General features: G+C 42.4%; 3 protein-coding genes across 4 annotated transcripts; 1 reads left to right on the top strand and 2 right to left on the bottom strand.

Annotated features, from left to right (window-relative positions):
* Positions 1–327: 327 nt before the first annotated feature.
* On the bottom strand, positions 328–26,477 carry LOC124114689 (transcriptional repressor NF-X1-like). Its single transcript, XM_046475374.2, has 23 exons — positions 26,307–26,477; positions 24,712–25,528; positions 23,733–23,897; positions 23,182–23,259; positions 22,776–22,878; positions 21,817–21,888; positions 21,003–21,142; positions 20,263–20,353; positions 19,266–19,474; positions 18,522–18,653; positions 17,612–17,694; positions 15,820–15,928; positions 14,695–14,814; positions 14,081–14,160; positions 13,555–13,659; positions 12,066–12,194; positions 10,973–11,064; positions 9,739–9,819; positions 8,549–8,683; positions 7,120–7,186; positions 5,772–5,917; positions 4,861–4,968; positions 328–2,843 (listed from the first exon to the last, which is right to left on the bottom strand). The coding sequence occupies exons 2-23, from the start codon at positions 25,466–25,468 to the stop codon at positions 2,726–2,728; spliced, it is 3,120 nt and encodes a 1,039-aa protein (XP_046331330.2). The 5' UTR covers positions 25,469–25,528; positions 26,307–26,477; the 3' UTR covers positions 328–2,725.
* A 1,725-nt stretch (positions 26,478–28,202) lies between these two features.
* On the top strand, positions 28,203–32,296 carry LOC124114690 (UPF0538 protein C2orf76 homolog). Its single transcript, XM_046475375.2, has 5 exons — positions 28,203–28,365; positions 28,968–29,018; positions 29,804–29,841; positions 30,810–30,891; positions 31,500–32,296. Exons 1-5 carry the CDS (start codon positions 28,227–28,229, stop codon positions 31,574–31,576), a joined length of 387 nt encoding a protein of 128 aa, XP_046331331.2. The 5' UTR covers positions 28,203–28,226; the 3' UTR covers positions 31,577–32,296.
* Positions 32,297–35,978: 3,682 nt separating this feature from the next.
* Positions 35,979–42,952, bottom strand: LOC124114708 (reelin domain-containing protein 1-like). Of its 2 annotated transcripts, none has more exons than XM_046475407.2 (4): positions 42,626–42,952; positions 39,315–39,549; positions 38,524–38,612; positions 35,979–36,376 (listed from the first exon to the last, which is right to left on the bottom strand). In XM_046475407.2, exons 1-4 carry the CDS (start codon positions 42,813–42,815, stop codon positions 36,264–36,266), a joined length of 627 nt encoding a protein of 208 aa, XP_046331363.2. In that variant the 5' UTR covers positions 42,816–42,952; the 3' UTR covers positions 35,979–36,263. The 2 variants fall into 2 exon arrangements, with proteins under 2 accessions (XP_046331363.2, XP_046331362.2); XM_046475406.2 differs by having other exon boundaries at positions 38,500–38,612.
* Between the last annotated feature and the right edge of the window lie 22,578 nt (positions 42,953–65,530).

The following is a 65,530-nucleotide window of genomic DNA, read 5'->3' on the forward strand; positions in this document are numbered from 1 at the left end:
ACCACTGGACCTAACCAGAATGGTTCTCAGACGTACTCACGTCGGGAATTAAACCCAAGTCTAAGACATGCTAAACCACAGCCTTAACCACATGGCTAGCCCACCACACAAAGAGGGATGAAAACGTCATGAATAAGTCATTATTTGCTCATGGCCTTTTATCTATACGTGAACGTGGTACATCGAAAGTTCAACATAAACGTTTAAATTTTCACTGATATTTATCTTCATCACTGAAAGGTACTTCATGTATCTCACAGCAAGGCTAGACCCTCCAGGAAAACAGAAAAGCCTTGTCAGAGGCTAACACAATAAACCAACACCATGCCTGGCAAGGACTTTCCGTTAGGCCTTTTATTAGTTAGTTAACAAAATCTTTACAAAACATACAATGCAGGTGGGTGAAAAAAATATATCGATAAAATTAAACTCCCAAAATAATTGATTATTAATGAATGAAAACCAAGTTCAAAGAGGATGTCGGTGGTTGGACACTATGTTCAGCACCTGCCATCCTCGTAAACACCAATAAATTAGATGCAAAAGTTGAGAACATTAACCCCGGTAACCTGTGTTAATGAGGGTTCATGGCCGACTTCCCAGTAGTCTCAGGAGATACTCAGGGGTCATTCACACCTGCCCACAGGCCGATATTCAGACCCAAGTCTCCAGTCAATGTTAGTCAAAATTCCCAAATCATGTTATGACTTTGCAGATGTAACTTATGTTTCAATGATAACAGGACCAATCAAGAGAAAGTGGCTTTGAAGCATAGTTATACATTACTGCACTGTAAGCAATGTCAAAATACCTCAGAATTTAGGAAAATAAGAACATTAACAAAATCCCAACGTTGAACAAAATAATGATGCTCTTATTCGTGACATGAGTCATACTTAGAATCTTCTCCCAAAGTCATTTTTTTAGTTATTTAAGTTATTGTTTGTCATTTTTAAACGAACATCCAGTCACTGAAATGAAAGCATTTACAGAAAAAAAAATACACTCTTAAATTATCTAAATAAAACGTAATCAAAAGGAGCCCCGAGACTTGCTTCCTTTTCAGACTGCAGTAATCTAGACTTGCCAACTATAACAGACTTGCATGGGCTGTATTGGGTATATCTGTTTCAAGGTCTGCATGACAGATTAGTTGTTTATGTAAACTAACTATAAAAAAATAAAGGCCTAGTTTGATAAACTGTGCAATCCAGGGTAGGAAACATACCAAGTTTCAACTTGCCCCGACACTTATTGCCTTTGATGCAGACAGGCTGCACCAAATGTTGCTACATGGCCGTGTCTAGGCGTGTAGAACCAAATTAAGCTGCTTTAAAGCAAGGACATCAATGTACGAGAACCAAGAATATTCTTTCAGCCACAACTCAAAATGAAACATAAGCACTGTCAATGCCAACTATCTTACATATGTAATATCTTCTCGAAACATTATCACTGGGAAAATCTGTTTATCTCAAAATACATTCTTTACACACAAATAACAATAAAAAAAGTCATTTATCACAAAGACCATCACGACAGTCAATCAGAAATGATCCCTAACATAATTATCCCAGTATTCCATGTGGTGTGGACTTTCTGGAATATTCGATAGCATTTCTCTCTGTGTCTACCATGGACCAGCAGTATTAAAAACAAATTCCCTTGCTTCGGTCCATGATGATAATAATATTAATAATAACCTGTATATATATATATATATGATGCTCCAAATCCATCCCCTGAAGCATGTTCAAAGCACTACATTATCACCCCAGCCAATGGACCAGTTTGCACACTAAGCTCTTTATCCGTTCCCTTGGACCAACCATTTCATATGCAGGGGGGAGGGTGTTATAATAATCTGTTCCATAAATTGCTGTAAAGAAATGAAAATGCTGGATTTAAAGAAAGTGTTGTTCAGAGAAAAGAAATGTTTGTCTTGAAGCAATGACAGAATAAAATATTCTGTCTCTAAAAGAAATCTCAGGTCTCCCTGACCTCCCTCCTGAATACTACATGGTCTGTTCCTTAGTCATGTTAGTATGAACCATGATCACAAATTAGCTTTGTGTTGCGGAGTCAGGTCCTTCAGCAAAGCTTGGACACAGGGCATCACTGGACCTTTGGTTAAAGTCAATTTACAAGTAAGGCCATTATTGTGTAGGTTTGGTCCTGACTCTATTACAAACAAACAAAAAGGAGAAAAACATTATTACAAAATTACATTTTGTTTGTTGAAAACCCATCAATGCCACAAAAATTCATTAACTCCAGTGTTTAATTTGACATTCAAATTTTACCAAATCAGTCAGTCATTGTTAATTCCATTCAGCAGAAATCCAGAGTTCTGTCCCTTGATACACTGACTCCTGCAACTAACACCCAGCGTCTTCCGAGAAAAGCCGAAATTCTGCACAATCGCAGAGTCTATAAATATGAAAGCTTCTTGATTTAAACCCTCTGAGATCAGACTCGGGCAGAAAAAATCTAATATGCAACAATTACAAAAATAATGGCCTTTCACAAATCTATGCTGATAAATTTTCTAATTTCACCAGTAACTTGCAGAGTAAAACTCTGAATATGTGTCATTGTATCTTTGTGCATCAGAGTAAATGTTAATTCTAGGATTCCGTCAACCTTAAGTATCACCATGTTGAATCAATAACTTTGAAATTAACACACATCAAGATTGTCTCCCTTTGACAGGGTGGGATGCTGATCAGCTGACGGAGAAGTCGAAGTAGTCGATGGCAGGACCAGGGGGGGTCCTCTCTCTGCGGGTGTGGGAGGGTGAGTTGGTCTCCAGCTTCACCACATTGGATGCTGGGGAACCCTGCCTGAAAAGAGGATGATTCAGTGAGTGACAAATGTCATATTTGGGATAATGCAAAAAAATAAAACACAGCATAAAAACCTGTTCCCATTTATTGGTCTTGTTATAAATGAATACAGGTTACTTCTACAAAGCCATAAAATAGCTATTAATTTTATATATTAGTACAATGTAACATGAGTTGGGAAATGTTCAGTTCAATTTGGGAATTTTTATTAACATTTGCTGCAGACTTCTGGCTGAATATCAGCCTCTGAGCAGGTCTATATAAATCCCAGGATGTTCCCCCCAAAACTAAATGACCATCAAAGATAGAGATTCATCTGTCCTTGTGAGGTATCTATCCATTCTATCAATTATGTTTCTAACAAATGTCATATCTGGGAGAACACTTTCTTGGTAAAGTACAGATTCTAGTACTTTCTGGTTTGAGTCCCACCCGGGATTCAAACCCACACTGTCAGAGTGAGGCAACTAATCACCAGCACACAAAGTCAGCTATCTAACCCACCCAACCACCAAGTCTTCCACAAAAAGTCCAACTGGTAGTCTAGATAACATACTTTGTACAGCCCTCTGACAAGTGTAAATTGGCATGGCTCCCATGGCCGAAAGCTATTATTTTGGTTTATGTTTAACGCAGCACTCAGTAATATTCCAGCTATATGACGGCGGACTGTAAATAATCGAGTCTGGACCAGAGAATCCAGTGATTAATATCATGAGCATCGACCAACGCAATTGGGATTGATGACATGCATCAAACAAGTCAGCGAGCCTGACCATCAGATCCCATCAGTCACCTTAAACGACAAGCATAGTCACCTTTTATGGCAGGCATGGGTTGCTGATTCTACCCCGGATCTTCACGAAAGCTATGAACACACAATGCCATTTAGAAAGTGGTCAAATGTGAGATTCTCTTACTAAATATTTACTTGATTTGCAAAATCTGTGGCCGAATGTTTAAAGTAGATGGTGACAAGATCAAATGCCAACTTCAAGGCAAATATATACAGAATTATGATTTGAAATACAAATAAGCCTTAACTTGTAAACATTGAGTTTGTTGTCAGATAGTGTCCATAATGGATGGTTTGACACTAGTTTCAACTGATGTCATTTACACCCACAAACATTTGCCAAGTGAGTGAGTGAGTGAGTGAGTTTTGGCTTTACACCGCTTTTAGCAATATTCCAGCAATATCACGGTGGGGGACACCAGAAATGGGCTTCACACATTGTACCCATGTCGGGAATGCAACCCGGGTCTTCGGCGTGACGAGCGAACGCTTTAACCACTTGGCTACCCGACCGCCCCACATTTGCCATGAATACCCAAGCGAACATCAACCAGTGTAGTGACTGGGATTTCAAGGCCGACTTCCAAATAGTTAAAAGTTGTGGCCTCTAAACAACGATAAATAATATCACATGCACATTCCTGAAATGATGCAGAAGCGGCTCCCAAAACTGAGTCACAAGACAGTTTATTGTTATCTGATTTCTGTTATTTTATGGCCACTATTTTGTTAAAAAAAAAATAAGCAGGAAATACTCCCCTGCCAATATGACAGGCAAAGCAAAGCAAGAAATATTGTACGTTTATCTAGATCTGCTTCGGAAACAAGCTCTTCTGCCATTTATAGTCTAAGTCAAAGTGCTGCCATGGAACTCAAAAAATAATTCTTTTCAAAATCATAAATTAACAAAAGGCACCAGTTCATCACTAGACCTATCAATGTGCCAAGTTTGGTTAATATATCTTCTCTGGAAACGAAACGTGAAGGATGGACAGACAGCACCCATTTCTATATCCCCCTTTCACTTCGTGTCGGAAGACAAAAAGGCCTTACACTCCTGTCAGCAATAGTCATAGAATTGCAGCTTGCACAAACTTGCATGGACCAGAAAATGTAGTGGCTGATAGTGTGAGCACTGTTGGGTATGGTGAAATATCCCAACAACACAAACAGTGTAAACATAAGGCCATGAGTGCGGAGGAATTCCCTGAAACTCACCTGAGCTCACTGGACTGGTGGAAGTGAGGTATTGGAGGCGGTGCCGTGCGGCCATGTTCACGTTGCAGCACAGCAGTCAAGGTCGAGTTGGGCAGCCAACACTTGTCTCTGGAAGTGGAATACAAGTTGTAGAATTTGTTTGTTTTGTTTATTGTCTCAATCAGCAATATTCCAGCTATATCACGGCGGTCTGTAAATAATCGAGTCTGGACCAGACAATCCAGTGTTTGACATCATGAGCATCAATCTACATAATTGGGATAAGATGACATGCATCAACCAAGTCAGCAAGCCTAACCACCTGATCCCCTTAGTCGCCTCGTATGACAAGCATAGTCGCCTGTTACGGCAAGCATGGGTTGCTGAAGACCTATCCTCTCCCGGATCTTCACAGGTCAGAGACCGCCTCCGTGGTCTAGTGGTAGAGCGTCCGCCTGGAGAGCGGAAGGTCCGGGGTTCGATCCCCGACCGCGTTATACCAAAAGACGTTAAAAGATGGTACTTGTTGTTACCCTGTCTGGCGCTCGGCATTAAGGGGCTAAAACAAGGACTGGTCGGCTCGGAGTCAGTATACAGTGTCTGAGTGGGGTATTCATGTTCAACTGCGGCATGGTATCTCAGTGAGCTAGCACTATAAATCGGCATCAGTCCGGACTAGTACAAGCAGCCACACAAACACACACACGTACATGCACGTCGCTATATAAGTGCAATAATCTTGGACGCGACGTTTAACCCCATTTCACCTCACCTCACCTCACCTCACCTCACAGGTCAGAAGTTGTAGAAAAGAAGAGGGCAAATACAGCAGAAGGATATTTAACCCCTGACGAGTGAATCCATGGGGAGTCCTTGGGTGGAACTGAGGAGACTCGACCAACACAAGGCATGACCAATACTCCAGTACATACCTTTTTGCGATTGCAACCACGTTCTTCTTTGGTTCCGAATCATAACTTTGAGTCTCACAACCGTAGAACTCTGCCAGCTCATGTACGAGATGGCGCTGGTCCCGGGTCATCGGACTGAAGGCGTGGCTCCGAGTGGCATGCTTGGACTGAAATAAATAATGGTCTCAAACTATCACCAGTGTAACGGTTGGACTGACGGACAGACAAACACCCATGGTATGATGGACAGACTGCTCACAAGGCTAGATGTTGTTTTGTGTGTTTGTGTGTTGTTTAACACTGCACTCAGCAATATTCCAGCTTATGACGGTGGTCTGTAAATAATTGAGTCTGGACCAGAGAATCCAGTGATTGATATCATGATCATCAATCCACATAATTGAGATAGGATGACATGCATCAACCAAGTCATCGAATCAATAAAGAACTGTTTCCGAAAAGGTGGCTTCGTGTTGACTGATGGTGTGGCTGAATCCGACAGTGCAACATTCTGAATCTGCAACATTTCGTTATCAGACTGAGTAGGTGAGGTGAAATAGGGTTTAACGTTGCGTCCAAGATTATTGCACTTTTATAGCAAAATGCATGTACGTGTGTGTGTTTGTGTGGCTGTACAAGTCTGGACTGATGCCGATTTATAGTGCTAGCTCACTGAGATAACATGCCGGAGTTTTTATCATGAATACCCCACTCAGACACAGTATACTGACTCCGAGCCGACCAGTCCTTGTTTTAGCCCCTTAATGCCGAGCGCCAGACAGGGTAACAGCAAGTACCATCTTTTAACGTCTTTTGGTATGACGTGGCCGGGGATCGAATCCCGGACCTTCCGCTCTCTGGGCGGACGCTCTACCACTAGACCACGGAGGCGGTCACATGCAAAAGTAACACAGATGACATCATTTGAGAGTTTGGCTGATCTCAACGTTGCAGTTTCACGAATGCAGTCAGCAAAACGAGGCCAGAGCAAAATCTCCGACTGCACATCTCCCCGTATGTAAATTGTGAAATGATATGTGTTCTAAAAACGTTATGAATTTAATGTTATGAAATACTTTATAATATGTTATCAGTTGAATACTATGAAGTGATCACTGCTAATACAAGTCAATGCTGCAATTATGTGTATTGCGTTTTGTTTTATCCAAGATGCGGATGTTTCTGAGTGAAAACGTATATAACGAAAAACGTATATAATGAACTGATTTCTCAAGTCCCTTGTAGTTCATTATATCCATGTTCAACTGTAGTACAATCAGGAATGAACATTCTCCAGCCCACCTGCCCTATGATGAGTGAGTGATCTGTGTTGGAACAGAAATGTCCTCATCATGTGTGCTCCACTCACCTGTTTAGCAGAGTGGACAAGATCACTCAGGGCCTTCTCCACATCCGACACAAACTTCGGGTACTTTCTGAAAAAGGACATAAAATCATGTGTCAGAAATGCAGCCCTCCAAGTTCTTTCTTTTGTTAGGGAGCAAGCGGTTCCTAACATGAATATCTTAGGAGCAAAACCTAAGTTTTTAGGAGCCAACCCTTTTTTTCAAGGGACAAGACTGAGAATCTGAGAGGGGCCACATGTTTGTTTGTTTTATTTGAGGTAGGCCACATGTTTGTATGGGTTTCCCTTGAGATAGGCAACATGTTTGTATGGGTTTCATTTAAGATAGGCCATATGTTTGGATGGGTTTCATTTGAGATAGGCCACATGTTTGCATGGGTTTCATTTGAGATAGGTCACATGTTCATATGGGTTTCATTTGAGATAGGTCACATGTTTGTATGGGTTTCATTTGAGATAGGCCACATGTTTGCATGGGTTTCATTTGAGATAGGTCACATGTTTGTATGGGTTTCATTTGAGATAGGCCACATGTTTGTATGGGTTTCATTTGAGATAGGTCACATGTTTGTATGGGTTTCATTTGAGATAGGCCACATGTTTGTATGGGTTTCATTTGAGATAGGTCACATGTTTGTATGGGTTTCATTTGAGATAGGTCACATGTTTGTATGGGTTTCAATTGAGATAGGCCACATGTTTGCAGGGGCTTCGTTGTGTGAAGATGGGTATGGAATTGTAATAGACAGGTACTTAAATAATCATGTAAATACTTCCCTTTGGTACAATATCACTTATGTTCATGGAAACAGGTTACAAAATAAAATACCCTAGTAAATATGTGAGTAAAAGTTGTGTTATATATATTATGATGTCAGACATATTTGGGCAACTGTTTGGTTTGTTTGATGGCCGCACTCAGCGATATTCCAGCTATGTCACCTCATCACCTGATCCCGTTAGATGCCTCTTACATCAAGCATGGGTTGCTGAAGACCTATTCTGTCCTGGATCTATCCCGGATCTTCACAGGTCTATTTGGGCAGTATGAGATCTTTAAACAAGGGACTGACAGCATGAGCAATGATCAACAGGATGTTATGACATACTATGAGCTAGGTGACACTTCTGATCTCATCAGACAGTTCCCGTGGCTAGTTGGTTGCAATGGTACTGTTATAGTGTCTTGAGTCCAGTGTCCCTCATTATGACCTTTAGCTATGGCTGTGTCAGCAGCCTTCAAACGTCACGCTACTCTGCTAGCCTGACACTAATAAACTGCGCTGAGGAGAAGTAAAAATCCAATGATGGTAGTCCTCAGTGACCAATTGTTTCAGGACCATAATTCTGAACCAAGGTAATAAAATCATGAAAATATCCTTATGTCTTGTCTCCAGTGTAATCACTGATTCTAGTCATTGTAATAACTTACTTGGCAAATTCTTTGAGGAAATCAGAGAACGTAGGGTTGCCGAGTTTCCCTTGAAAGTCTGGGTTCTTGATCTCCAAGGCAAGCGCCACACGGCGGTTCCGCTCAATGATAGCACACTCAGCATCACAGTCCAAGCTGGAAGGTCAAGTGATTTTCTCTCAATATACCAACAATACATGAAATTTAACTCCGCTTTGTACAGTGTTCCAGTTATATCACAGGGTGTCTGCTTGATGTGGGAGGAAACCCGGAACTGATACGGTCTGAGACATTTACCACTATTGTGGAACCAATGATGGTGAGTATGGTCGTGACAAACCTAGAAACATAATCACTGAAAACTGGGATTTCAACCTATAAAACTATCTCTGTACACAAACACACAGAGTGAGTGAGTGAGTGAGTGAGTGAGTGAGTGAGTGAGTGAGTGAGTGAGTGAGTGAGTGAGTGAGTGAGTGAGTGAGTGAGTGAGTGAGTGAGTGAGTGAGTGAGTGCGCCGCTTTTAGCAATTATTCCAGCAATATCACGGCGGGGGACACCAGAAATGGGCTTCACACATTGTACCCATGTCGGGAATCCAACCTGGTTCCTCGGCGTGACGAGCGAACGCTTTAGCCACTAGGCTACCCAACCGCCCATCAAACACATAGAGGCCCTGTATAGGTGAGACAGCTAGGTAATACACACTGTGACAGCCGGGTCATGTCGTGGATATAATTTCTGGAATGGCTGAATGAATATGATTTCTGGAGATCTGTGGGTGTGCGCGTACATGCTTGGCACGTGCACATTGTTCAACACTGCACAGGGCAATATTCCAGCTATATGACAGTGGTCTGTAAATAACTGGACCAGACAATCCAGTGACTGATATTGAGTCACCAAGCCTGACCACCCGATCCACAAAGTGGCCTCTTACGACCCGCACAGGTTGCTGGGGACCAATTCTAACCTCTTCACATGGGTAATGAGACATGACCTCAAAATTGGTACATGTCCAGGAAATCCTAACCAAATCATCCTCAAACAAATATCAAACCTTATCAAAAAGAATATATTTCTCCTAAAAGATAACTGTTACATTGAGATAGTAGATAGTCTACTGTGAGGCCTTATACGTTCACAGCCAAAAGGCCTCTTTAATCCAGGCAGTTGGACTCCTGCTGAATGCAGGATGAAGCGGTACGTACCTCCGTGTTCCGCCCTTCATGACACTCGCCAACTTGGCCATGTCCATGACACGCCCACTGGACAGCTGCTGCACGGTCACCCTGGCAACACAACACATGGTCAGTGACAGTCCAGGGAGACAGAGGTAGCTTCTTTCAAGTGAGTGAGTGAGTGAGTTAAAGCTTAACGTCACATCAGCAATATTTCAGCCATATCGTGACGACTTCTTTCAAGTGTGCCACAAGGCATTCATAAAGATGTTTAGGTGTTCCTTAGGAAACGTAAGCCAACGAGAACAATACTTTGGATTTATGCTCAATATTGGTGAGATTGGGCATCACAAGGGTGAGATTAGGCCACTCATACAGGAAAGGTGAAACTGGACCACTCATACAGGAAGGGTGAGATCAGACCACTCATACAGGGAGGGTGAAACTGGGCCACTTATATAGGAAGGGTGAAACTAGGTCACTCATACAGGAAGGGTGAGACTGGGCCACTCATACAGGAAGGGTGAGACTGGGCCACTAATACAGGAAGGGTGAGACTGGGCCACTTATACAGGAAGGGTGAGATCGGACCACTAATACAGGAAGGGTGAGATCGGACCACTAATACAGGAAGGGTGAGACTGGGCCACTCATACAGGAAGGGTGAGACTGGGCCACTCATACAGGAAGGGTGAGACTGGGCCACTCATACAGGGAGGGTGAGGCTGGACCACCCATATAGGGAGGGTGAGGCTGGACCACTCATACAGGAAGGGTGAGACTGGGCAACTTATACAGGAAGGGTGAGATCGGACCACTCATACAGGAAAGGTGAAACTGGACCACTAATACAGGAAGAGAGAGACTGGGCCACTTATACAGGAAGGGTGAGATCGGACCACTAATACAGGTAGGGTGAGACTGGGCCACTCATACAGGAAGGGTGAGATCGGACCACTAATACAGGTAGGGTGAGACTGGGCCACTCATACAGGAAGGGTGAGATCGGACCACTAATACAGGGAGGGTGAGATCGGACCACTAATACAGGAAGGGTGAGACTGGGCCACTTATACAGGAAGGGTGAGACTGGCCACTTATACAGTAAGGGTGAGATCGGACCACTAATACAGGAAGGGTGAGACTAAGCCACTAATACAGGAAGGGTGAGATTGGGCCACTTATACAGGAAGGGTGAGACAGACCACTCATATAGGAAGGGTAAGATTGAGCCACATATACGAGCAGAATGAGGTGTTCTTACTTCTGGTACTCAGAGATGTTTGTGCTACTGTCCCCGCCCAACAAGCAGGACACCTTGGCGCTCTGATGGCCACACGGACACTTGATGGTGATCTGCAACACAGGGATGCTTGGGGTCACACACAGGACAAGGTGAGTGAGTGAGTGAGTGAGTGAGTGAGTGAGTGAGTGAGTGAGTGAGTGAGTGAGTGAGTAAGTGTGAGTGAGTGAGTGAGTGAGTGAGTGCGTGCGTGAGTGAGTGAGTGAGTGAGTGAGTGAGTGAGTGAGTGAGTGAGTGAGTTGGGTTTAATGCTACTTTGATCAGTATTCAAGTTATCATGGTCATATCACAGCGAGTCAGCTTAATGTGAAAGCCAGAACTGATGCAGGTTTTAGGCGTTTACCACTTTGGTGAAACCCACGAGCACAGGTATGGTGCTGACAAACCTGGAAACATAATCAGGGCGAACCGGGATTCGAACCCACGATCATAGGTTTTCGGTGTGCCCAGGGGACGCAACTCTGCGCAGCGATTTGTGGTGCCTTAGGTGACTGGGCCACCCATGCCCCCCAGGACAAGTCATTAGAAGAGATTCTCATGTGATTTGCAGTAATGACTTGTCGCATGTGATTAAGCAAGTAACGACTTGTCGCATTGAAGGTTCTTCTCAGAACCCCTAAGTTGCACTGATTCAGTCGCCTCATACCTGTTACTTGTACAAGTGAGTTGAATGGATCAGAACTTGCCCAAAGGCATGTCACAAATTGTAACCAATCACCCAATCAATAAATGTATATAGTTGGTAACTCCAGAGTTACCTCCCATGGCTTGTGTTGTCAATATTTCGGACACAAAGTGACAAGATCTCACTCAGCAGCAGCAACGATTCATCATCGCTTGAAGTATCCTTTGTGATGAGATTTTTAACAAGAACAATGTGAAACTGGAGTTGTATGCTACAACAAAACACTTTTCTTGCTGAAATTGCATGCTACAAATTGTTACAACAAATCACATGGTAGTGAGTGAGTTAATATTTAACGTCACATCGGCAGTATTTCAGCCATATATTAAAGTGATGAATGAATCATGATCACAGTTATTTTGAACTGACCTCAGCTTTACAAGGCACTTTAGGGCAAGCGTCGTCCGGATGACAGGGAGCTGCACAGGGATGGTCACATCCCTCTCTCTTCCTGACGCACGGCTGTACACACACGTCCCCCTCCCTCTCGCAGTCCCCCTGCATCACCAACATACAACACATCAGTAACACTCCAACATCATCACCACGGCCAGGTGAACCTGTGCTTGATAACATGAGCAACGACCAATGACAGGGAGCATTAGCCAGGTTATACATTGCTCCTGAAAACTGAAAGAACCGACTCAGGAACCTGGATCACCTGTCCCAACCCTAGTCTAGAGTAAAGAACCCCGTACACAGCAGTTGGTTTGTTGTTGACGCCACACTCAGGACCCTGGGTCACCTGTCCAAACCCTAGTCATGAGTAAAGAACCGCGGTCACCTGTCCCAACACTAGTCTAGAGTAAAGAACCCCGTACACAGCAGTTTGTTTGTTGTTAACACCACACTCAGGACCCTGGGTCACCTGTCCCAACCCTAGTCTGGAGTAAAAAAACGCGGTCACCTGTCCAAACCCTAGTCTAGAGTAAAGAACCCCCTACACAGCAGTTTGTTTGTTGTTCAACACCACACTCAGGAATATTCCAGCTATATGACAGTGACATGTAAATAATCAAGTCTGGACCAGACAATTCAGTGACTCACATCATGAGCATCGATTGGGATATGATGACATGCATCAAAATACTCAGCCAGCCTGACCACCCAATCCCGTTAGTTGCAACTTACAACAAGCAGACCAATTAACCCTCACTCTCATTAAAATCAGATCTGAGTTCTCGCTACCGCTAAACAAAGATCTGAGGACATCCCATTACGGGTCACGTCAGACCGACCTTGCGCGAACTTTGACCAACCAATGAAATGACTGACAAGAAGTCCACGTTAGCCAATCAGAAGGCAGCTTTCTCGTGCTTTACGGCACTAATTTCAAACTGGCGACTACGCTTCAAAACATATTCTCGATAAAAAAATTGAAACCTGAACAAACAACATTCTGGAATGGCTAAGCCCGTAACCATGGTAACTATCGTTCTGAATACCCCGTGTTAAAGTTTTCGAGGTTGCATGATTAGAAATCACATTCCAACTGTCACTTTCATGATCTGGTAAGCGACGCTCTTATTGGTCGGATGAAAGGTCGTTCTGACATGACCCGTAATGGGACGTCTTCAGATCTTTGTTTAGCGGTAGCGAGAACTAAGATCTGATATTAATGAGATTGATTAACCCTGATCTTCATGGGCTATATGACGGCTAAATAAATAACCGACTCTAGCAAGACAATCAAATAGATGAACATGATCGTTGATCCACACAACTGAGACACAATGACAAGACACCACTTATATATGACCAGCAAAGGTTACTGGGGAGCAAATCTAACCCAGAATCACCACAGGGCTGTACACTGCAGTAACCATGTGTACCCTACCATCACACTGAAGGGGCTCACCTTGTGACAGATACGCAGACACTTGTGTATCCCACACAGGAGCAGTCTACCACACGGTCTCCCACAGGAAATATCAGCCATGTGACAGGGGATGTTTTTGCGAGTCTGAAACAGGAAATAATTAACTCAACTACATCATTAGTGGCACGAAAAAACACCCAAAACAACATACGCCCGAACACATGCACGCACACAAGCACGAAACCAATCACCCAAGCACGCAAGCAATCACGCAAGCACGCAAGCAATCACGCACACAAGCAACCAATCACGCAACCAATCACCCAGGCATGCAACCAATCATGCAAGCACGCAACCAATCACACACGCACGGGCTTGCATATAAGAAAAGGTCATAAGATTACTCAAATTACTTTTGTAACACATAGATTATTTATGCATCTGTCTTTTCCCGATGAATGTATGTCATAATTTCTATACAGATATTTAAGTATGAAGTTAACTGGTTCTCCAGCCATGTTAATGACACACGAAACATGTTCCTGTTAGGAGTTTGTGATCTTACCTCATGACCTCCCATACAGAGTTTCTCCATCAGCTCCGTGCAGGGTGGGCATACACTGTCACTGTGGCAGTTATGGCGAACTGAAGACAATAGAATGTTGTATATGGGATGAAAACTCTCATTGATTGGAGCAAATCTTTGATGCCACAACAGTATGATATTATTAAAAAACAAAGTACTTTTGCTTCAATATCGAAGTATTTCAAGTCTGCTTTCACACGGACAAAAACCCAGTTGGCAAAACAGTTAAAACTAATGAGCTCGGGGGGCGGTCGGGTAGCCTAGTGGTTAAAGCTTTCGTTTGTCACGCCGAAGACCCGGGTTCGATTCCCGACATGGGTACATTGTGTGAAGCCCATTTCTGGTGTCCCCCGCCGTGATATTGCTGGAATATTGCTAAAAGCGGCGTAATACCTACTCACTCACTCACTCAATGAGCTCGGGTATTGAAAGACCAAGGATCAAGCTGATCAATCAACACAACATTAGGATCTGAGCCACAACAGCAGATCCTGGCACATCTAAGGTTGGCAACTATGCAGAGGATATGAGACTAATGGGCTCAATTCCCTAACATGGTCATACTAGAAATTTGGAAAAGGAGGAAGGATCACCTTGATGTTGACACGGGTGGGTTCGGACGCATGTTTTGTGACATTCAGGTGGGCGTGTCCCGCACGGTATTGGTGGGAAGATGATCTCTGCTCCACAGTGGCAGGACAACTCATCAAAACCTGACAGATTAAACACAGCATGCATCTTGATAATTACATCAACTAAACACAGAGTTTGTGACATGTATTTATTGATTTAAATAACATAGCTACGCGATAAAATACAAAGAACAATGAAGAACGAAGCATAGTTTACTTTTCAATAAAACATTGTTCTATCATGACGTCATTTCTGGAGATTTGATAATGTTGCATATGTGACAACTCTAATTTTGAAATGTAGCAGGGCAATGCAGATAAACATGATAGCCGAACGATCGCATCCCAAAGCTGGAGAGATATGACAATCGGTATTGGGAGAAAAGATACAGGTAATCGAGGTGAGGATTATGAGAATATGCGGGAAATACCCACATAAAATAGACTTGTCCGAGATTGCCGAGGTCAGATTTTCTTCAGGGAATCATCATTATTTAAATGCGGTAAATATTTTTACGGCTTGTACAATTTATTGTCATCCTTAACTGTACATAACGTTGATGTCTCATATAAGAAATAAACGACGAGTGGGAGTTGTTTATCGTACAATAAAGCACTGCAGCGAGAATAAAGCAGAAGGGGCACATCAGTTGTCAGGTGCCAGTTGTATATAGTTGGATGTACTGTATGCACTGCAATAAGCTTCCTGGCACTCAGCAAATTGACAAAGAGGAGAGCTTCTTTAAACCATACGCAAGTTAAATTTATTATCAGACATCGAGTGTTAGGGACCCAAGTTCAAACATCAATTAAAAGAAAACTTATTCGATAATAGTTACAAGGCAATATTCTACTCATGTAGTGCCGTTTTCTATACAAAATCTGTATTTTACACAAGAATATATCGACTGTAATGTAAATTTTCAGTCATAGTCTAAGAGGACAGTTATAAATCTAGAAATTGGTCGGGACATGTATTGGAGTTGGGCACTTAATATGGTATAATTTGTGGGAGACAACAGCCTCGGTATAACAGTGGTAACGTATTACTTAATGTAATTACAGTACGTTCCAGTCAAGACTTACCAGCAACAAGACAAGGCTGGCAGTTGCCACGGTGACACAGAGCCTTACACTTGTGGCGGCCACACTTCAGCTTCTTGCCACACGTCACTTCACAGATGTGAACATCTCTCTGGAACACAGACCAACCTGAGGTTTAGCCAACGTAAAATACCGTATTCGATGTAATAAACGCCCTGCTCTAATAAGCGCCCACGGCATTATTTACTTATATATTTGCTGGTGAACAATCCCAATTAGCACCCCTTCCGATTGATCAATGTACAAAAGACTTATTTATTCGCGTATAATAGGCAATTAAATTCTGAAAAAATATATCTGTCGTATATAAACATTTCAGGCTGTCAGCATAAACCACGAAATTTATCTTTCAACTCTGTTTTTTCTCTCACCAAAATAACATTCTATTAAGAGCTGACTATTTCTAATTTTGAGAGCGCCCTGGGCGCTTATTATGTCAAATACGGTACTTCATACTATATGGATGATGGGTGAAATGGGATTTAACTTCATGTCCAAGATTATTGCACTTATATAGCGATGTGCATGTATGTGTTATGTTTGTGTGTCTGCTTGTACTAGTCTGGACTGATGTCGATTTATAGTGCTAGCTCACTGAGATACCTTGCCGCAGTTTAACATGAATACCCCACTCAGACACAGTATACTGACTCCGAGCCGACCAGTCCTTGTTTTAGCCCCTTAATGCCGAGCGCCAGACAGGGTAACAACAAGTACCATCTTTTAAAGTCTTTTGGTATGAGGCGGCCGGGGATCGAACCCCGAACCTTCCGCTCTCCGGGCAGACGCTCTACCACTAGACCACGGAGGCGGTCTCATCCCATATGCATACAAATTGAGAATGGATGCAGATCATTTTCTTTGGGATGCAAAAAATGACTGTGAGACATAATATTGATGAAAAGAAAATTTTTAAAAATTGCATGTTACACATACAGATAGACCTGACGATGTTTCCTGGTAAGACACACTCACACAAATTTAAAAGTTCAAAATGACTTATATTTCATAAGGAAGAGAATTTATCGATGTCAACTTCTTTATTATGAGGAACACAACGTTTTGTAGTTTTTGCTTACTCCTTCATCAGAGAATTTATGGATGTCAACTTCTTTTTTATAAGGAACACAATGTTTCGGAGTATATCATCAGGTGACAAAGGAGTAAGCATATACTCCAAAACGTTGAGTCCTTCATGATAAAGATGTTGACATCCATAAATTCTCTACCTTACATGTAGCACTTCTAAATGCCTTTCAAAAGCCTTGACTTCTATTTCTCCCATCTTTATTACCACTCATCTATGACAGGTCAAAGGCTTCTCAGCACACGCCCTGATACGGCGTCGGAGCAATGATGGGAATCAGGCAGGATCCCAACGATCATCATACTCAAAGGGCTCGTATTTCGGTACACCTGCACTAACCCCTGGATCCATTCCCGTGGTTCTCGCATTCCTAAATTACCCGCCCTTATAATGAGTGAGTGAGTGAGTATGGTTTTACGCCACTTTTAGCAATATTCCAGCAAAATCCAGGCGGGGGACACCAGAAATGTGCTTCACACATTGTACCCATGTCGGGAATCGAATCCGGGTCTTCGGCGTGACGGGACAACGCTTTAACCACTAGGCTACCCGACCGCCCCCCCCGCCCTTATAAACCCAACTACATGTAACCCAGGACGCGACGATAAACCCAATTTCACCTCACCTCACCTCACATGTAACCCAATATGGCCGGGAGGAACGAACCCATCCCCCAAAGATTCTTACCGTACAGCATGTTTCAGTGCACTTGTGACGAGCACACAACTTCTTCTTCGTGCATCGCCGCTCACATTTGTAAGGATTAGTGACTACAAAACAGAAAATAACATACACGATATACATTATTTGTTTGTTGTGTATTTTGCACCAGTAATATACATCTACATCACGTTTACCTGCATTGTAAATAATTTAGTCTGTACCAGATATACCAGTGATTGATAATATGAGTGAGTGAGTGAGAATGGTTTTACGCCGCTTTTAGATTGATGATATGTGCGACTTCTCCCAAGAGTCAGGACAAGAAACCATACAATCGAGAGAGCCAGAAAACCTGACCATCCGATCCATTAAGTCGCCTCACATGACAAGCATATGTTGTTGCTTGTGAGGATTACAGGCAAGGATACAGGTCCCCAGCAACCGATGCTTGTTGTAAGAGGTGACTAAATGGATCGGGCAGTCCCGTTCGGGGACTTGGTTGACAGCGTGTCATCATTTCTCAATTGCTTGGGTTGATGCTCATAATGTCAATCACTGGATTGTCTGGTCCAGACTCAATTATTTTTAGACTGCTTTCATAGACATCATAGCAACAATCAATCAAACAGCATACCCGATAGGTTGCTGGGGATGAATTTCAATCCAGAATCCCCATGGGGTAATATTAAAAGATGGTACTTTTGATTAACTCTTACAACATCTAACATAGAAAAGGAATCAAACAACAAACTAGAAATATGTAAGTAATATATTTACTTTTCGTTTTGACTATTGTTCACAAATAAACATTGACTTGTCATGAACTGAGTGTACTCTGTTGAACAAAACCTGTGACATGTTTCTCTTGGCAATAAGAAAATATGTTTGTGTCCTGTTAAGACTGGCACCATAGAATCAGTTGTACAAGGCTTACCTGTAAATTTGGTTGTTTCAGAACAAGAGAAAACCTTCTCCTTGGCCCCACAGTAACACATTAGAGTTGTCTCCCCTTCACAGGGACCACACTCCCCAATGTGACAAGGACGATCACATGTATGGGGGGCATCTGTAGGTAAAATAGGCGTAAATACTCAATGGATCACAAAAGTGAAACCAAACTCTTTGTTTTTTTATTTATCCTTGGCAAGTGACCAACATCTGACTCTTTAACTGACTGACATAAAAGTCCAATTTCCACCCTTGCCAAACCAGGCTGCAATTTTGTGGCTCGGTCGCAGCAACACCAGTGGCTATTACGAGTCCCTTCTATGCCCCTTCCATTGAAGAATCAGATTCCACCTGTCATACCACTTGCAGTTACATTTGCTTAAAAAAAAATGGGGGCACCCAGTCAAGATCTGATCGATAATGAGATATATATTGTAATAAGCATTTACTTTGGGAAGTGTTAGAACCATGGTGGCGGAACACAAGCTTTGCAAATACTGCAATCGACCAAAACCTGCATTGCAGTTGCCATGTGTTTACAAACTGGATTTCGATTTCGTTATGTGATTTTGATTGACCTATACATAGAATCGTCATTCCATCCAAAATAGAACTCAGAAATTCCAGTCCAGGTCAGCAAGGTTGGAGCTGGACCTGTATAGTCAGTTAACTCCCTTGGCTCGGGAAGAAGGCATTTCATGATACACAAGAATATTTCAACTTAACCTACCTTTTGGGCCACAAGTGAGAGGCTTTGAGCACAGTTTATCACAGACTGGGATGGGGTCAGCACAACTTGAGCGCTGACCATCAGGGAGGTCGGTCAGGAGGGTCTGGCCACACTGGCAGTGTGTGACAAGGTCTGGGAGGAGGGGGCACCTGCCACACTCCCCGGGGTGACACAGCTGTTCACACGTGTGAGTGCCACACTTGAGGGCGCTGGAGACACAGAGAATATCGGTCAGGACAGCAGCAGAACTAGCCAAGAGCGACATCAGTTCCAAATGAAGCATTCGTACAATCTCCATCATCATCATGCTTATCAGTTTGTTGTTTAATGCCGCACTCAGCAATATTCCAGCTATATGACGCTGATCTGTAAATAATCAATTCTGGACCAGACAATTCAATGATTGACATCATGAGCATCGATCAATGCAGTTGGGATACAATGACATGCATCGACCAAGTCAGCGAGCCTGTCAACATGATCCCGTTGGCTGTCTTTTGTGGCAAGCATGGGTTGCTAAAGACCAATTCAAACCCGGGTTTTCACGGGTTTATGATAATCAATCAAGCTTAGTATCATGATATCACTTTATCATTTTAGTGAAAACTACATTCCTTTCTTATATAGTACTGACATCTTTTCAGTTTTAAACACTTACATCATTATACAATAAAAATAAAACGTCACATTAAAACCCCAAACTGATTTATTAATAAATATAAAACAGTCAACATAAATTTTACTGCCGGAAATTGCAACAACTTCTTAATCACCATTAATCAACACAAATTAACCGAAATTATTATTTAGAAATGCTAAACATGGTCTTTCCCAGACCAGATCAGATCAAGTACGGCATCATATTTTGTTTAATATATGATCAGTGGTGCCTTTGATCCTGCCTCCAACCAAGAAAGAATATGTCTTGGTAGGCCATATATGGCACTGTTATGTCTCTAACTTACAAAAAATACAAGACAAAGCTCCATGCACCTACCGTCGACACTCCTCATCACAGGAGAAGGACACCTCTCTGGACTCGACACTGCCACAGAGTACGTCCCTCTGACTGTGGCCCCCGTAACATTCTGGAACACAGACAGGTAGATGAGTCAGTCCACACCCTCTACCTCATGCAAGGCATTGTTAAGGCTTTTCAAGGCAAAGATCAGGGTGTTTTAGGCTAGAAGTAAAACCAAGGGTACCTTCAAACAGATTTATGAGCACACTGGTTCAATTTGTATATCTAATAACACTGTTTAAAAGATTCAAGTCCACGCACCAGTATTTCAATATTTTCACAAGTAGTTACTTAGACATCTTTTGCAAATTCTTCTTATTTCTTGAAATATTAGAAAAAATGTGTTTAATATATTTATTTGAACGAAAATCAATTTTGAAGTAAACCTTTAATCTCATTTCCCTGGACATGTCAGTTCAATATATTTAAATTGTAATGTTCCCAAAGAAACAGCATTGGTTGGCAACAAGCTAAAAGGAACATCACTATAAAAAAAAGAGTAAATATAATAAAAATATAAATATAAATATAAAAAACAAATAGAATACAAATCAAAAAATACAATAAGACCAAATAAAATAAAATTAAGATAATATACATATCCATTTACAACTGTAACTATTGAAACCATGTTGGGAATCAAACCATGGCTTTCAGAGTGAACGGTTAGGCGTTATGCCAGCCAACTTCCCCTGGTCTAAGATAAATCAACGTACTCTGTGTGACCTTCTCCTCACACGCGTGGCAATCGCCCTTGTGGCACACCTCCTGGCACTCATGTTTGCCACAGTTGAGGGACTTGCCACACACAGCGTCACACTTGTAGCTTGTGTCGTGACCACACCGTACTAGATTCCTGGACAAACAAAACACATGGCTGTAGGTCATCATGTGCTTGAAAGAAATCGATAGTTTGTAGTATGAAGTGACTGAGTGTGGTCTTACACCGCTTTTAGCAATATTCCAGCAATATCACGGCGGGGGACACCAGAAATGGGCTTCACACATTGTGCCCATGTGGGGAATCGAACCTGGGTCTTCGGCGTGACTGTGCATGCTTTAACCATTTGGCTATAGTAAAAGTACTAAACAGAGCTAACCAGCTTCAGTGGCAGAAAGAAAAGTGACATCATTTGATGGTCTGCAAATCATTGTGATGTAATTCCTAAGTGATATCAAATAGCTGCCTGCCTCTTAAATTGGGCCAGTAACATTTCCATAAAGCTGGCCCGACTATCAAGTTGACAATTTTAGTCAATACATATTTATTTCTACAAATTGTCAAGTCAGTTAACACATAATTTTGTTTGCATTTGTAGTTTATTGGAAGTGTTTTAGTTTAGGAAAATATGATGATGGCTCCTGACCAGTGAACTTTGGAAACTAGTTCGTACACTGGTGATGTCTCCTTGTTGCATTACAGTCCCAATATTTGCTAAGCACGAAATAATGGGGGCCAATTTGAGTCTTCTGCTAATTGAGATGAAGCAAGAATATTTGATAAAGCTTTGTGAATAGTAGTCTCCTTACTTTGATCTGCCACAGTCGCAGCTTCTGTTGACGGTAGCACTGCACGGGGGGCACGGTCCGGGGTGGCACAGTCTGAGGGGAGGAACATACATTTGTGACTGCAGTGAGTGACAGCTTGCTACATGATGTACAAGGACACAGCCTTATCCAACAACATGAAGAGAAGAGCAACCATGCTAAACAAAGACTTTTCCTCTCCTTGTTTGCTTTGCATTTCATTCTAATCTAAGGCATAGGGAACCCAGAGTGCAAGGGTGAAGTGAAGGGACATAACTCTACTCACAAAATACAAGGGCAGTGAAGGGACATAACTCTACTCACAAAATACAAGGGTGAAGTGAAGGGACATAACTCTACTCACAAAATACAAGGGCAGTGAAGGGACATAACTCTACTCACAAAGTACAAGGGTGAAGTGAAGGGACATAACTCTACCCACAAAATACAAGGGCAGTGAAGGGACATAACTCTACTCACAAAATACAAGGGTGAAGTGAAGGGACATAACTCTACTCACAAAATACAAGAGCAGTGAAGGGACATAACTCTTCTCACAAAATACAAGGGCACGCTCCTTCCCAGTTCGTTACACTCTCGGTAACATCACTGTCATTAGGATGGCTGTGGCCATTACAAGAATCTTGAAATTTGTGCCTCTGACCCCAAATGTTTATACTTATGTTTATGTCTTTGGTAATGCCATCATAATGAATTTTGAAAATGTTTATGACTGACCAGATTTCCCAGATGAATTTACCATTGACCATCAGATTGGTTCGAAACGGAAGATGAAGGGACATAACTCTACTCACAAAGTACAAGGGCAGTGAAGGGACATAACTCTACTCACAAAGTACAAGGGCAGTGAAGGGACATAACTCTACTCACAAAGTACAAGGGCAGTGAAGGGACATAACTCTACTGGCAAAGTACAAGGGCAGTGAAGGGACATAACTCACAAAGTGCAAGGGTGAGGGCAATCGCCCTTCCTCTTCTTGTGACACACCTCCCCACAGCTGTGAGGGGTCTCATACTGACTGTATGCTGGGTCCCGCATCTTTGCTGAAACACAAACACAGTGTCTGTGAAAGTCCACAGTAGCAGCGGTATTGGTTGGGCACTTTCTCTGTGACATTCTGACAAGCACCTGCACACACTTACCACAGTAGCAGCAGTATTGGTTGGGCACTTTCTCTGTGACATTCTGACAAGCACCTGCACACACTTACCACAGTTGCAGCAGTATTGGTTGGGCACTTTCTCTGTGACATTCTGACAAGCACCTACACACACTTACCACAGTAGCAGCGGTATTGGTTGGGCACTTTCTCTGTGACATTCTGACAAGCACCTGCACACACTTACCACAGTAGCAGCGGTATTGGTTGGGCACTTTCTCTGTGACATTCTGACAAGCAGGGCACCTCCAGCCTGTGACACTCCCTGAAAGATAGAAACACAAGGGCCGGGTGTGAACAACCTCTCAGTGATGCGCCATCATTCAACCCCCCCTTCCCTCTAAACACTAAAACAGGACAGAATATGTTAGGCCTAACACAAACAACATGCTGACATTATCCAACTGGGTCAGAGTGATACTGGATGAGTGTTTCAAAAGCAAAGCCACATCAAAAAGTACACAATCCTGTCAAACGTCTTTGAGAGAAAATCATTACTCTAGGAATCAAATGGTCAAAATATATTTAACTGGCACAAATTATTACAGTCTAGTATTTGCTTGCACAGATAAACGCATGACCAAATAGACAAGAAAAAACCCATCAGTTTGTTCCTACTAGTATGTTCCTGGTTCATTGATATTCTCCAGAAAAATGTCAATGATGATTCTCTTTCTTTTCAAAATGACATAGGCATGCCCCCTCATGAGAGTGATGCACCATATTAGAGCGTCTCACCATCTCTCTCTGTGACGGTGGAAGTCCGAGCCCACTTCTTGATGCAGTGCAGATGGAAGACGTGGAAGCAGTTGCCGCAGCTCCAGATGGCGTGTTCACACCGCACGTTGTCATAGCACACCATACACTCGTACTTGCCGCGGGACAGCTGGTTCAACAGAGTTCCTGGACAACAAATATTCATTAGAATTAGCCGGGGTTACATATAAACATGCACCTTCCACCACTGCAATTGTTCTCTATTTGAGTCATGCCACAATAGGCAATATTCTAGAGTTGGGGAGGGGACGGTTGTCTAAGGTGCCACCATTCGCTGTGCAGAGTTGCGACCCTTGGGCACAGCAGTATGATTGTAGGTTCGAATCCTGGATTGCCACAATAATGTTTCAAGGTTTGTCAGCACCATTCCCGTGCTCATGGGTTTCACCAAAGTGGTTTGTGTCTGAGACTGTATCACTTAGGGTTTCCCTTCCACATTAAGCTGACACGCCACGCCTTGATGTAATATGGTAACTGGAATACTGTTAATAGTGGTGATAAACCAAACTCACTTGTTAGGATGGCAGCTTCGATCCATAATTCTTACTTTACACCCCTTACAAACCCCTGACAAATGTTAATTTCAAATGTACTTGAGTTAACATGAGGCTTATCTCTGTAAACTGTCGAATAGTCTCTGCCAAACTGCCCAATAGTTTAGGTACGTACTATCAGAACAAGTAGAAATTTGTCATTTTTAAGGGTCCTGCTATATGTTATCATTATAAGGACTAGTGGACTAAAATTGCTAGTTTCTACCATGGTAAACAGTTTCACCTAATAAGACATTTATATTTACAGTTTAATGATGTGAAGTTTTTCATGCAGCTTTTCCAAACTCTGGTGTTCATAAGGTTTGGACCGCACTCATATTCCAATGAATTCCCACAACATGCACAAAGTGAAAGTTAATTCTCAGATGATGATAAAGTCCTCTTACCCCTTTGTGTCTCATCCTTCTCAGCACGATGACCTTGACCTCTCCTGACACCAGCCTGGCCAACCTTCTCATCACCCTCTCTGCCATCCTCTCGTCTGTTCTTGTCGCCTGACCTCGGCCGACTACCCGGAACTGGAGATGCCTTTCCCCTGTCCTCGCTGGTTCTACCCCGCCCACTGTGCTCCCCCCTCGCACTGTAGTTATACTGCTTCCGTTTCCCCCCACGATCACTCCCATATCTTGGACGGCTTGAGTTTCCATCTCTAGAACTCCCTGTGGTAGTACTGCTGTTGTACTCTGAGGTTCTACTCTGTCCTTGATCGAACTGTTTTGCTGACTCGTTGCTTTGTTCGTTTACGTCCGACAGACTTGGACCAGAATTAGCTTCATAATATTGCTGATCGTGCATATTTGGGTTATAATAACCTTGGTTTTGTCCATAATAGTTCTGGTTATAATAACATGTCCCCCTCCCTCTGGTGTTTTGCCCCCCTCCGCCACGCCCCCGGGGACGGTTCTGTCTGTAGGAATGGGAGGGTACTGCCTGCTCCTGAACCCACTGAGTATCCTGGTATTGATACAGTGGGTACTGCTGGCCATACACAGGCTGCTGTGGGTAAGCCTGTTGGTAGTCGTATGTGTAGTAGTACTGACCGTTATAGGGGTTAAAGTATGCCTGGCTGGCACCTGAAGCGTTGGTGGGGTCGCTGTAGCTGAAGTCGCTGTAGCTGTTCTGGGAGTTCTGACTGTAACTCATAGCTGGTTCTTGTAACTCAACTTGCTTCTTTTTCGCGGATATTTTGGTACTTGTCTCTGGCTAGAAGGAAGCAAATGAAAATGGTTAAAAAAAGTCTTGTCTTTGATTTTTGGTTTGTTGTTTAACGCCGCACTCAGCAACATTCCAGCTATATGACGGCTGTCCGTAAATAATCGAGTCTGGACCAGACAATACAGTGATTAACATCATGAGCATCGATCCACGCAATTGGGATACCATGACATGCATCAATCAAGTCAGCGAGCCGGACCACCCGATCCCCTCAGTAGCCTTTTATGGCAAGCATGAGTTGCTGAAGATTTATTCTAACCCAGATCTTCACGGGTCGTTTAATAATGAAGTGAGCTAAATCTATGTTGAAAAATATTCGGATGGACAAAGGTTGTGATTTTCTGTGACTGTCAATTAATGATTTGTTAGTACAGTGTTAAACAACAAACAAACACTATTAAAATGACAAACACATGGGCGATTGGTAACAAGACCAACAGGAATTTTACCAGACTGCCGTTTCACAGTTCACACCAGTTCAATTTCGGCGTCAGGATTATTCTGAGATGAGGGTGTCACTCATCGCATGCTGAAGAACATTTTGACATTTAATTTCTGGTTTTGAGGTTAACATTAAGTCTGTAAGAAAACATGGTATTGTTCATAAGAGGCTTTCACTGTCAGCAAATACATAGTACTCAATCAAACAAACGGCGCCAACATAGCCGGTAACTGTGGGTCTGTCACAGGTACCCGGCCTCTTCCTAGTGTGCCCAAATTGACCAAATGACAACACAAACGTTCAGGACATAGTCAGCCTTCTCACCAATTAAATGCGACACTCGACTTTCTAGCAATGCTTCAAAGATGTGGTGTCGGTGCGACTTTCAAAATTGTTTGGTTCGTCGTGAATATTGTGCTCTTAAATACTTTGTTTTCCTACTCAATAACTGTTTCCGTGGTGCAATATGCTTCAGAAGCAAAAACAGAGTTATGTCCCTTGGATAAGATTGCCACATATATTGCTCTCCTAAAGACTATTTCACTTATATACGAGTGCCTGAGATATATATCGCTTCAACGGTAATGAAAACAAATTGTTCAATGTATTATCGCATTCTGTACACCATATATGTTGATTTCTCCGCCAATTGTTTACGCTAAAACGGCGCCTATCCAAACGTCACCAAATTTGCCAGGCTAAAACGACACCGTTCGTAGAAGGGCGTTAATATCGAGAAAATAAACGATATCTTATCATTTACCATGTATTTTAATTTATTCCAAACCAAAAACATAATATTCTAAATATTTATCCTATAAATAGATATTTATTACTGTGAGTTATAAAATGAGACTGTCTGTTTTGGACTTTCAAATTAGTATCTATACGTTAGTACTAAATATATTAAAAAAATATTCAAGTATGCTCAATTTCAATTTTATTTTTAAAGTAAACAACGTTTAAAATGACAAACAAACGAGTATATCTAAATGTGAACATACGTGGTGTGAATTGCTTATAAACCTTTTTAATTGGGAAATGGGCGGTTCGCAAGGGGTGGTGCTGGATGTTTTGGAGAACAATCTCTCTCTCTCTCTCTCTCTCTCTCTCTCTCTCTCTCTCTCTCCCTCTCTCTCTCTCTCTCTCTCTTGTGCCGTAAAAAGCAAATTTATTGATTTTCAAAGATAAAAATCTAAGATACTTTTAGTTCCGTAGTCTGGAGAGGTTATAACACAGGTTACCAATCAAGTTTCCGGTAAATTGAGGAAATAAGTTATGGAGACATCAAAATTATCCTCGGAAAGCCTAAGAGTTTTTCCACTTTTATCAACTCGTGTTGATATATTTAATATCAAAAGACACTCGGGTGACATTCTCTATTTATTACCTACGAGGGCAAACATATCGGGGTTAATAAAAGTTGTATGTGCCCTATACATATACTAGGGCCATGTCACGTCACGAGACAAGTGTATCGGTTCCGTCATCCGGGCGGCGTTGTTGACGTCATTCGAATCTTATTGTGACGTGAGGTCGGAATGACGTCACACAAGAAACAACGTCATAGCTGAAGATTGTTTACGTCATTCGACAAATTGTGGTTTTCTAAGACAGCGGTGGCGATCAGTGCATTTTTTTTCTAAATTCGGCTCTGTATGTAGACACCTTCTTCGATAATAAATAGAACATTATATTCGTGTTCATGTCATACTATGTTTTTGACACTCGTGCAGTAAACATGGTATGACATGAACACGAATATAATATCCTCTATGTCGTTTTGTGACAGTTTAGAAGAGCTATACTATAATGAGAATTGTTACTGGACACATCATAACCTTAGTGTAGTGCACAATCAATGTTTCTGCAATACTATATTCAGTTTTTTTTAATACAATTACTTGTAATTATTTATTTTTTCTTAAAGATTACACTAATCGAATAATGTGTTCATGCGTTCATACATAGCGAGCACCGATAGCATGTTCAAAACAAATTATGTCAAAGTAGCAATGTTTTTATCACGTGAGATAAAAAGGAGCTTAACATTTTTCTTACATTTTCGGATTCGAACTTAAATCGGATGAAAAAGACAGTTATCTGCTCTGCTCGGCCATCGAACAACTTCAAACAGATATTTGATCGGAGAAGGTCGCATGACGTTATACGAAGCTGATAGTAGTCGTTATGAAACTACAGTCAATTCCTTCGCGTTATACAGAGGTCCGGTATACGGTGTCGATGGCGGAAGAAACCACTAACGTGACGATAACAGTGCGACTTGTTAGGTCTTTTACTCATCGAAATATAAAACATTTAGTTTACCATAATGTGAAATTAGGTCAAACCGTGGCTGACTTCCGCCAGATGATAGATAAAGGTATGGATACTGCGACGCATGGTCATATACCGTTTTGTGCGTTACATCGAGAAAATATAGATCAGTCTGTCGTTCTTATTTGGATAATAGGCCTTGACTTGTACTAAACATGCTAAAAAATGACCTTACAATACAATAATTTAGTATGTCTCACGGTCCCTGAACCCACCGGTTGTATAGGTCCGTGCTGAACCATATATAAATATATATATTATTCTTTTCCGTCCCAACACGTGTGTGTGTGTGTGTGTGTGTGTGTGTGTGTGTTTGTTAGAAATGTTGTTTTTGTTTGTTATTTAACGCCGCACTCTGCAATAACACAGCTAAATGACGGCGGTCTGTAATTAATCGAGTCTGGACCGGACAATCCACTGATTGACATCATGAGCATCGATCCACGTAATTGGGATACGATAACAATCATGACATGTACCCCCCAAGTCAGCGAGCCTGACCACCCGATCCCGTTATAGTCGCTGTGACTCGCCTCATGGACAATCTTAAACATATCGTAACCTTGTCGTATTATTACCATTGATTTGTGTACCTTTAAATTGTGTATGATAACAACTATTCTAAATGCAGAATCCGCAATCTTTCAGATATTCCTACAAGGCAGGGTTTGCCGCCTCCGTTTAAGAAATTCACTTACGGTAAGCGCCCCCTTATCTATGTCTAGGGTGCATGGTTGACTTAAACGTATTTCCGAATCCACCCAATCTCCTTATAGCTTTCATATTTGCTAAAGTGAAGGATATTCTAAGCCAAACACGCACCTTTTTCCAACTGTAAATATATTATTATTCATTAATGGAAATATGAAACAAGTTATGAATATGTATGGAAATATGCGAATGTATGCTGTATACACTATATATGTATATATGTTCTGTTCAACATCAAATCAACATTTAAGTGCACATAGGTCTTTATGGGTACAATGTGTGAAGCCCATTTCTGGTGTCCCCCACCCTGATATTGTTGGAATATTGCTAAATGTAACGTTAACATGTACTCAAGGAGCAGGGGTGGCCCAGTCGTCTAAGGCGCCGCGATTCGCTGTGCAGAGTTGCGTCCCTTGGGCACGCCAGAAACCTATGATTGTGGGTTCGAATCCCGGTTCGCCCCGATTATGTTTCTAGGTTTGTCAGCACCATACCCGTGCTCATGGGTTTCACCGAAGTGGTAAACGTCTGAGACCTGCATCACTTCGGGCTTTCCTCCCACATTAAGCTGACACGTCGTGATATAACTGGAATACTGTTAAAAGCGGCGTTAAACCAACTCACTCACTCACTCACTAACATGTACTCACTAAGGTACTCTACATGTAGATTCCAACAGAGACCATTAAATATGTATGGTCGCTGATTCCAGAAAGGGTATCTCAAACGTGGAACAAGGGATAATGATTTTTTCATGATGGAATCTATTTCAGACACGTTGAAGATCTCCCATAAAGCCTACGGTGCGAAGGTTAGTCGTTTTTTTGTGATTATCATTCGGGCAAAGACAAATTATGTCTGGTTCTTTCAGTAGCAACCAGGTCTTTGACGCACGACAATGAACAAATAGAAGAAAGAGCCTCAAATATGTCTGATATGTGAGGGGTTTACCGTTGCGTTCAAGATTATTGCACCTGTGTAGCGACGTGTATGCACATGTGTGTGTGCGTGCGTGCGTGTGCGTGCGTGTGCGTGTGCGTGGCTGCTAACCCACAGTTTAACTTGGGTACGGCACTCAACCGCAGTATGCCAATTACGAGCCGACCAGGCCTTGTATTTAACGTCTTTTGGAGTAGGCTGCCAGGGATCGAACCACCGACCTTCCGCTTTTCGGGCAACATTCTATCCACTAGACCACAATGGCGATCGTTAAGTCTTATATGTTTCCTTTATTTCATATGCTTATGTGTTTATCTACATGCAACTACAAGACGGTGTCCTGAAAACACTGGAAAAACGTAATGGTGTCTCAGGTTTTACAACAAATTCAATTGTTAAATGAATGTTGAAAATGTGTTGAAAATGTGTACAAAAATAAAAAAGGTTTGTTTTCAAACAAGCCAGAGCAAAAGCAACCAGTGAAGATCCAGGGTAGAATAGATCTTCAGCAACCCATGCTTGCCATAAAAGGTGACTATGCTGTCATACGAGGCGACGGGATCGCGTAATCAGGCTTGCTGACTTGGTTGATGCATGTCTTCAGATCCCAATTGCGTGGATCGCTGCTCATTATGTCTATCACTGGATTGTCTGGTCCAGATTCGATTATTTATAATCCGCCGTCATATAGCTGGAATATTGCTGAGTTCGGCGTTAAACAGCAAACAAACAAACAAACAGAGCAAAAGTTCATCGTGCTGGCTCCCATATAGCCCGAGAATAACCGCTGACAAGTGTCAAAGAATAGGTCCTTAAATGTTGGTGTTACTCTCTGTCTAGACGGCAGATCCCATCATCAATAGGAACAAGGACGCAGAGCTGATTCTCCTCCCCGAGAAGACCCTGTCAGACTGTGGAGTAGGTGAGTCTGCAGACGTGGAGGCAACAAAGCCCTGATGTCATGTATCTGTGTTGAACGGAAATGCCCATACTTTAAATTTGATCGAAGTTGAAAAGTTTAAAAAGATAAAAAAATAACACTTAAACTTTTGAGATCTGGACTCAAACAACGTTACGTTACTCATTCCAGTCATCAATATTGTGATCAGGCATGACTTGATCTTTCCGAGTTTGTTTGTTTGCTTGGTGTTTAACTCCCACTCAGCAATATTCCAGCTATATGAATGCGACCTGTGAAGATCCAGGGTAGAATAGGTCTTCAGAACCCATACTTGCCGTAAAAGGCGACTATGCTTGTCGTAAAAGGCGACTAACGGGATCGGGTGGTCAGGCTCGCTGACTTGCTTGATACATGTAATCGATCCCAATTGCGTGGATCGATGTTCATGATATCAATCACTGGATTGTCTGGTCCAGACTCGATTATTTTACAGACCGCCGTCATATAGCTGGAATATTGCTGAGTGCGGCGTTAAACAACAAACAAACAAACTATATGAATGCGGTCTGTTAATAATCGGGTCTGGACCATACAATCCAGTGATATACATCATGAGCATCATCTTTCAGAGAATGAGACTGAGCTGTCCTACTTCATGATGACGGACTACAGAGCCTACCAGCAAGACCCGACCACAGTGTTCTGACAGAGAACAGGTGTAGCCTTCCCCACATGCATACCACAACCATGTGTACAGGGTGCATATGTACTCCCAGGCCTTGATACTGGTCACTGTTGGGGATTTTCCTAGCGCTTCCAGATAACATTCCGCACCACCATCACTCACTGGTACCATACGACCATACCTGTGGATTCCAAGTGGGTATAGATATGATATAAACCTATGATTGTTCTGCTGGATCCGATGTTCAGACTCGCAGACTTGGTTTATTTGGGTATCGCATCCCGGCGCCAATAGACTTTGCTCATAATATCAGTGACTGGTTTGTCAGGCCAAAACTCGAAACGTTACGTCTGCAGACTCAAAGCGGCGTAAAAAACATTTATTTTGACCTGGGGATTTACAGAGCAATTGGAGTAATGCTGATTCCGCTGTGGCAGATGTCTACCTCCATCTTTCATCCCATAGTGTATGTGTACAGGTGTAACCCTTGGTGCGTGGAACGCTATGAGCCATGGAATGTATACCATCCGAGTGACACCCGAACGTCAATGTATATTGGAAGCAGGCTCATTAAAATGTGAACTTTTACTCCGACACAGACCTCTGCGTTAAGAGCCGAAGATCCGGGGTAGAACAGGTCTTCAGCAACCCATGCGTGCCGTAAAAGGCGACTATGCGTGTCGTAAGAGGCGACTAACGGGATCGGGTGGTCAGGCTCGCTGACTTGGTTGATGCATGTCATCGATCCCAATTGCGTGGATCGATGCTTATGATATCAATCACTTGATTGTCAGGTCCAGACTCGATTATTTACAGACTGCCGTCATATAGCTGGAATATTGCTGAGTGCGGCGTAAAACAACCAACCAACCAACCAACGTTAAGATCCGAGGACACCCCCATAGCAGGTCATGTCAGTTGAACCCCGAGAGAACTTTGACCGTCCAGTCTAAATGAAGGATACGTGGGAAATTTCGACTTCAATGAAAACCCACACAAAACACCTATTCCTTTTTGAGTATAGATGTCATGCCACACAGACAGATATCCACGACAATATGAGGGCGCGGCGTTAATGATCTGCATTCGGAATTTGTCGTTTTCTTACAATGCCTACAAAGGCGTTTTGTTACATGTTCGAGATACAGAGGTCCGATAGGCTTGCTTGAATGCTTCGGTCACTCACGGTACCGGGAATTTGAAGCCTCCACGCTGATTGGCTTATTGCAAAGTTCACCTGGCTTGTTAGAAAGTTCACCTGGCACGACCTCCCATCAAGTGTCCTTAGATCTTCATGCCGACAGCTATCATTGACCTGAGTTTAATGGGAATATCTTGGGAGCGACGTCCACTTTTGGGTTAAATATTAGGAGCGACCATGTTGCGAGTCTCCACACGAGTGAGTGTCCATCTCACATTTTCTTCACATTTTTTCAATAATCACTTCATTCATTACTTATAATTTTCTTTCATATTTTCTAACTTGGGGTTTCATGACTTGGTTTACGGATCCTCTTAGTAGGTAAATATACTAAAATTTACTATTGGTAAAACAGACTGCCATTAGTATCCTTTATCTTCCATATATTTTGTTTACTTAACCTGACATCACAAAAAAATATTATTTGACATTTTAGTTCTATTCCGTATCGAGTCAATTTATTGTTTTGAAACCAAAAATCCGTAAATTAGGTAATGTAGAAATTACCTCCCGAAAGACCGAAAGACACATGTATATATTTGCATAATAAACTGTACATGACCTTCAAATGTCTCTTGTTGAGCATTCTTGGACTTGACCGCCTCTGAGGTCTTGTGGATAGAGGTTCTGCCCTCAGAGCAGAAGGTCCGGGGTTTGTTTCCCGGCCGCGTCATACCAAAATACGTTAAATGATGGTACTTGTTGTTACCCTGTCTGGCACTCGGTATTGAGGGGCTAAAACAAGGACGGGTCGGCTCGGAGTCGGTATACTGTGTCTGTGTGCGGTATCTATGAAATAAATAGTACACACATACGCAGAATGTGCTCTCACTGGACCGTGATGAGAACTTAAGCCACAAAATATCTTCTACCGACTTCTCGAGAACAGTAACGTCAAATAATTTCAGGGGCTCCTTTTTGACGAAAATACCCACTCCGCCCGACCCTCTGTTTGCTTTCACATATCTCCTAGATCGATTTCTACCTAACAAAATAAAGTCATTGGGACATGGTAAAACATCATCATTACGATAGAAACTTACATTGTGAAAGACAAAGGAAATGAATTAAAAAAAAAGTAATTTCATTTCATGGAGTAACAAATAAAAAACAATATAATGAAATAATAAAATCTTTGCGTGGGATCGTATCGGCATTTACGTCATAGAGAAAGAACGGGGTGGCTTCTTTTGACATACATTTGTAACTAATCCAACGCTGACGAAGTAGAGCCAACGCGCAAATACAACCAACTACATTTGTGTCGAAATGAAGGAGTCGGTTTAAGGTGCAGTTCGAGATGTGTGGGTACAAGATTTGCTGCACACGGTGAACGAGTTCATGTTGATATATACCCCATGTGTTTGGCTAAAATTGTTCGTCAGAAATGATAGACGATTGGAACAATAGAATGACGTTCTAAGACTGATTAATGTCAGTGTATATAGTGCTAAAACAACAGAACTGAAATAGAGGTCTTGAATATTAACAAGAATCGAGAGGTATTTTTTGCAAATACCATTCTGTACCTTTGATTATATTATTAAATTGCTTTTAATTCTAAGTGTGATATGCTAATATTGTTTGAATCTAAATGTTTCCGTGTTAAAAGGTGTTGAAATCATTTATGTGTTTTATGTGTAAATATTCATATATTTTGAAAATGTTGAAATGTTGTGTAGCGCTAGTAGAGGAAACAAATTATGCAGAGAATGATGATTAAACATCTAGGAACCTGACACACATTTATGATGTTCAATCCGTAATCTGAAGGTTTGTACCCGCCTCCTCGGTTTGGTTGAAACTGTAAAACCAGAGGGCTTTTTCCCGGACTTTTTTCAGTTTCAACCAAACCCGAGGAGGCGTGTTTTGTCCAACTAATGAAACGTCCAAGTGCAAGAAATACCAGGAAAAATAAGAAAACATCTACATACTTTATAATGAAACAATACAGTATGTCGCGGTGGGTATGAAAGGAAAGCTTTGTGTAAAGTTGTTATATTGAGATGTTATATTTAATGCTGCTCTTTTCCAGCTTCACGGCTATGGAACTGAGACAAAGACATCCAAATCATCATAAAGTAATCAGCGTGCAATAAAAACAAAGCCCAGCCAAACCCCCTAAATGTAAACTCTGGAAGTCATACTACAGACGTTTAATGTCAAATCACACAAACTTTTCAATGACAATAATATTTTCCAGGATCATGTATTCTCTTCAAACCATTGAAAAACGCCATGCAGAAGCCAATGGTCGTATAAATAAGATGGATCTGATTGATCACATGTTCCTACAAAATCACAGGACCGCCTCCGTGGCCTAGTGGTAGAGCGTCCGCCCGGAGAACGGATGGTCTGGGGTTTGACCCCCGGCCGCGTCATACCAAACGACGTTAAAAGATGGTACTTGTTGTTACCCTGTCTGGCGCTCAGCATTAAGGGGCTAAAACAAGGACTGGTCGGCTCGGAGTCAGTATACTGTGTCTGAGTGGGGTATTCATGTTAAACTGCGGCATGGTATCTCAGTGAGCTAGCACTATAATCGACATCCGTCCGGACTAGTACAAGCAGCCACACAAACACACACACTTGTACATGCACGTCGCTATATGAGTGCAATAATCTTGGACGCGATGTTAAACCCCATTTCACCTCACTACAAAATCACATCTAGAGACATCAGCAAGTACAATGTACGTGTCATACTGTGTTTCATTTTCACCAGGACTTAAAAAAATGTTTTCCTTGTTACAACCCCCATTTTCAACTTAACATGGGGCCTCCTTTGGTCAAAAGTTTGTTCCCTTCGAAATGACTGTCACGGGTTGCACCCGAGTGACCAACGGGGTTCACACGGGTTGCGTCACGCGTTGCCCATGCGAGTGAGGGGAATGGACTTCAAGGCAGTAGTGTACTGTCACGAGCGATAGAATTCCGTGCTAAGTTAGTTACAAAATATTAAGAAACCATGACGTCCAATTCAAGATGGAACATTTTTTGCGAATGAATCCGGGTAATATGTTTGGAAATATAATTCCCTGGGTAATCGAGGATGATCAAATGGAGATGGTTGCGGTAGATTTTCAAAATATCTGACAGTTTTGATAAGCTTGATGTTGATTTTATATCTGAAAGCAATCAACACGGTTTTCTATACACTAAAAGACCTGATTAAACAGTTCCTTTCCTGGGTTTCGTGACGGAAACGACGGAAACATGAAATCACTTACAATATTGAGTTTAATAGGCAAATATACAACAAATATAACGAAAACATACAGTGAAATGTACATATGCAATAAATTACACATGGAAAGGAATGACGTGTAACTGTAGACATGTCAAAAATCCGATCGGAACCAAGAAATATCACAAATTTGCATATTATGCAAATGTCATGTTTTCCAGCCAATCGATGCCTCGGGCAAGGGGACATCCGTTCTTCCATGTTCCATCTCGGTTGATCCTCTGGCTAGTTTGTCCACAGTCTCTGCTTCGCTGTGACTACTACCTCATCAACAGGGTACATGATGTCATCAGTGCTGCAGAAAGCAGAGTTGTCACCACCGTCGTGTACGGTGACGTCGCCGCCCCGCCCATGCCTGCCCCCTCCGCTGTGCCTGTAATACAGAAGACGGACAGAGAGGTTTTACTACGCTGTTTGTAGATACAGCTAACGAACATGGAAGAATACTCGGCCGGACAAAGCAAAGTACACCCATGTTTGAAGGTGGCTGACAATGAAACAAACAAGAAATGGTTCCTTGTATTCGATGGTGAGGTATTTAGTACGGGTATCATAGGCGATATTGCGTGCCTCATATCAATGAGTATCTTACAACAGGTCTGCCTAGTAACGTTTTGATATGATTAATTATGTAACTTTACTGCCGTTGGAGACGAGTTTCATTATCTCTTTAGATATGAAGCCCTTCTCCAGGAAAGAATTGACTTAATTCCTGATACATTTATCATCTGGCCAAACGTGTTAAAAATGTGTAAATTACTTAACTTATGTCATGTTATGTAACGTTACAGTTTGGCCAGATTTATTGTACAGCTGGTAAATAAAATTGAAAAAATCAAATAGAACATTTTGAATACATCTGCAATCCTGTTATGAATAATAGTGTATAATCTATATGTTTGACTTCTTCCTGAAGATAAAGCTGAAACATTTAGGAGAACACTCCGTGACGTGTAATTATTTTGTGAATTTCTTTACATATGTGCTTCTGTACACCAGTGCATCTCATCGTATATATATACTCATGTACCGCCGTGGGTGGTTTGGAGAATAAACTTTATTATTATTATTATTATTATTATTATTATTATTTTGTACAGATCAAAATAAAAAAAATGCAGCAAAGAGGGCTTGGGTGATCCTGGCACAGTCAGGCTGGTTAGGCTCATCATCAGCTCAGGGGCCTTGCCCACTCTACACGCATCCCAGACAGCGAATGGGACTTCTCCCATTATCATAATAATAATAATAATAATAATAATTTTTATTATTATTATTATTATGGGTCACGTATATAATTAACAGCTCTAAAAATGAACGACATGATCACCTCAGACGTGTTTTCGAGAAGACATATGCGGAAGCAGTTAACGTGACATACTCGAAAGCTTTGACGTACCATTATCTTGAATAAATCATTGCTAAGTAGGATTCGCTTTACAAAATCTTTGAGTATTTTTAAATCGAATCTTCCAACCTCGGCCCTTGCACATACAGGATAGTTATAAAAAACAACCAACTGAAACAATGGCCATAACACACCCTAGTTGCATAAATAAATATAACACATGTTTTGTGTTATTAGGCATTCTGCATGAGACTTCGATATCTACCTTTTCGCCAGCCCAACCCTTTCCCCGTCCCGTATTCACATACATCAATGTCCATTGCACCAACGATGTACTTCCACAATAGTTTCCCAACTGTATCTAGAAATGTCTTAAATTGTGATCCCCTATAGGTTTTCATTTCTAGATGAAGTGTTCATCATTGAATTATATGAAAGAAGTAGACATATGCGGAGATTTGTTTCTTTTCGCCGCAAACTCCCGAAAACTCCGCTTGCAGGAGTGTGTCACTATTGGACACATGTGATGCGTAATATATGTATGTCTGTATTTCTTTCTGAGTTTCCCATCTTCCTACCGCCATGAATTTTTATTCCGACTTAAAAAAAGGTTTTCGTATCCCCGCCGCTGTGGAAGATTATGCCCCGATGTGATAACAGTTTTATTACTACCGTTGCAAAGCGACTCGATCTACGTCATAAATTAATTTAAAGACTTGTACCAAGTGTTTTAAACTTTAAAACAGTTTTGTATATTTATATATATTTTGAACAAAATATTTTTCGTCTGCCCGCTCCCTTGCAAGTTGAGGTTGGAGATGAGAAACATAAAAAATATGGATGGCCAATTTAACGTCGACAACAAATTCCATAGGTACTGTGAAAATCACCCAGTGCCATCCACATTCAAATAAGTACGCCTGACGTATGGCATCAGGGCGACATTAGCAGCTTATTAAGAGGTCGGTTTGCTTGACATCAAGATGTATCCACCACAAGACAAACTCTTGTCTAAAACGTAGACCATTATTTACATATATTTAAACATTTAGACTGGATAGCAATGACTGTCTTCCAGGTATGCAATAAGCACTGGGCACATGCGTCTATTTGGTAGACAAAACCCCAGTACAGGCGGTGTAGCTCACCTTCAGGGTTGGGTGCGGATGTACCTGCTGGTGGCGAGGAAGAGCCTGAGAACGAGAGGGCCCCGGATGAAAGCACGCCAAAGTATATCTGCTTGCTCTGGGCTACAGTGCCGCTGAATGGATAAAGGAAAATCACAGACACGTGACACATATGTTTAAGGTGGGGGTATTTCAATTTGTTTTATGACGAAATGGTTAAAAACATGTCTGTTAAATTAAAATGTGTAAGGTTAATTCCCATGACCCTACCGTATGATTTTCCCGAAACACTTCTCTCTGAGTTGACTCTAGCCATACTCCCCCTCTCAATGAAGAAATACCATTTTTAACCTTCTCGCAATCTCATTAAGATCAGATACTGTATTTTGATACGGTCTCTCTGCTTAAAGATCTGATAACCCATAGGAAGTCAATGGCAACCTGGCATCATTTGTTTATCAGTTCGATTAGGAAATATTTTTTTTCACAAAAGAAAACCCACGCACAACACAAATACTTCTTCGAATGTGCTCTCTTTTCGGCGTAGATGCCAGGTCGCTCAGAAACGACATGGTGTATAAAATATCCACAACGTTAGAATGGCTCGGCCTTTATTAATAAATTCGGAACATGTCGTCTAAGTTCATTTTCGAGATACATCAGAAGGCTCTTTTGGCTGATAAGAAAGTTCACAAGATGCGACCTCCTAGGTTAGGGTTTCACGTAGAAAGGTATCAAATCCTCAGATAGTAAATGTTGGTAACAGTAAAGAGATATAAATAATTTATGAAAAACCCCAAAAAACAAAAACAAGCCAAAACGAAATCAAAACTCACAGTATTTCAATTTGCCCCATGTCTCTAGTCGGGGGCATCCACGTCATCTGCAGCATGACCCGCGGCTGCGCAGAGGAATGCGTGATGGAGTCGCCGGATGAGAAGCAAGTGAGGAGCTTGGTTGATACAGGGGGCTGGGAGAACTGACCCACAGACGTGCTGTTGTTTCCCTTCACTCGCGCCTGCAACAGGAACGCCATGAACGGCAGCGACTGGTCGTCGGCGTGGATGGTAACTGGAACAGATATACACGCACATTGTAAGAGGGTATAATCTCTTCTACAAAGTCAACTTTTCAAGGGATATACATATCAAGTCAATAAACAATCGCTCTGGTCGTCGCAGTTTTACCTTGAAACGAGACTCCACACACTGAAACCCCATTTTGATCCCATCCGCCTACTATGAACTCATTAAGCAATAATTGCCACACCTATATAAACTTATCCTGGTTTATTGGCTTCATGCCCCATTGGCTTCCACCTGTGTGTTCCCTGTCCATCATGTTGTCACAGTATTATCCTTCTTTGTTATTACCTTCTCATGTTATCCCACTCATGCATGCTATTGTTTTTACTGTTATTCCTCTACTGTTAATCCTCCACCTAACTATATATGTTCTGTACAATGTTCCTCATTCAGTCTTGCTTGACAACGGTATAAGGATCTATACCGAAACGTCGCCTTTACAGCATTAAAGAAGTTGTTATCTATAAACTGTGTCTCTTTTGTCATCCGTCAACTTAATTCTAAGCAATGCCTATCAAACAATTGTGAAACCCCATTTATCCAGACACTATCGTTGCCAATCATCCGCGCTGCAAATGTTTCGGATTAACGAATCATACAGTCTCATTTACATCAGATCTTATTGCTCGCTTCCTCGATACAAGTGTTTTTTGTGTATCGGAAGCGAACATGAAGATCTGATTTTAATAAGACTGCGAGGTATAGGACCAAACACTGTTAAAATTAAGGTTTTCGTTAGAATTGATATTTTTTAAAATCCAATAGTGGATGTTGATCTGATCTCTTGCGGGCGTCGCTCAATCATCCAGCTGACAGCTATTTTATATGTTCATCAACCACGCACCACCTCACACAGATTATATTTGCCATCATGTTTTTGTCACGGAGTATGGACTGCTACTCATCACTTCCCAAATATCTGTGTGGACAGGTGAATCTGAGCAATGTCGGACCATGTCGTTTAAGTGATTCGTGAAGACGTCAATGCGCATGAATCACGCATACTAGCTGTAGGCGTTTTTTGTCGCCCGAATACGACACAGGAGGTCGTTGGTCAGACCACAAAATATTGGTTTGTTTCTCACTATTTGTGCAGTAGAAAAAAACTAAATTCGCAATATCAAATAAAGACAATGCTTGAATGAAGTAGAGAGTATGTCTTTGTGGTCAATTCTAGAACGATTTTACCTGTTTACAGGAGTGAGTGCATGTTGTTTAACGTCGCAGTCGGCGACATTCCATCAAAATCACAGCTACTGTAAATTATCGGGTGTGACCCTAATCCAGTTGACTAACCATGCCGATAAACTACACATGTAATGCTAATTTCACAAACACTACAGCACTGATGGCGTAATGGATACTGTTGGTGGAATATTTAAACCCTTGTGATGTATTGACGTCACTACATTACACTACCGATTGTGATTCTAGGTTTGTCAGCACAATACCCGTGCTCGTGGGTTTCACCGAAGTGGTAAACGTCTGAGACCTGTATCACTTCGGGCTTTCCTCCCACATTAAGCTGTCACGCCGTGATATAAATGTTTACTGTTGTAAGCAACGTCCCACTCTGTCCGGGTACGAAGACACGAAACAATGCGTACCTACTCGTTCCATTTCGTCGGCTCTCACGACACCTAATAAAGTGATCATGACGTATTCCTTTCCGGGTTTCTACGGGAGATTTAAATGTGCCTACCGACCATAATTGAGTATAACGTTTCCACCTTTAGATATATGTATTAAGTTCCATGGTGATTTGAGAGTCAAATCAGATGTTTCAATCAGAAGTTGTTATTGTGATTTGAACCCCCTGATTGACTGAACATAATCGAGTATTTTTCAGATTCGTGATAGTATTGAGTCTTACATCGTTTTCATCATTGTTCCACCCATGTCACGGAGGGAGAATCCAAGAATAGCATTTAAACATTACACCGGAATCGAACCCGGGTCTTCGGAGTTACAAACAAACGCTTGAACCACAAGCCTACCCCAAAGCCTCTATAGTGGCAGTACTCTGTAGGGATTCGAAATTGTCAGAAAAATAGATTTAGATGTGAAAAAATGATCACATAATTAACTATTTCGTGTATTTTTTGTATTAAATATAACATATGTCTAGGAGATTCTCTGTTTATCCTACATACGATATATAACTTAACAAAACATGCATATCGAGGACACATGGAATAATAATGTCATAAACACTGCAGCATTGATGACGTAATGCATACTTTTTAATGATGTTATAATTTTCAATGATATGCATTATGACGTCACTATTGACGTCATGTCCTTTAAACATCGCACTCAGCAATATGCCAGCTATATGATGGTGGTTTGTAAATAATCGGGTTTGGACCAGGCAATCTAGAGATTGAGATCGAGAGCATCCATCCACGCATTTGGGATAAATGACATGAAAATCAACCAAGTCTGCGAGCCTGACCGCCCGACCCCGTTAGTTGCCTCTTACGACAAGCATGAGGTGCTGAATTCTAACCCGGAATCTTCCGGATTAACAAACCGAGGATACCTAATAAGCATGAAGTGATGTCGAGTCATTTCATGTCGCCCCCAGCAGCCACGTACCAACAGCTGGAGGCGCACTACAGCGCCATATCCTCTCACCTGACACCTTGGAAAAACCGGCGGGTTTATCTTTTCAGTGCTGTCAAAGATGTTATGTAACAAGTGACTGAAAGCCCCGAGGGGGTGATAGAAGACGTAAAAGATCCTCCAAAGAACCAGTTAAGTAAAAATATGAATAATTAATGATGAAATATCTTCTTGGAAATATTTAATATTAAACTCACCAACACACTGATTATGTAGATTATCTTCTGTTTAACGTCAGAATAGAATGTTCATACATTTTGTCAAAGGTAATTTAGTTTTACATTTGATGAACAACAAAAACTGACTTACAAAACTCCTAATCCTTTAAAGAAAATTAATGTAATCAAATTATGGACTTGGTGACATTCTTGAAATGCAAAATATAAAAAATGTTCTTGAATGACATTTAAAAGTGAGATAAACTACAATTGACTTACCAGTGATGGGCATATTGGGGGTATACTGTAGACTACTGACACCTATCCTGTAGGGGGCGTTGGTCACTTGAGGGGCTGTACCTCTGTGAAAGGGGAGAAGCCCAGGACACGCCCTGTTGGGGGCACCGCTGGGGTATGCTGCGATCAACGTTGCATGGAGCACACACGCCAGTAGGGGTAACATTTCCATCCTATGTTATAAAGCTCCTTTGAATGGTGGTTCTTTATCTTGGGTATTCTGTCTATCCTCCGTTCTCTACTCCGTGGCTCCTCTGACGGGCGTTTACTTATGTGTCAACGATGAGGCCTGACCAAGTAATGACGACGTCGGGCAGGTCGGAAGTCTTTACAGGTGCATTGGTACTTCCTGATCACGTGACAAGGAGGTGCTGGAGGCGCCATCAATCAATCACGATCACTAACGATCTCTATCACATGGGTGTGTAATCCACTTGACACCACGCATGCTAAGATGTTAGTAATATCTCGTATACACTCCCGGGAAAAGTAAAGATTACACCCATGTTTGACAGCGGCTACAATGAAACCAACAAGGATGGTGATGTATTTGATACGGGTATCATAGTTATGTTTTAGACTTTAAGTTTGCAGTGTTTCGGGGGCCGTTTTCTAACTTATTTTTGGTCAAATCAATTTTTCAAGTGTATACTTTTTTGCCCCCGGGAGTTTATAACTGATAGTAGACAGTTCTTGTTCCCTTATTTATTTTTGTTGATAGGTGTGAGTGTCAAAGTATATTTAATTAATTATTGATTATAATGTGTGTTTATATGTGAGGAACAGTCATGGTAATAAACTTGGTTAATATTTCTCTGTTTAGAAAAAAACAACTAAAAAATACTGTTCAAGCAAAGAATTTTTATGAAAAGTAACTTGAGTTTAAATACATGTTGTATGGTTCAAGCATTGCTGGGGACATTTAAACCGACAATCAATATACAGTAAACTACGTTTATAACGAACACGCTTATAACGAACTTACAGATATAACGAACTTATTTTTGATCCTGGCCACTTGCTCTATATATCCTGTATATATGCATATAACAAACTGCGGTTATAACGAACTAAAATTAGTGGTCCCTTTAAGTTCGTTATAACCGTAGTTTACTGTATTCCGAACTGTGCAGGTCAAGTATTGTGTTACCCATGGTCTCCTGAACAAATTGTTGTCCTCCCTTTGACATAACAAACATCTCTAAAATGTGTCACTTCATGACACAATTGATGTATACTTCTCAGTCTGAAATTCTAGCTCAGTATAAGAATATATGGTCAGACAAAATAGTGTTATGTTTGACGTGTGGAGGACGCCATTGGCACAAATGGTGTCCGGTGCGGTTCCGTGTTTTGACTCGTGCCATGTGTTCCCGTGTTTCTTTCAGGTGAACAGTTGACTTGCCTTTGCATGTGTTTGTGACGGGTGTCATCGATGGGGCAGGATACGCTCACCTTTTCAGGACCAACTGGTATCTTCACTATTTGATAGTGATTCATAAAGACATGTTCATGATATATATGTAGTCGGAATCGTACAATCGTCTTGGATGGTGGCAGATATTTGCCATGTTTATGGAAAGGGTTTTGCCGCTTTCATTGTCACACACATGGTAATCTTATCGAGTAACACGCTATATATATAACCCCATTTGTTTTTTATCGCTAAGTCTTAACTTTTAGAAAACATTTTACGATTATGAGGATTTCATAACGAAATGTAGGTCAAATTTCGCTATGCGCGTTATTTCGTGAACACTCGTGTCATACCGAGATACGGTAAGACGCGAGATGCGCCGAATAAATAGCGGTAGTGGTACTACGCATATGGAAAGAAGTAAACAAACCTCTTTACCTCCTTGAACTGCTTGAAATGTGGGTATAAATATCCTCTGCACATCCAAATCGGGTTCAAATGTAATTTCCGGCCATTATGCAATAGGGGCTGGTCACGCGCCCCCTTTTGGAAACCTTACACAAACACACACGCACGCACGCATGCACACACAGACATGCACGCACGCACGCACACAAAGCGGTTTAAGAGGCGACTATGATGGTCGTAAGAGTGAGTGAGTGAGTTGGGTTTAACGCCGCTTTTAACAGTATTCCAGTTATATCACGGCGTGTCAGCTTAATGTGGAAGGAAAGCCCGAATTGATGCGGGTATCAGACGTTTACCACTTCGGTGAAACCCACGAGCACGGGTATGGTGCTGAGAAACGTAGAAACATAATCGGGGCGAACCGGGATTTGAACCCACAATCATAGGTTTCTGGCGTGTCCAAGGGACGCAACTCTGCACAGCGAATCGCGGCGCCTTAGACGACTTGGCCACCCGTGCCCCCTCGCATATCGTAAGAGGGTCGTCGACTTGGTAGATGGATGTCATCGTATCCTAATTGCGCAAATCGATGTTCATCCTCATCCATCACTGGATTGTTTGGTCCAGACTAGATTATTTACAGATCGACGAAAGATATCTGGAATCAAATTCCGCGCATACGAATCTATACCTAACTGGGATCCTGCGATATAGACTCCTTTTAACAACACGTTCTTACACTAAACAAGGCGTTATATACTTTCCACTAGATGTTTATGATATGTAGTGACCTGATGTTTCTTGTTTGTAGCGTCAAACGTATCTGGTATATATATAAAATCTATCTGTCTATATATGATATTACTTCAGTGAGCATCACTATGTTGTTACATTACATGGTGAAACCCGTCGGTTGCAGACAGTTGTGGTATCCCAAAATCTGAAAAATGAACATGTGGCTGCTTCTGTATTGAAAGTATCAACTTCAAACGCCACGTAGTAAAGAAATGTCATAAGCGGAATGTGAAATAAAAACGACATAACCATTGATTTTCCGTTACCCATAAAAGTCCAGAGTACGTGTCCGACTATATCATGAGCATGTGTCTATGTGACTAAAGCGAACGTATCTTGTCCCACCGGTGGCACCCGTCACAAACACATGCAAAGGCAAGTCAACATTTCACCTATAAAAAAACGGGAACACACGGCAGAAGTCAAAACAGGGACCAGCACCGTACACCAATTCTGCCAATGACGCGCCAAACAAGGAAACGTCCTCCATCCATCTCCCATAAAACTATTTTCTGACCATAAATTCCTATGCTGAAAAAGTGACCAAGAACTTCAGACTGAGAAATATACATCAATTGCGTCTTGACGTGACACATTTTAGTGATGGTTATTTATGTCAAAGGGAAGACAACAATTTGTTTAACAGACCAATATATAACAGAAGGTAATACACAACTTGGCCTGCTCAATTCGAAATTATAGAGTCGGTTTAAATGTCCCCAGCAATGCTCGGACCATACAAAATGTATTTAAACTAAATTTACTTTTGACAAAAATCCGTTTTTCTTCTTAGCTCGTACATTATTATGACTTTTGTTATATGTTTAGTATTTTTCTGAAATAGAGAAATATTAACCAGTTCTAATACCATGACTGTTCCCCACAAATAAACACACATTATTATCAATAATATATGAAATACACTTGACACTCGCACCTGTTAACTGGTTTCCATGCGCTATTTATTATGCGCATGTACATTATTTATAGCTCCATGTATATATCAAATAACGGCCAGCACAACACCAAACTACGTTCGGTTTCATATGAACTCAGTCGAGAAACTTCGTAGGACAACCCCAAACAGTGATGATAATGAAAAGCGCTACATTTGTAGCTCTCTGTGTAGTTTGTGCAGTGGCTTCAAAGTTTGACCAAACCCACCTTGAGAAACTTCGAGACAACGTTCAACTTAAAGGCGCGGTGCACTTAGCTGTAAACGGCAGGCTGGAGTGTGCTATGGCATGTGGCACGGGTAAGAGAAGCCCCCGCGGGTTACTGTACGCTGACCACGGACGCTGTCAGTGTGTGACTGATGCGGACTCTGCATCTCTAGTGAAGGGAACCTTCGAGTTATGGAAGATTCAAATTAAAACAGGTTTGTTTGTTTGTATATTATAAGGGTAACGCTATTTTTCAGGGCATTATCATTTGCAGAAGCCCTAGGTCTTCCATTAACTGCCCGACGAAGGAAGGCAGTTGAAAAGACCGAGGGCTTCTGCAAATAATGCCCTGAAAAAGAGCGTTACCGTTTTTATAGCTAAAATGGATGGAATTTGTTATAAAGTAAAAAGAAACAACATCGGTTTTGAAACATTTACTGCAATCAACACGAATGTCACTGACCACATTTTACAAATATGGAAACGTCAAAGAACAAACCAGATGACGTCACTATAATACGTGACGTCATTTTCTCTACCCTATGACGTCACCTAACAACGGGCTTGATAATGGTCCGTCGTCAAGCAATATGAGGGCATTATCAAATTACAGTGGCCCGCTCATTTCTGATAACGTGCGGGCGGTTTAATGATAATTCTATCCATTTTAGCTATAATTGTTGTTTAACGCCGCACTCAGCAATATTCCAGCTATATGACGGCGGTCTGTAAATAATCAAATCTAGACCAGACACTCTAGTGATTGACATCATGAGCATCGATCCCAGCAGTACTGGGATACGATGACATGGATCAACCAAGTCAGCGAGCCTGACCACCCGATCCCGTTAGTCGCCTCATACGACAAGCACAGACGCATTTTACAACAAGCATGGGTTGCTGAAGACCTATCCTATCCCGGATCTTCAGGGGAGTAAAACAGAAAGTACATTGTCAAATTTTGAATTACTCTAGCGGGCGAACCGATGGATTGCCGCGAAAGGCGATCACTGTCTGAAACACAACTGTCCGTTGACTAACCACTGTAATATATTCATGCGCGCAATCCAGTAAAAAATACAATGTTGAGGTATTGTTTGTGAGAGGGATTTTTTTCGACGATAGCAATTAAGAATGACATTATATACTCATACGCAAAAGAAACGCAAGTCGAACATGCAGTATACATGTTATTTATTTTCAACAGTAAAGACAAGAAATACTAATAGGGCAAGATTGACAAAAATTTGACTGAGGACAGTTAATGGATTAAAAGGCAGATGCAATATTGTTTTTTTCAAATGTTAAGGGCTTACACAGTTTCGGGTCAATACCCAAAATGTCAGTCAATACCTGGTGTGACCACCATAAGCATTGATCACTGCCACACATCTCCTGTACATTGAGTGGATCAGACGATTTGTGAAGGCCCTAGGGATCCTCCTGCACACATCCTGAGCAGCCGTCCTGTGCAGACGCCTTTGAACCTCATCCAACAAGTGTTAGATGGCGTTCAGATCAGGGCTGAGGGCTGGCCACGGTAGAACACGGATGTTGTTTTGTTGCAGAAAGGCCATGGTAGCTCTGGCAACATGGGGACGAGCGTTGTCCTGCTGGAAAATGTGTTGTTGATGTTGTGCAAAAAATAGAACAACGTGGGGTATATATACCGCTGAGCAGTGACGCCGTGTCTCCGACCTTGAACAACATTCAGAAAGCACATCGGTCCAAGTCTCGCATTAAGTCCAATCCCTGCCCATATCATGACGCTAGGTCCACCCCATGGATCCCTTTCCACAACGTTTCTGTCAGCGAAACGATCACCTCGACGCCGCCAAATTCTGACTCTTCCGTCTGCATGGGAGACACAAAAGCGACTTTCATCAGAGAAGATGACATGCCTCCACTCACGATGACGCCAATTGTGATGACCCTGTGCCCACTGAAGTCGTGCTTGTCGATGCCGTGGTTGTAGAACAGGACGACGTGCTGGTCGGCGACATCTGAGGTTGTTGGAACGGAGACGTCGGATCACAGTGTCCCGACTAATGTGTCGATTATGTGTTCCTAAGGTCTTTCGAGCACTTTCACTTGCAGTTAGGAACGGATGTCGCTGGTGTTGACGGGTAATCTGCCGATCTTGTCGAGGTGTGTTGACCCTAGGACGACCGCTCCGAGGAAGGTCATCTGTGGTCTGTGTAGCATTGTATCGATGGAGGAGACGGTAAATTGTGGTTATGTTAACGTTGAAATGACGGGCAACATCTTGGACAGACTCTCCAGCTTCCAAACGTCCGATAGCCTGGTTTCTCTGAATTTGAGTTAGGCGTGGCATTGTCGACCAAGGAGTGCTAGGTCCAAGAATCGGACACCAAGAACACCATCAGGCTTCAGCACATGCTAAAACTCGTATGAATTTATGGTTCCGTGTTTGTTACCTATTTGCTTAAAACCACCTGCGTTTCTTTTGCGTGCGAGTATAATATACTCTTAAAAAAGAAACGCAAAACGGATATTTTTAGCTATAAAAGCAAAATTACCGGACCAAGAGGTGCAAAATGAAGAGGTTTGATGTGGGTAAAGTGTCAGTGACAAATTTCCCGGATCAAAAGGATCACCAAAGGACATGCAAACCATTAGTCGGGGAACACGTACGATACGGAAAACGCACCCAGTGCATTGACAAAAGGGCCATGGAGCTGCACGTACTGCACGTGCAGCAGCGCTATGGACGGTATTAAAGTGCAGGGTTTTAAGCCATAAGCCGCTTGCAGGCAGGGCAGTCCCTATCAGCTGTTTCCATGGTTTTCAATGTAGCGCCCAGCACCATAACAATCTTTGGCACGGTTTCAACAGCATTGGTCAACGCGTGATCGGCCAAGGTCGGGACGACCAAGAGTAACCACCTCCGCCCAAGATCGCTACATCCGACTGCGCCACCTAGATGAATGGACGACCACAGCCACCTCAACTGCATCCCAAATACCCGGACTGCACAGAATCTCCAATCAGACCGTACGAAACCGTTTGAGAGCAGCAAATCTACGAGCAAGACGTCCTGTTTGACGCGTCATATTGAGTCGAAAACATCGCCAACAACGACTGCATTGGTGTCGTCAACACAGGGTATGGACTCAACTGCGATGGAGAGATGTTGAGGGGATGGAAGATCACGGGTCTACAGACGTCGGGGAGAACGTTACGCCGGAAACTGCGTACAGGAAGTGGACAGGGTTGGTGGGGGGTAGCGTTATGATGTGAGCGGCTATCCCTCATCATGGCAGGACAGGTTTGGTCCATATCCAGGGCAATCTTACGGCTCAACGAAATTCTCCTACCACACGTCCCCCCAATTGCAGACAACGGCAATGGTGTGCTCAAGTAGGACAACGCTCGACCACACAAGAGCCTGTCTGCGCACGTTGATGTTATCGCCGTTTACCCCGACGTCAACCACAACCCCAGACGTTGCAGAAGTTGGCTTTTGCGTTGCAGGCCGAGTGGGTTGCCATTCCCCAGGATGAGATTCACATACTCGTCTCCTCCATGAGCAGGAGATGTCAGGCCGCTATCGATTCCAATGGGGGGTGGGGTGGGGTGGGTGGGGGTGTGGGATGGGTGGGGTGGGGTGTTACGATAAGAGGTCATAACGCCTGTCTGTTGAGGAATAGTACATGGCCAAAACTGAGTTTGCTAAATGCAGTGTTCATTCCTAAAACCGGATATTTACCATTCCTCATCACAAGCGTGATAACCTTGTTTTATTATATTAGATTTGTAACGACTCCTCGATACACGTTTAAAACTTTCTATCACTTTTGGCGAGGGTACAGGTATTTAACAGGTAACTCGATCCAATTTGTTTTTGTTGTTATTATATTGTTGCCAAGACGGATAACTATCTTAAGCTTTTGGTTTGTTGTTTAACGCCGCACTCAGCAATAATCCAGCTTTATGACGGCGGTCTGTAGGTAATCGAGTCTGGACCAGACAATCCAGTGATTGACATCATGAGCATCGTTCCACGCAATTGGGATACGATGACATGCATCCACCAAGTCAGCGAGCCTGACCACCCTATCCCGTTGGTCGCCTCTTACGACAAACATATTCACCTTTTACGGCAAGCATGTGTTGCTGAAGACCTATTCTACTCCGGATCTTCACGGGTCACTATCTGAAGCAACGTATGCGAACTCATTTCCGTGTTTGTTTATGACCTTTAATATGGTGACAAATCAGGTGAATTCAAGCAACGCCGGAGCAACGGAGAGTTGTTGGACATGTAACAGGCAGCATGAGTATCTAGGTCTCAGTCCTGCCGCACAATGAAGCACATGAAGCACATGTAGCACATGTAGCACATGTGGTGTCTCCTAAGGGCTCAGTCACACATTCAGGAATTTTACTTACGTCATTGATAGGACCATTCCCGATTAAAATGTGTCGAAATCTGATCAAGATCCTGTGATTCGTGGCGGGAAATTCACAAACAATCAGATATTGTCCAGGAAGCGTCTCGATTCAGCCGTTTCAAGCCGAATTCGTCTGGATTCTCCCGTTATCAATCCGAATCTGATCCGATTTGTATCTTCCGCATGGAAAAAAACCGACCGAATCTGTCCCGACAGCGTCCCGGTTCTCCCGAATGCGATCCGACAGAGATCCGACAGTGACCGGACAGTGAACCGACAAAGACGGTTCGCATTCGGCAAGATCTGGACGCAATCTGGACTCAATCGACAAGAAACGGCAATGAACAATTCAAGCCCGTTCATCACGACAGCGTCCTGATCCAGAGGACACCGTCCAGACAACACAGGGCATTTTTACGATTTTGTTCTGGTACAGCAGAATCTGTCATGACATAATCACGATTGTAATCCGACTAGACAAAATCGGCTGAGTTGGGACGCACCATACTGTCGGCCGACCTCTCTGGACCTTTCCCGATCCGTAGGAATCTGTTACGAACGTATACGACTGCGTTCAGACAATGATAGGTCATTCCAGATCATTGAGGATAGTAAACCGCCTTTTCTAACTTTTCGTGTTGGAGCGCTGTCTGATCTCAAACAGGAGCCACAATCGCACTGTGTGAATCTGGCCTAAGGCATGCTACTTTGTTTGAAATGTGCCCAGCAGTAAATATGGGTACCCGGTGGGAAGACATGGAAACGTGACTCTTAACCTTCTAGCGCCTGCCAAGGCCGTTTGTTTTGTATACATCCCATTGAGCTAAGAATCAAAAGTGAGTGCACTCATGCAATGGCCCGGGTAATTGTTATTATTTACAGATGAAATTAAACAATGCAGCAAAGAGGGTTTGGGTGATCCTGGCACAATCAGTCTGGTTAGGCTCATCATCAGCTCAAGGCCCTTGCCCCCTCAAGACGCAGCCCAGACAGCGAATGGGACTTCTCACAGGAAGCGCTGCCTTGTCAAACCCACCCAGAACTTTTCGGAGAATGTGAAGACTCCCCAAGACTGCAGCCTTCTGCATTACCCAGATTGTCAGAAGGGCTGTATTCCTGGTGGTAAACCTGGGTACTCTCCCAATGTCTTTTACAGAGTGGGGGATACCAAACCTAAGGCACCAAGAACAATGTCCGCATATTTGCCATGTTTTTCCTGAATCTAGTCAATCATATTAGTGTCAAAAGGGTATGATTATGATTATGATTATGATTATTATTATCATTATTTACAGATTGAAATAAACAATGCAGCAAAGAGGGTTTGGTTGATCCTGACACAGTCAGGCTGGTTAGGCTCTTCTTCAGCTCAGGGCCCTTGCCCCCTCTACACGCAGCCCAGACAGCGAATGGGACTTCTCCCAGGAAGCGCTGCCTTGTCAAACCCACCCAAAACTTTTCGGAGAATGGGGAGTCGGACAACTTGGTACTTGGGATGCCAGCGTGACATTTCGAAAGCGAGGTCCGCAGATTTTCCATGTTTTCCTCAATCTTGTCAATCACATTAGTGTCAAAGGGGACAATTTCAATGATATAAATGATTTCATTGGATTTATCAAAAATGACAAGATCAGGTTTGTTGGCCTGGATACGTCTAAGGCAGTAAATGGGCCTATTCCAAAGAATTTTGTATTTATCATTTTCCATGACGCCCTCTTCTTATTCCGGGTCGTACCATGGGTGGACCCCTCTCTCAAAACCACAAGCATGGCGAAGACGGTAATAAAATGATCGAGCTACACCATCATGTCGTTTAAGATACTGTGTTTGAGCCAAAGCTGGGCATCCACTGACAATGTGTTTGACAGTCTCATTGAATTCATTACATAATCTACATTTCATATTTACATTTTGATGCAAAATTACACATTGACGGTTTCGAGTGGGAAGTGACTGGTCCTGAGCAGCAAATGAAAGCCTTCTCTTTCACTCTTCATGCCAGACGACTTCATCCAAGTGAAGGACTCCAAGATTGCTGATCTTCTCAACACACTGCACATAAACCCGATGCAGTGGTCGTTCAGAAAGCCTCTCCTTTAAAACCTGAGTCTGGGCCGACTTGATATGGCACTTCGCATGGTTGACACTCATTTCTGAAACGTCCAGCAGTACAGAACCATCAACAGAATCAACACCGACATTGAGATTATGATTTTATGTCTCGTTTTAGAAAACTGTGGAATGCCTTGTTTTCATCATGAGTCTTGACATGCTTCACAAGAGGATCATCAGACAGATAAATGCGTGCAAAAGTGCACAAAACAGTTCTATCACGAAGAGCCCAAACGTTAATCAAACCACGTCCTCCCATAATGATTGGTAAATATAAGCGATTGAGGGAAGAGCGAGGGTGGTGGGATCTACTGTCTGACATGATCCTTCGTGTGAGGGTGTCAATTATCCTGAATTATTATTATTATTATTATTTTTATTATTATTATTATTATTATTATTATTATTATTATTATTATTATTATTATTATACTAGTTACATTGTACCAATCTTATTCTGTTTCAGCGGCATTTTTGATCTGCGATGGACGCGTCCTGTATTGGTACGGCGGGGATAGATCGCAGTTCGTGGCAAAGGAGAAATTCAATGGTTCATTGGTCGTCGACATTGGATATGTTCAGGCAACGAAAACATTATACTGGGTGACAGATAGACTGGAAGGGATTCACTCTGCCCCACTATCACTTGGAAAGATCGGCCCTGAAAAGCGTGCAATGTTCAAAGGTACTGTTGTCCCTTAGGACCTCCGGACAAGAGTAGAAAATCAGTATGGTTTTACGCCGCTTTTAGCAATATTATAGCAACATCACGGCGTGAAACACCGAGAATCGACAAGGCTATTGGCTGGCGTCACAAAACAATTCACTCAAGGATATTGCGGTAATTACATTGGGGTGTTCCTCATGGTATGAAAGACTTTCTTTATATGTATCCTTTTTGTCTTTAATGAATTTGATTGGATGTGACCATGCTTTTGGTAATCTCTGTTCCGTTATCATTTTTGTCTGTAACTGAATATGAATACACACATAAATATATAACGAATAGCGTCCCGCGTCATGAGGATACGATGACACGTAGTCAGCCAAGTCACCAAGTCTGACCCTTTGATCCATTTAGCGGCCTCTTACCACCAGCATAGGCTGCTGGGGACCTATTCTAACCCGGACCCCCCACTGGGAGACCAACATAGGCTGCTGGGGACCTATTCTAACCCGGACCCCCACAAAGAGACCAACATAGGCTACTGGGGACCTATTCTAACCCCGACTCCCCATGTGGAGACAAGCAAAGGCTGCTGGGGACCTAGTCTAACCTGGGGGGAGGGGGGGGGGGGGGGGGGGGGGTCGTGGGCTCAGTCGTCTACCAATACTACACATTCTACTGATCTATTTGTAATTGTGTTTACAGGCTTTAAAATCGACCACTTTGAACTACATATTGAGAGAAATGAGGTTATTTGGATGACAATCCAAACAGTATCACGCACCTCCCTTTCCATCACACCGGAGGAAGAGGATGAAGACCCTGAACCTCTCATCAAACGGAAATGGATTTTGCATCTGACTATTGACAGAGCTAACAAGTAAGATCTCTTTTTGTCGTTCTTTCCTGTTTTCCGCCAAATTCCAGCTATATGACGGCGTCCGTACATAATCGACACCGAGCCAGACAAACCGGTGATTGATGTAATGAGCCCTGGGGAACTAAGTATATTTCAATTATTAAAGATTCAATATAAAACAATAAACGCAGAAATATTATTATGCGAATTCTAAATAACTGTAATCTCATTCAGCTTTGCTCCGACATGACACCTCTGTGTGATGATTTAAAGACATCTATTGGAGTTCGTGCGAGAGGAAGGTTCGAATCAACAAATTGGTGTCGAGGTTTCTACATATTTAGTACAATGGGCGAAACATACAGACCAACATATACACTCTTCCAAAAAAGGAAACGCACTGGTAGTATGTAGTTCATTGAACCTGACTACACAAAAAATCCGGTATATAAATTGATATTTGTTATTGGAAAATGTTGGTGGCCTGATATTCGACAAACGGTGCGTCAAAACGCAGCCATTGTCGATTTGCAATGTCTTAAGCGGCATTGTTTTCACCCTTGTTAAAAAATGTCTTGGAGGAAAACAGTAAAGCAAAATGCACGTGCAAGTTATGGCATTCGTAACTCGTGGTAGTGGCTATACAAAGGCAAGCATAAGCCAATAATTTGTCATTCAATTGTCAACATTTTTCAAGTTCGAAAAGGCAGAGACTCAGCGCTGCCGATCGGAACATCGCCATAGGACGTATCCAAAGAGGAGAATCGCAGTCTTCTGTTGCACGCCACTTCAACGTCCACCACAGCACCATTTGCCGCCTTTGTGACCGATACACACAGTTCAATTCAACTGCAGACCGTCCGAGAACCGGCCGACCAAGCGTTACTACCCCTGTACAGGATCGCTACATTCGACTGTTCCACCGACGTCATTTCAATGCCACAGCTACGGAGACTGCAGGATCCATCCCTGGTTTGAGGAGGTTATCGGACCAGACTGTCAGGGATCATCTTCGCGAGGCTGGAATCCGACCCAGAAGACCAGTTATCGTCCCTGTATTGCAACAGATCCATCGACAGCGACGCTTGCGTCGGTGCCATACCTTACAGCCTTGGAATTTGAGAAACTGGAGACGAGTGTGGTTTAGCGATGAATCACGATTTCTTCTTCACCGGCGAGATGGAAGACAACGTGTTTATCGTAGTCGATATGAGCGTTTTGACCAACGCCACAGACGCTCCCACAACTGGCCAACGCGTTACAAGCAGAATGGCGCAGAATTCCGCAGGACAGAAGTCGTAAACTTATCCAGTCAGTGGATGGGATACGCAGAGCCGTGATTGCTGCCCGGGCCGGTCACACGAGATACACGAGTTCAGCGCCACCTTGTGGCCTTATGTGACATGACAATGAACAGTTTTCAATGCCTTTATACAACGACAACATGTGACTATCGAGCTCCAAAGTTTCATATTTGTATCTATGATATTGTATTCAATATATCGACTTTATTAGGTACAATAACTTTCCTAAATATCTACCTGTGCGGTTCTTTTTTGAAGAGTGTATGCTTACCCGTATTTCGGAAACAAGGGGCGATCGGGTAGCCTAATGGTTAAAGCGTTCGCTCGTCACGCCGGAGACCCGGGTTCGATTCCCGATATGGTTACAATGTGTGAAGCCTATTTCTGGTGTCCACCGCCGTGATATTGCTGGAATATTGCTAAAAGCGGCGTAAAACAATCCTCAATCGGTGATTTCCGAGTGCAAAAACATAAAACCACACGAGTATGTTGTTGTGTATAGGTCATCGTGCCAATTCTTAGCGCCATGGTTTCTACACCAAAGAGGGTGTATTATCGAGGTTACCTTTGTAGCCTGAAGCGGTTTTCGAAATCTTCGCATCGAGGTGCAGGTAACGATATGAAGCCAAATCTTTCAGAAAGCTGACATCTCATTGGCGCAAGAACCCCCGCGCCCTTTGTTTTGACGCGTTATGCTCTAGGGGTATCGTTCTTGGTGGAGTGGAGAATAGTATAGGACAAAAAAATCTGATTTTAATGTTTGTTTGTTGTTTAACGCCGCACTCAGCAGTAGTACATCTATATGACGGCGGTCTGTAAATAATCGAATCTGGACCATACAATCCAGTGATTGATATCACGAGCATCGATCCACGCAATTGGGATACGACGACGTGTGTCAACCGAGCCTGACCACCCGATCCCGTTAGTCGCCTCTTACGACAAGCATGGGTTGCGGAAGACCAATTCTAACCCGGATCTTCAAGGGTCCTGATTTTAATAAGATTGAGATGATGGTCACCTTATTTGGATCCATTCGTGACCAACTCGTGTTATTCCGGGACAAGCCGAATGGCGACTCGTGCCCCTCTCGTGGCCATTTTTGCAACCGGGTTCCGCCTTAGCGCAAACGAGCATACATAAAACAATTGTCAACTCGTTGCGCAATGGTTCACATATATTTCCCCATATATCATTTATATTTCAGATGCAATTAAAAGCACATCAGGACATGCGAAATTATACAGTATGACTGAACACATTTAACTGTGTCTTGGGTATATTTTTAGATGCAAGACAAATGTAAAAACAGAAATTATTTCTGAGGGATTCTTTGACGAAGAACTTGAAATCATACGCGCATTCTGATTGGTTTGTCGTATTTTCGCACATAACATTCATCGATAGGGCGACGAGTCTTCTTGCAGGTTACGGAAAGGGGCGAGTGGTGACGAATGATTTGGATCATGAGTCAGATAATACTATGCATATAGGTCCTTAGTCCTCCTCCTCATGCTTGTGTCATATTTCAGGCACATCTTTATTGAACAAAGCAATTCAGTCTATAGGATTGACTACTATGGAAGAGGGTTGAAAAAAATAATCACTATTGCGGGTTACGGACGCACTGGCGCCATCTTTTACAACGAGGCAGGTGAGTTAACAGCACGAGACATGTGCATATATTCATGCGGCACCGGTTCACACCTCATTCCCTATATTATGATATTAACAATTCAGTTCTTGATATCAAAAAAGAATATATGGATATCACAGGTTCTATATCATATGTTATATCGTCGGATCATAGGTTTTCGGACATCATACGTTTTCTAAGGCCATGTTTGTCGCGAATACTCGCGCTGTAACGAGGGATGTGGCGTCACGAAGACATTGTAAATACTCAGATGATGACTTGTTTTTAAGATAAAGTCATCTTTTATAAGTGAGTGAGATGTTTAAAAGTTGTTCTTGTGATTAGCGAGAAAACTACGAATGTTTCTTAAACGTCCGAAAAACCCATAACACGGGGATATAATCGTTTTTGATATAAAACATTCGAGTAAACATCAATAAATTTCACATAAGTTATTAGCAGATTGTCATGTTACGAGGTGAATTCCAGGTTGAAACTGAAAGTTTAACACAGAAATCGGTACGTACAGAAATTGTGAAATCAGTAAATGACCACACAAGATCAGTAACTAATCAATACATAAATTTGAAACACACAGTTCTAGGCTTACAAACAAAACAGGTAACGTGTGACATAAGTGGCAGCAGCAATGATATAATGTGTTAGTTCACTCACGAATGTCCGGGAGTTTGTCACTGTCGACTTTCTTGGAACAGGAATGTCTTGAGTGAGTGAGTTGGGTTTAACGCCGCTTTTAACAGTATTCCAGTTATATCACGGCGTGTCAGCTTGATGTGGGAGGAAAGCCCGAAGCTGTGGGAGGCTGTTCATTACATGAATCACTGGGTTGTTTGGTACCACCGCCGTCATATAGCTGGAATATTGCCGAGTGCGGCGTGAAGCCCAAAACAAAACTAAAGTATTGATTAAATTGAAGACTTCTCTCCGATAATTGTTTCCTTTAAATTATGCAACAGCCTCCATGGTCTAGTGGTAGAGCGTCTGCCAGGAGAGCGGAAGGTGGGGTGTTCGATTCCCTGCAACGTAATACCAAAAGACGTTAAAAGATGGTACTTGTTACCCTGCATGCCGCTCGGCATTGAGGACTAGTCGGCTCGGAGTGTACTGTGTCTGATTTGGGGTAGTCATGTTAAACTGCGTCATGGTATCTCAGTGGGTTAGCACTATAAAATCGGTTTTAGTCCCGTCTAGTACACGCACGCTATATAAGTGTCATAATCTTGAACGCGACTTTAATACCGATTTCCCCTCACCTGACTTAAAGTATACAGGCTATTTGAACATGGCTGCGTTTTTTCCCGTTGTTTTGCTTTTAGTATGAAAATACCATTTTTCTTTAGACAAGACACTGTACTGGGTGGAAAGAGGACACAGTGGGAAAAAAAGTATTAAAAGTACCAAGCAGCATCCGCTTGGAGAGGAACGCACCATCCTACGAAATGAAACGGAGTGCCTCTTCCTCTTTGTTCAAAAGAAGACCATATTCTACAAGTCCAACAATGGACGGTAAGTGAGAGAGGTAAAATTTGAATAATTTCGCATCTGCAATATCTCAGCCATATTATCATGTATTTAATTGCATCATGGTTAACACAATAGGACAACCCCCCCTCTTTCTTAGACTCAGTATTTGTCTGGTCCATATGAGTCAACGCTCATTTAATGGTGATTGGTTGGTCGTAATGTTTGATCAGACTCATTGTGCGTAATAATAATAATAATAATAATAATAATAAAAATAATAATAATAAAAATAATAATAATAATAATAATTAAAAAAATAGGCTATTTACATTGCGCATATTTCCACACCACTCAGGGGCATGCTCAAAGCGCTATTATTACCCCGGTCACTGGGACATGTCTAACAAAAATATATTTCAGCCGTATAATATTCGTCGATATTGGATAGGCTCGGTTAAAAAAGTGAGTGAGTTTGGTTTCCACCCTTTGTACAGTATTCCTGTTATATCACAGTATGTCGGCTTAATGTTGGACAGACCGAAATGATACAGGTTTCAGACGTTTACTACTTTGGTGAAACCCACCAGAACGGGTAACATTAGAAACATGTTCGCGGCGAAACGGGATTCAAACCCACGATCATAGGTTTCTGGCGTGCCTAAGGGACACTACCCTGCACGGAGGATTGCGTCGCTTTAGGTGACATGGCTACCCATGTCTCCTTCCGGTCCATGGAAACCCACTGAGTGACATAACGCCTTGTCGAGTTTCCGTTGCTCTGCTATCGCAATCCAAATTAACAACCTGGTATTGCATTTGTTTGTCTGCTGGTCAACGCCACTCTAAGATATATTCCAGCTGAACGGTATCCTGTAAACAATAGAATCGGGGTACGATGACAGCCAATCAACATTGTCAACCGTTGTGTCCAAACGATCCACTTTGTCGCCTCTTTCAATTAAGGATTGACTGAGTATTTTGTTCGGTTCATTGAGGTATGAATTGAAAAACCGATTTGCAAACTATATCAATCCGCGTAGCGGATTCTTACAAAAGTTTGCACATCAGTTTTTCGATTCACACCTCAATGAACCGAACAAAATACACACTCTAAAGTCTGTCAATCCTTATAATTAAATTCGACTACGAAAACATGTGTTATGTACAATAGTTTAACCAAAGTAGGTAATATAAATCAAAGAAGACAAAAGTGTCGAGATTAATTCCAGGCGTATGAATACATACCGCGGCGAAACATGAATCAGGTGATTTTTTAAATTGTTGCACAAAACTTGACACGCCCACAAAGCAGTAGCCAATTAACGGAGAGAAGGATCAAAACAAACTTCATAGGATCTGTCAATCAAGGCAAGAGGCTAGAAGCACTGCAACAGTCAAACTGTAACGAAGCGGAACAAATATATGTTCGGGAGAAGGCGGCTTTTTCAAATGACATGGTCAGTTACCGCCAGATTCAAACATTAGAACGGGAAGACACAGTTGGAATGTGCGTGTTTGGGTAGTTTGAGAAAAGAAAATGCACGAATTACGCTAAATGTCTTGTGCATGACGATACATGTATCCAGAAAGTGAATTCCCTCGACTGTAATATTGGAATTCCCAGACATTCCGTAGTAATAAAAGTAGTCCGCTTCGGTGGACGTGGCTTATCATTTTAAATTCATTGGGAAATGAATGCAATAACACGTGACCACTTCAGCTAATAAGAATGAAGGAATTACAATGAACACAACGAAAATTTAATTATCAACTGTATATTTCTTGGGACCTGCTCTACTAAGCAGAATATCCGTGAAGATCCGGGGTAGAATAGGTCTACAGCAACCCATGCTTGCCGTAAATGGCAACTATGCGTGTCGTAAGAGGCTTCTAACGGGATCGGGCGGTCAGTCTCGCTGACTTGGTTGATGCATGTCGTCGTATCCCACATGTGTAGATCGATGCACATGATGTCAATCACTGGATTGTCCGGTCCAGACTCGAGCAATAACAGACCGCCGTTAATAGCTGGAGTATTGCTGAGTGCGGCGTTAAACAATTTTGAAACAAACAAACAACTACGCAGAATCCGTAAAGTGGATGTCAATGTGTCCATTTTTTTACATTTTAACAAAGAGTCGTTTATTTTCAGGGGCGTGTCTGTGATGACAGTGGATGGTGAAAGACTACCTGCCATAGGCACAGATTCAATTTCGTTGAACAGTGACGCCATTTTAGAATTTCTCTAGCGTGACTAACCCGAGGATTCTGAGGATCACAACAGCAAACAATGTATAAATAAAAAACGACTCTGTGCCATCCATTAATTAAGTCACACAAGCAATATTGCCGACATATTGTGACTATGACTTATTTGTATTTTGTACACATAAGACAAGGGGACAGGTGTGGTCCAGTCGTCTAAGGCGCCGTGATTCGCTGTGCAGAGTTGCGTCCCTTGGTCATGCCAGAAACCTATGATCGTGGGTTCGAATCCCGATTATGTTTCTAGGTTTGTTAGCACCATACCTGTGCTCGTGGATTTCACTGAAGTGGTAAACGTCGGAGACCTGCATCACTTAGGGCTTTCCTCCCACATTAAACTGACACGCCGTGATATAACTGGAATGCTGTTAAAAGCGGCGTTAAACCCAATTCACTCACTCACTCACACTTACACATAAGACCAAGGTCCTCTGGTGACAAATTGTAATATGTGGTGAAGATGCTTAAACTGTCGATCTTAGTTCAATCACGGCCGCACTCAACAATATTACTGTGTCTGAAATTGGGTATCCCAGTGTAAACCTCGGCAAGGTCTCTCCTCAGTGGGCTTGCACTATAACACGACATTAGTCACACACACACACACACACACACACACACACACACACACACGTGAATGGACGTCGCGATATAAGTGCAATAATCTTGAACGCGAGTCATAAGTAGGACAAACAAAATTCGGAATACATCTGCAGCCCACGGACATCGTGTGACAGATGATACACTTCCGAAGACAAAATAAAGGGAACTGATGATTTGAATGTACAGTCCGTTTGATTCCATTTGAGACCGATGAATTGCTCACTAACTCAAAATCTAATAATTGCAACAAAACCAAAATGTGCACAGCGACATGAATTGGACAGACCAACTCTGATGGAATTTTGGACACCCCGAATAAAAAAATTATTTAACAAACGATCATCATATTGTTGACATTTTTCGCCATCCCATACCAGGGAGGACCAGTCGCTCATGGAACAGCCAGGCAATGAAGAAGCATGTGCACCGTAAATGGCGGTCATCTCAAAAGCCGTTTTGAGTGTTCATTCGGAGTCACTGTTGCAGGTTTCTGAAGCCGTGACAGTGCATTTGGAATCGGTGTCGCTGTTGTCCGAATCGCTATCGCCGCTGTCCGAGTCTACCCTGATGATCACTGGCTTGATTGTGGCATGGTCCAATCCACTATGATCCCAATAATGTCTCTCTATTTCATTCTCAACTTTCTCAACACACTTTTGCCACGTTTCCTGCGTGATGGTGTCTATTGATTGTTGAAGCAGTTTCTGTACATCCCGCAGTTTGAATGTTGTATTTTGCCTGGCAACATCCGATTTAATGATACCCCAAATTAGTTCTATTGGGTTTAAATCGCAATGACAGGGCGACAATCGCAAAACTGAATGGCCATGTTCTTTAAGATACTCGTCAACTTTAAAGACAGGTGTGGTTTTATTAGACTTTATAGTATCGTACAGAACAGGTTTCGTTGCTTTTTGTGGATACGGTATTGCTTTGTGTGTCAACCATTCTATCATATCGCCCTTCCTACTGTTAGACGTTGGGGCTTTTGTGTTAGGTACCTGAACGCCATGATATGGAGCATTGTCCATGACAACCAGACTCTTGGGGGGCAATACAGGTACCAGTTGAGTTTGAACCCATTCTAGGAATACCGCTCCGTTCATTTCGGTATGATAGTCTGGGTTGTCCTTGGATTTTGCCTTGAAGACTAGCGAACAGCCTGGTAGGAACCCCCGACTCTTGCAGCCAGCATGGAGCACAATAAGCCGCTCACCCTTGCAAAGTGGCAATTTCCTGGCACAGAAATCAGAAGAGGAGCTAGGGAACCATTGTGTTCCTGTGGTATGGGAAGCGTTTACCCACGTTTCGTCCAAGTATACGGGCTTATAACCCTCGTAACGTTTTTCTCGTGTTGTGCGTAAGAAACGGTTCCTCAGTCGAACAATATGAGACCTCTCGCATAATGCATGTCTACTTTATTGTAACGGAAACCAAATTGGTGTAGCAATTTCCATAACTGATATTTTGAAATGGTCAAAGAATGATTTGTCTCCATATATTTTTTTAGAGTACGGAGAGAGACATAGATATTTTGTTTATACAGAGTCTAAATGGCGTTTCTAACCATCTCTTGTTGAAATGAATCGACTGTAAAACATCGCTTGGGTTTTGATATGGTCCCCTCAGGTGTGTCACTGCAGGTTGAATCAGTACACTTTTTTAACATAGTTTTTAACGTCCCTTCTGTTATCCCAACTGCACGTGCAGTTCGTAAACGATACTTTTTCAAAGCATATTGTGGTCTACCTCTTTCACATTCTTTTAAAATTTTTTTGAAGACGTTGCAAATAATTGACTTCGCGTCGAGTAATGTTCTCATTGTTTCAGGTACAGCAATCACGCATCTATGGTTTGCTCAGCAAGCCTTGCGTCACTTTCGCACATGAAACTCGCCCACATGTTATTCGCAGGAAGGCGAATGTCAACATCTACCAGTCAAAGCCGATGTTGCAGGCTCATATCAATAAATTAAAAAATCACTTCAGAGTGATTTCAGCCGAGGTTCAATTCACGCAAGAATGCTTGAAGCTCGGGCTCAGGCCACTCCCCTCTACTGGGCCCATATATATAACACTCACTCAAGGCTCAGGCCACTCCCCTCTACTTGGCCCATATATATAACACTCACTCAAGGCTCAGGCCACTCCCCTCTACTGGGCCCATATATATAACACCCACTCTAGGCTCAGGCCACGCCCCTCTACCGGGCCCATATATATAACACTCACTCATGGCTCAGGCCGCTCCCCTCTACTGGGCCGATATATAAAACACCCACTCTAGGCTCAGACCACGCCCCTCTACCGGGCCCAAAACACTCACTCAAGGCTCAGGCCTCTCCCCTCTACTGGGCCCATATATATAACGCTCACACATGGCTCAGGCCTCTCGTCTCTGCTGGGCCAATATATAAAACACCCACTCTAGGCTTAGGCCACTCCCCCCTACTGGGCCCATATATATAACACCCACTCTAGGCTTAGGCCTCTCCCCTCTACTGGGCCCATATATATAACACCCACACTAGGCTCAGGCCACGCCCCTCTACCGGGCCCAAAACACTCACTCAAGGCTCATGCCACACCCCTCTACCAGGCTCAAACCACTCTCTCTAGGCTCAGGCCACGCACATCTACCGGGCCCAAAACACTCTCTCTAGGCTCAGGCCACGCACATCTACCGGGCCCAAAACACTCACTCAAGGCTCAGGCCTCTCCCCTCTACCAGGCCCAAAACACTCACTCAAGGCTCAGGCCACACCCCTCTACCGGGCCCAAAACACTCACTCAAGGCTCAGGCCACACCCCTCTACCAGGCCCAAAATACTCACTCAAGGCTCAGGCCACACCCCTCTACCAGGCCCAAAACGCTCACTCAAGGCTCAGGCAACACCCCTCTACCGGGCCCAAAACACCCTCTCTAGGCTCACATTACTCCCCATTGGGCTCACATCAATATCTTACATCTTTACAGTGTGCGACTTGCCCTGTTTAGTTTTGACATGCAGTTCTCAAGTTTTCAGATGCTCATGTGACCTTCGTCTTACCTGTGAAGGTCTCGCCGCGAATAGCTGCAAAATTGCTGATGCGGCGTTAAGCAATATTCACTCACTCACTCACCTGTGACGGTAGTAGCTGATTGTTCAGTTGTGTACAGTAGGTGGGTGTGCATGAAATCATCTTACTGATAACTTAACATTGACATCAATCGCCCGTTACAATTCTGAAAGTCTCAGGATATTTTTCGAAAAAAGTGTCCGATCTCACAAATTGTTAGGTTAAAATCCTTTTGATTCTATTTTATTTCTAGTCAGAACAATATCAGGGTTATGTCCAATTCGATGCATGAAAACAATAAAATGCATCTAAACAACTGTGTATACCCATATAAAATCTACATACGTTATATTTAAAAGGAAGGACATCATCTTATATATAATCCTTCCTACCTAGTACTCTTTACCAGAAGATATTAAACCAATACAATCCTTAAGTAGTTTCACAGTCAAGATCACCCCGAAATTGGGACATGAATTTGGATTTGATATCAAGTTTGGAAATCGATTCTGCCAAGTTATACATTCTCGGCTCAGACTACGTTGTAGCGCTTTAGATTCACAAAAACAACAACAGGTTTATTTCAAATGACCATCGTCCTCCTGTGGTGCTACTTATGAAAACACTATTCATTATTTATTTGTCTGTCCAAATTACACCATTATTAGAAACAGAATGTGTTATTATACAAAATGGATA

The sequence above is a fragment of the Haliotis rufescens genome, unplaced genomic scaffold (assembly GCF_023055435.1).
Source record: "Haliotis rufescens isolate VD_foot unplaced genomic scaffold, xgHalRufe1.0.p SCAF_10, whole genome shotgun sequence".
In the NCBI taxonomy this organism is placed as follows: domain Eukaryota; kingdom Metazoa; phylum Mollusca; class Gastropoda; order Lepetellida; family Haliotidae; genus Haliotis; species Haliotis rufescens.

Coding starts and splice junctions, on each gene's coding strand:
- LOC124114708 (XM_046475406.2), bottom strand. CDS start 42,815: ATGGAAATGTTACCCCTACTGGCGTGTGTGCTCCATGCAACGTTGATC. Junction 39,550..42,625: donor CCCCAATATGCCCATCACTG/GTAAGTCAATTG, acceptor TATCTGTTCCAG/TTACCATCCACGCCGACGAC. Junction 38,613..39,314: donor ATGGGGCAAATTGAAATACT/GTGAGTTTTGAT, acceptor TTATCCATTCAG/CGGCACTGTAGCCCAGAGCA.
- LOC124114690 (XM_046475375.2), top strand. CDS start 28,227: ATGGCGGAAGAAACCACTAACGTGACGATAACAGTGCGACTTGTTAGG. Junction 29,842..30,809: donor ATAAAGCCTACGGTGCGAAG/GTTAGTCGTTTT, acceptor CTCTCTGTCTAG/ACGGCAGATCCCATCATCAA. Junction 30,892..31,499: donor CCTGTCAGACTGTGGAGTAG/GTGAGTCTGCAG, acceptor ATCATCTTTCAG/AGAATGAGACTGAGCTGTCC.
- LOC124114689 (XM_046475374.2), bottom strand. CDS start 25,468: ATGAGTTACAGTCAGAACTCCCAGAACAGCTACAGCGACTTCAGCTAC. Junction 19,475..20,262: donor TGTGATGAGGAGTGTCGACG/GTAGGTGCATGG, acceptor CTGTGTCTCCAG/CGCCCTCAAGTGTGGCACTC. Junction 13,660..14,080: donor TCTGTATGGGAGGTCATGAG/GTAAGATCACAA, acceptor TTCCTGTTTCAG/ACTCGCAAAAACATCCCCTG.